The following is a 63515-nucleotide window of genomic DNA, read 5'->3' as shown; positions in this document are numbered from 1 at the left end:
TAGTCACTCCACGCCCAACGCCTAGGCGGCCGTCCAAACTGTTTTTTGGAACACTGGTTAAAGGTGAATAAGAAGTTAACAACTTTGGTTCACCATGGTTACCACCATATTCTAAGAATTCAAAAAACGAACCATCCATGCACGACTATTCTTCCACCACTAAATAATTCATCTCCTTGGCTAGTAGGAGCTAAAACCAGAAAATAAACTTTGGCTAAGCACCTCACCAAAACAAAAGGTCTTGGAGATACCAAGCCTCATTGCCCAACTAGGAGTAAATCATGCTAGTTGTACATACTAGTTGATATGTCACTACGTTTTGGCACTATCAGCTGGGGCCCGTAGGAACACCTAGGCACCATACCATGGGCTGGGTTCACAACCCACCATGCTGGTGCTTGTCAGAGGCAACGTTTCCAGCACAAAGGGCCCTTGGCCTGATCACCTCAGCCCATCTGATTGTACATTAGAAAGCTGACAGAACTGCAGAAGAACAACTTGCGTCCCACATTGAGAAGATGGGAAACCCCTTTCCCACGCTCGAGTATTAAAGCATCAGCACAACCACCTTTTGAAGGTAATAACTCCTTGATCTACTATTACTTGATTAATTTATTATTAGTATCTTACTCAGGCATCGGAGAGGCGTAAACCGTCCGGTATGGTTTACACCTCTAACGCCGTGTTCCTGGTACAGGAAGTAGGAGTTGGATCGGTACCTCGGGTGGTATAGCATTCTGTGTGAGGTACCCGGAGAAAGCCACCAGAAACATTGGCTCGCCAGATAGGGGTCCCGAATCATGATTGAGCCGAAAGAAACTGGAGGTGAGGGCATAAGTGTTGCCCGAGCATTAATATTCTCACCGGGTACTTCATTAGCGGGGACACCAAGTTTTGGAATAGAAACACATGGTTTGGGATCCTTGGACCCGCAGAATGCAAGCAACCCACCAGTCATCCCCGACCAATTGGCCCCGGTCTCAGAGTTGAAGTCCATGCGAGCAAAAATCGCAGCCTTCAGGGAACAAGCCAGGATCGATCGGGAACAACAAAGAATCGATAGGCAGACTAACCTCCTTTCACAACAGAGACTGCAAGAGCTGGAGGATGAAAACACTGCGCTCGCCTGGGCACTGGACCGAAGACACCAGCATAATGAGGCACTCACCCAGGCCCTAGCTAGAGCATCTCAGGTCACGGCAGAGTTAAGTGCTGCCCCAATCACGGGGGTAACCGGCGATGTACCAACTCCGTCAATGGGAAGTGGTCATCGGGTCGTTCAGATACTGATAGATCTGTACCCGGAAAGCCTGAGGCATATGCCACCACCGCCTTTTCCTCAGCCAACTCAAAATGAGCTACCGGTAACTGATCCAAACACGGCGTTGCTCTTACAGGTGAGCAACTCCTTGCATGCCCTTCAAGCAAGGGTAGAGGCAGCGGAGAATAGGGACACCTGGCGGCCCCTGACAACTTACGAAGACCGTCCGGGTCATTTCACCCAACAGGTTAGAGGTGCAATTCAGTCGAACATATCAAAGCCGCTAAAGATTGACTATACGGGAATTGGGGACCCGTATCAGCACCTATAGGCTTTCCGGTCACAGACGAGCTCCAAAGGATACATGGATGAGGTGTGTTGTAACATGTTCCAGGAGACATTATCAGGGGAAGCTTTGAGTTGGTTCTACGAACTGCCGACCGGTTCTGTAGGGAATTTCAAGGAACTCGCGGACAAATTCGTAGCTCGATTCATCCTACATACCGATGGGACACACACCCCGAAGGGACTGCTGAAGGTTCAACAGGGGGAAAATGAAACGTTGAAATCCTTCATCAACCGGTGGCAGGTGGCTACCTCTAAGTGCCGGGACCTCAACAAAGAACTGGCTGAACTAGCTTTCAAGAGGGGTTTAAGGCTCGGGGAGTTCCTCTACGGGATTAATCATCATCCCTCGACTAGCTACGACGAGCTGATGGCCACTGCCATCAGACACGCTCAGGGAGAATTCGAAACATACGGGGATAATGTCAGACCAGAGTGAAGAGTCTCCAACCCGACCCATGTGGTCAGGGATGAGCCACAAAAGTGGGAGTGGGTCCATGACCAGGGACGATCACTCCACAACTCGAGCAAGAGGAACAAGGAGTCCTCGTCCAAGTTTAGTGGTTACGTGACCACTCAGTCCCACTGGGAAGAAAGAGCACAGCGGGGTCCTCGAGCACCACCCCCACCCCGGTACGAAGTATTCACTCTCCTAAACTCTTCATACAAAACCATTTGGAACAAGAACAGAAATGAGATACCTGGACCACCACCTCGGAAGTTCCCGAAAAGCAAGCTTAGCAGGAGACCGGAAGGTTCTGTACATATCACAAAGATGCCGGGCACAATACCAACCTCTGCATGGCTCTAGAGAATACGATTGAGTCACTAATTTAGAAGGGTAAGCTTCAGCGGTACCTACCCGTTAAAGAGATAGGAGCTATCGACGTCTATGGCCGGATCCTCACGATCCACGATGGAGGACCGAAGGGTTTACCTCCCCGGACGAAGAAGCGAAATTCCAGTTTCGGCCACTCGGAAGTTTTCAATTTCCACAAGACCCCGCAGCAAGGAGGCGACGCTGGGTGGAAGTCTGTCACTTTCTTGCAGGAAGAAGAAGCTGACCTTAAGATGCCCCATGATGACCCCTTCCTGATCACTCTCTAGATGGACCACTACATAACATCTCGTGTGCTGGTAGACACCGAAGCCTCTGTTAGTGTATCATTTCGCGAAGCGTACAAAGCCCTGAACAGAGAATGAAACAAGCTATCACAGGATAATGAGCCCCTTTTCAGCTTTTCCAAAGATATTGTTCAGCCACTGGGATCAGATTACTTGTAGATCATGGTGGGAGAAAGTCCAAACTGCTCCACCATTAAAACAGAGTTCATAGTGGTTGACTGTGCTTCATCCTATAATGCTATCTTGGGCCTCCCGGCACTCTGGCGTTTAAGGACATTCATTGTTGGCCACATGCTCATGACGAAAGTACCAACCCCAGTTGGAATTACGACCATACGGGGTGATCAGGCTGCGACAAGGCAATGCTATTCTTTAACGGTATCTCGGGGTAAAGATAAGTCTGAAATGTTGCCTGTGGTCACTGACCTTCTCACAGGCAGGTACGAGGACCCCAGAGATGATCCAGACTCTGACGAAATATGGCCCGGTGCCTTGGAAGACATCGAGGAGGTTGTGTTATCTGAAGAGTTCCCGAACAGAATTGTCAAGATAGGTACCAAGTTAGCTCCGGCTATCAGGGAGAACCTAATCTCGTTCCTCCGTTCTAACGCATCCGCTTTTGCTTGGTCATACGAGGACATGCTCGACATACCAACTGACATAGCCATGCATAACCTTAGCATTGTTCCTTTCTCGGCACCAGTATGACAGAAGCGCCGAGCCTTCACACATGATAAGTACCGGGCTATCCAGGTTAAGGTGAAGAAGTTGATGGTCATCAATTTTGTCAGGGAAGTGACGTATCCCCGATGGTTAGCCAACGTGGTCATGGTACCAAAGAAAGTGCCGGGATCATGGCGTATGTGTGTAGACTATACAAATCTCAATCGGGCATGCCCTAAGGACAACTTCCCTCTCCTGCGAATTGACCAATTAATCGACTCCACCGCTGGGTACCGGTTACTCAGCTTTATGGATACATTCAGAGGGTACAATCAGATTTGGATGAACCACGCAGACGAGGAACACACCGCTTTCACCACAGACAAAGGTCTCTATTATTACCAGGTCATGCCTTTCGGACTGAAAAATGCAGGTGCTACTTATCAACGACTTGTCAACTCCATGTTTGCAGATGTCATCGGTACTATCATGGAAGTATACGTGGATGATATGCTGGTCAAAATCCTAACCGCCGAGGACCATGTAACTAACTTATCAATTGTCTTCACCATTATATTACGCAACGGTATGCGACTTAATCGACAGAAGTGCATTTTCGGGGTCGAAGTAGGGAAGTTCCTCAGATACATCATTAGCCACAGAGGAACAGAGGCAAACCCAGAGAAGGTGCAGTCTATATTAGACATGATGTTCCCCGCCTACAGGAACGAGGTCCAATCCCTTACGGGTAAGGTGGCCGCTCTGGCAAGATTCATTTCTAGACTCACGGACAAATGTACTCCTTTCTTCAAGTTACTGAAAACCAACACGTCGAGGTATTAGGTTGGACTACTGAGCACAAAAATGCTTTTCTCGGCCTCAAGGCATACTTGGCAGCGGTACCTCTGCTTTACAAACTTGTGACCGGAGAAATGCTTTACATATATCTCGCAGCATCTTCAACCGCCGTAAACTCTGCTCTGATCAGGCGAGATTCCGATTGCGAGTACCCGGTGTACTAGGCCGGAAAAGGTTATACTGGTGCAGAATCCTGGTACCCAGACATTGAGAAGGTAGCATTAGCCCTCCTGGTGTCGGCCTGGAAGCTCAAACACTACTTCCAGGCACACTTGATCACCGTTTTCACTAATCACCCATTGAGACATGTTTTGCAGAAACCAGAGACATCTGGAAGATTAATTAAATGGGGCATCGAATTGGGGGAGTTCGACATCAAGTACTAGTCCCGGACAGCTATTAAGGGTCAGGCAGCGGCAAATTTCATTTCTGAACTTATTCCCCCTCATGATCCACCCACGGGGACACCTGAACCACCAGCCCCGAACCCACAACCACCAAGCACTTGCGATTATATGTTGACCGCACATCTAACAAAAAGACAAGTAGCGCTGGTATTTTACTAATTAGCCCGGAGGATCAAGTCTACGAGTACGCCCTCAAGTTTACCTTCAAGGTATCCAACAATGCCGCAGAGTACGAGACACTTATAGCAGGTCTATAGATCGCCCGGGAACTAGGCTTCTAGCACCTTCATATCTTCAGCGATTCCCAGTTGGTTGTGAACCAAGTCAGTAGGAACTTCGAGGCAAAGGAGCCCCACATGTCCACTTACTAGGCCCTAGCCCAGGCACTGATTCAGAGATTTACCTCCTACATCATCACTCAAATACCCAGAGCAAAAAATGACAAAGCAGACGCCCTTGCTAAGATTGCGGCAACTTCTCCAAGCCCTGCTTACGGGGCTACCAAGGTCGAAATATTGGAAAAATCGAGCACTTCTAAAACAGTGTCAGAAATATTTACGGTGGACCATACTGCCTCCTGGATGGATCCAATCTTGAGGTACATGGTTGACGGTCTGGCCCCGGACGATAAGGTTGAGGCCAGGAGACTCCAATTAAGGTCAGCTTGTATACGATCATGAATGGAAAATTATACAGGAGAGGTCATTGCTTCCCCAACCTTAAGTGTGTGACACCAGAGGACGGCCACAAGATAATGAAGGACATACACGCCTGTGTATGCAGCAACCATGCAGGGGCCCGGTCTCTTGCACATAAGACCTTGAGGGCTGGATACTTCTGGCCAACCATGTTGACCCTAGCTCAAACAATATCAAGTTCTTGCCACAAGTGCCAAATGTATACGAACATTCCAAGGGCACTACCTATTGCTCTCTCCATACTCCTCGCACCCTGGCCTTTCTGCCAATGGGGCCTGGACCTGATCAGTAAGCTTCCCATAGCAGTAGGACAATTCAAGTAGGCCATTGTAGCCGTTGATTACCAAACGAAGTGGGTAGAAGCAGAACCCCTCGTCACTATCACCACGCAGAAAGTGAAAAACTTCCTATGGAAAAACATTTACTGCAGATTCGAGGTCCTGGACACCATAGTCACGGACAACGGTGCCCAATTTGACAACGATGAACTCAGGGCTTACACCGAAAACATGGGCACTAGAATCCTCTACGTATCCTCAGCTCACCCCCAGACCAACGGTCAAGTTGAAGCTGTCACAAGATAATAAAAAAGATACTCAAAAAGAAGCTCGACGAGGCCAAGGGTCTTTGGGCTTCTAAACTCCTGGAAGTATTGTAGGCTATCAGGACCACTGCGACAGAGGCTACTAGAGAGACCCCTTTCTGCATGGCTTTGGGTCAGAGGCGGTCCTTCCCATCGAAACACAAATCCTAAGTGCCAGGATCAAGTACTTCGACGCAGGTACCAACGCAGAGGACCTACAGCTTGATGCTGATTTGCTCGAGGAGCAGAGGGATGTAGCATACATGCATGATCTCGCAAACAAGAGGAGAATAGCTCGTTATTACGATGCCAAAGTACAGTCCCGGACACTTAGGTTAGGGGACTGGGTCATGAAGCAAGTTTACCCAGAACCCCGGGGACTGAATCCCTCATGGACGGGCCCTTATGAAATAGGCCCTGCGACCTTCTACATCCAGGACATGGACGGAGTCGTTTCCCGACATCCATGGAATACGCAGAGTCTCCGGTACTATTACAAGTAGCTCCCAGAGCATCTTACCCTAGCTTTTGATCATCCAGCTATGGCAAGCTACCTATCAGGTACTCATTTTGTATAAGCCACTAGTGCTGCTTTGAATGAAAAAATGGATTATTCAGACCATTACTTGCATTTTGGCCTAGTTACTGGACGTACCGGAAAACCAAGCTATATTGTTAGTTACTTTATTCTGGTAATGAGTAAGTTAAACATACATGCTGTAGCAAGGCATAAAATACAAGCAATTTTAATCCCTTTAAACATTTTCATTTAAAAAAAAAAAAAAAAAAACCCCGCACTTCGAGGCAAAGGAATTTAATAAGGGACCAACCCCAATACTGGCTCGAGGCCACTGTTCAAAAATGGGTGTAACAAAATTGAGGCCCCGGAAGACAAACTTCCTAATTATGAACATCGGGATGACCACCAGTTGCCCCTCCCTCGGGTCGAGCACTCTGGCTTCCTTGTTCTCTCTCCTTGGCCTCTTGTTCCTTCTTCCTTTTCTCCAGCAGTCCTCACCTGAATTTGGCTTCATCCAGGTACCTGACTGCCACCCATTCTTTGTACTTGGTGATCACGGCTTTGTCCTGAGCAGCAAATAACATATCGACAAACTCTTGGGAGCCCTTGAACCCGGCAACGGCCTCTTGCCTTTCAATGGGAAGGCGCTCCTCCAGATGCTCTGTTTTCGCCTTCCATGACTTGGCAGATTCTTCTACTTCTTTCAAGGAGTCCCGGGCACTTTCTATCTCAGTCTTTGCCCCAGCAAGCTCGCTTTCAAGATCCAAGATCCTTTTCTCCACCGCCTCCAGTTCGGTTACCTTAGGAGTTAAGGACTCTACCTTCTTCTTCAAGGAGTCTCGCTCCTTCTCCAGCGTAGCCTTCTCCCCATGAAGATACTTCACTTGCCCGGGGAGGCTGCTCACTTCCTTCTTCAGATGGGTATCCTCCTCACTAGCATCGATGGCATAGACGTTGTATATCGCCTGTATAGGGTAACAGTATCATTATTGATATCATTATTAAAAGACTATACATGTATAAAGCGTTGTACAACTACAAGCCACGTACCCGCATCATCGACTCCCTTACCAGCCTCCTATTCTCTTGGGGCGGGTTGTCCTTGGCCCGAATGTGGTCCAAGTCGATGTCCTTGAGGTCCCCAAGCATCGACCTCACAAATATTTCATCTGCCACACCATACTCGGAGAGCAACTGCTTGATCGGTTTCTTGGGAACAACCGGTAGCACCGAAGACAATAACCCCAAGGATTGGGTCGATCCCGGAAGGGTTTGATCACTTTTTTTGGACTTCTTCGAGTCCCCCTTCACATCCAGCCCAGTGTACGTCACCTCCACATTTCTCCCACTGCTGTGACAGTGACGGTGAACCCTTTTTCTCTTCTCCCCTGGCAGAAATACGCCTTCGCTACCAATGGACCCGCTGGAGAGAGAAGCCTGGGACCCGGTTCCTTTTCCCTTGGCCTTTCTAGGTCCACGATGGTAACCACAGGTTCCATCCAAGAAGGCTCCCGCTTCTCTATTTGGGCATTGGGGTCTGGTTCCCTATACCCTCATCCGGTATCTCCAGCAGGATATCCTCAATGGAGGTCCAGGTCTTCTTGCCCTCCAGGTCCACGTCAATCCGCAAGGCCTCAACTCCCTGGTTCATCAGCCTATCCATCAGCTTTAGGTCATCCATTTTATCTTCTTCCTTGCCTTTCCTTGGTTTCCTCTTCGGTACTTTGACTGCAAGAATAATGAAACTAGTCAATTAGACGAAAACTAGGTTATTATAGTACAAGTACTCTGGCGTCATTCCTCACCGGCTGCTCTTCCTAAACCCAACCTATCAAATATAGGGTACCAGATGCATCTGTAAGAGCTCATTCCTTCCATGTCACCCCACACGGTGTATACCCTTGCAATACGTTTCTTCTCCACCTTTGATAATGTGTACAACTGGTCACCGATGGCTTGGTAGGTTCCCGTAACCTGCCACTTTCTATTCTTTATCTGCCACCTACCCCCGGTAAGAAAAACCTTGTTTCTCCACTTTTTGCTCTGTGATGTTGGTAAGTCTGTAACCAAAGGCTCATAATCTCGTGCATTGAAGGTCACGGTGCCTCCGTACTTCTTTGAGTATGTCACTCGGTACACGGCTCGGAACTCGTTTATCGTTAGCCAACCTTGTTCGCACAAATCCCACATCGCCAGCATGCTAAGGATCTGTCACCATGCATTCGGGGTTAGTTGACCCGGCAATAAGTTGAGCATCCTTAGAAGGTATTGGACCGGCTTCGGTATCAGCAGGGATAACCCCTGGTGTAGTTGATTCTCGTATAGTGCTACCCACCCGCTGGGAGGGTTGCATGCCAGCTCACCGGGGCCCAGGGGCCTGAGCTCCACTTCGTCTACTATTCCCCACCTTAGTCTAATGGAGGTTATCTCCTTCATGGTCATGCTCCTTCCCGGCTCCTCACACGACGTTCCATCCACCAGCGTGTACCTACGTATGGGTACGCCCTCTGGAATCGCAAAAGTGACCTTTTCTCCGGGCCCGTATATGTTTCTCTCCCGGTAGTTTCCTCACTTCCCTTACTTCCCAGAGACAACGCCACCCCGGCTGACGATGAGATCTCCTCCTCCCGGTGCCCCGAGCAGGTACCGCTACTTGCCAAGTAGGCATCTATAACCTGTTCCGCCTGCCTCTCCGAGGCTTGATATGATGACTCCCATCCCCCAAGTGTCGCCCCCATTTCTGATTCCATCATATTAGCCTACGAGGACTCTACTCTCCAAGTCTACCTGGAATTAGAAAAATGGGAGAATCAGCCCAGAGTCCCAGGTCTATGCTCCGTGGTAGTGTGGATCACTCCCCACTACTATTAAACCCACAAACTCAAAAAACCCATACAATAATCTCTTGCCTAGAAATCCTAATCTCGCCTAGGGAGCAGACTTGGTGCCACAAACAAAAATACAAAATCAAACAAAAACAAAGCACACCAAAACTCAGAAAGAGGCAAACCAGAAACCAAGCAAAGAAAAACCCAGATTACCCACAAGCTAAGACAGATTCCTTACCTCTCACTACTGCAGTCGCTAGTCCTGTTTAGCCTTCCGCGAAATCAAGTCAGCTACTTGTCTCTCTTCTCCACAGTGGTATCAGAAACCAGCGCAAAATTTCGGCAGAGTTTTTCCACAGTATTCGTAGAATGAAAACGAGGAACAGAGGTTTTCCCTCTTAAATTCAACTCCTTTGCAATCACAACCTTTGATGACGAATCGTCCCTAGCCGTCGGATCACGCCACGTGTCCCACTAACTCCTTTTAACTCCTTGAGCACTCCAACCACCAGAACCTGAAGCAACAGACATTTATTAAACCCTCCAGATCATACATACAGGCCACGTGCCCAACATTCGCCAAGCCCTTACTCCAACCCCAACGGGTACTAGAGGCTCAAGCCCTCACCAACCCCAACAGGTACTAGAGGCTCACGCCCTCACCAACCCCAACGGGTACTAAAGGCTCAAGCCCTTACTCCAACCATAACGGGTACTAGAGGCTTCATCTAACCCTAATAGGTCACACCGGGTACCTGTAGATTAGCTACCTGTAGAGCAACCCACTCAAGACATCTCTTGCATGCGAACTTGGGGGACTCTCTATGGGCACATCAGTACCAAACTTTGTGCCTACATTTATCAAGTCCCCACTCAAGACATCTCTTGAACGGGAACTTGGGGGACTTGTACATACTAGTTGATATGCAACTACATTTTGGCACTATCAGCTGGGGCCCGTAGGAACACCTAGGCACCATACCATGGGCCGGGTTCACGACCCACCATGCTGGTGCTCGTCAGAGGCAACGTTTCCAGCACCAAGGCACCGGGCCTGATCACCTCAGACCATCTGATTGTACATCAGAAAGCTGACAGAACTGCAGAAGAACAACTTGCGTCCCACATCGAGAAGATGGGAAACCCCTTTCCCACGCTCGAGTATTAAAGCATCAGCACAACCACCTTTTAAGGGTAATAACTCCTTGATCTACTATTACTTGATTCATTTATATATTAGTATCTTACTCAGGCATCGGAGAGGCGTAAACCGTCCGGTACGGTTTACACCTCTGACGCCGTGTTCCTGGTATAGGAAGTAGGAGTTGGATCGGTACCCCGGGTGGTATAGCAATTTGTGTGAGGTACCCGGAGAAAGCCACTAGAAACACTAGTTATGCCAAACTCAGTCTTTCTTAACTACACATGGGCAAACATTTTGTCTACCTATCAATTCTTTTACCTTTGGACTCGGTAGTCTTGACAAACTCAGATGTGATTCAACGTCATTACAATAGAGCATGTTCAGGATAGGCTAGCAAGTATATGTTCTGATTTTAGTTGGAAAACCGTAATGAAATTAGTAGTTTAAGGGCACAAGTGATTTATGGTATAAAGGTCAGGGTGCTAAAATGAAATTTTGTAACGTCCCATATCTCAATTTACCCGTTTACTAGTCATTTGAACGGTAAACGACACCTACTTTCACTTTTTACTTTGTTTCGATACTTTTAGTGGCCCTAAAATTTGACTTCTTGTTCAGGTTAGAATTTGAGAAAATTTCCTTCATGAAAGTTGTAGAGGACATTAAACCGAGCGAGTGCATATGTGGTACGTAAAAATCAGAGTTCATATGCAAAAGTTATAAGCGAAAAACGGAAGTTACTGTTCTTGGTAGATTGGTATAAATTTGAAAAAGTTACTGTGGCCGGTAAGTTTTCATTTCTTCTTCTCTCTCCTTCCTCCTGCGTTTTCTCCCTCTCCTCGGCGCTCTCTGTAACTCCGGCCATCTCCCTCTTCCGGCCACCTGGGAACGAACAACTGGCACCGGTCGACTCCTCTACTCCTACCCTACCTCCCTACAGTGACAACTCACGGCGTCTTAGCCGGAAAACGACGCATCGAGCCTTGAAAGTTCACTGTAGCCGATCGGAACTTTCGTCGATTTTCGGTGATTCCAGCCGTCTCCAGCCACCAAACCAGCGTCGAAGGTTCAGTTTTTGCCAAGGATCATTTTGCCCCTAGCCTTGAGCCACGATTTGCAGTGTGGAGGTCGAATCGACGATTTCAAATCCTAGGGTTCTTGGGTTTTTTCTGGAAAAACTTCACCGGCCAATTTCGATCACTTACAAGTAAAATAGGAACTTGTTGTAGTTGTGAAAAATGCTTGGACTGTTGGGTAGATGGTGCTGCCAAAATTTGGTGGCCATCGGAGCTGGTGGCGGTGGCGGCGGCGCCGCCACTGTGGGCGGCTGCTGCAACGTGTAGGGCAGTGTTTTGATTCTAGTTTTTAGCCCATTAAATCTTATAAATGTTGTAGAGCTTTGTATGCGAAGCTTGGTGAATTTTGAAGGAGTTTGGAATTGTTTGTGATTTTCCGAAGTTCGTAGTTTTGTGATTGAATTGTGGGAAATCCGGCCGTCGGATTTCCCTCGTTTTCATTGTGGAATATGTAAATCGAGGAATTGGTGTTATGGGTGTGATTTGGGTTGAATTTGAGAAGTAATGGAGATAGGGATTTTCGGGTTTCGTTTAGGTTCGTAATTATTTATTCGAATTGTCATTTATGGAAGTGTACTTGTGTACAAGGCGATATATCGAGCTACCGCTTGACGAAAAAACTCGTTTGCGTGGTCGCCAACCAGTACTGTGAGTGGACGTTTGCTTTTGAATATTGATGCATGCATTTATTGCTCTAAAGTAATGCTTTATTTAATTATCATCTTTTATATTTTGAGCATATGATGATTTGCTATCGATAGTGATTTTGGTTTTCGGATTATAAAGTGATTTCGGATTTGATTGGGTTTTGAGATTTATGAAATATTATAAAATGATTTCGGGAATGAATTTTTTTCCGATTTTAAATGGAATTTTTGTCGAGGAAACGATTGATCTAATTATTCTTTTAGAGTGTGGGACACGCTGTTGATTTATGTGACTTTCTACGAGAATTTCCGGGTACGGTTGAGAATTGTGTCCGTGTTTTCTTTATTCGCGGGACTTATGGGGAACCCTTATAGATTTACTGGATTTGAAGGATTCTTACCCACTATACCTGGGTCGATATATTTTATTGCTAGCTAGCCTATTAGTACTCTTCCCTGCTTACTATGTGTTCGTGGGTGAGTAGAGCAGAGCATGGGATGCTCCAGAGTGTAGGACACTCCTCCCTTCTTTCGTATGGTGATACTTCTTCCCCATATCTTATCGTTGCTTGACTAGGAGGGCTAGTCCGATTTTCACTATAGCCAGCGGGGCTGGTCTTATCTTCTTGACACTACAAGAAAAAGTAAATCACACGACATGTAACAGATGACATACAACATTTTGGTGTCGTCTAAGTTAGTCAAACGACATATTAGTTATATCTATCGTCTGTTCTCAAACTCAGCCAACACATTATAATCAATTGAAATTTGGTGAAATTGACAACTTTAAGACAACAGTTACTGGGACATGTGTTGTCTGAGAAATCAGAAAAAACAAAAAAAAATTATTTTACATTTATTTTTGTAGCCAAAACACAAATCCCTATCTAGCTCAATTCCCTTCCGTCATATCAAAACCAAAGACTTCCCTCCCTTGATTGAAAAATTTGGGTCATTCTCCCTCCCTTTCTCTCTCACCATCTCACCAGCCTATCGAGAGTGAAATCGATACATTCTCGCTCTCACTCTCTCTCGCTCTTGCCTCACTCTCTCTCTGCCTCTCACTCTCACTCTCTCTCCACCGCCCCAGCTCGAAGTCGCTACCTGGTCCGGTGGTTTACTCTCTCCGCCGCCTCAGCTCGAAGTCACCGAAACTTAAGACCGCATCAACTCCGGTCGAGCTAGATAATTGATTAGTCTACAGGTACTATATCCCTCTTTAATAGGGCCTTTGTTTGATTAGGGTTTGGAAATTTTCAATTTGGGTTTGTTGGGTATGATTGGGTTTGGGTTTTATTCGAGTTTGAGATTTTGAGATGTTGATGTCATTGCTTGTTCTAGTTATAAAATATTGATTTGTTTAGCTTTTCTACAGAACGTGAAGTGGGTGGTGTTAGGGAGGTCCAGGGGTAAAGACTCCACTTCTTGTTTAGGTGAATTGTCTTTCTTCCTCTTCTCTGGTCTGTCTTCATCTTCTTCTTCTGATTTTGGTTTCGCACTTGGTTGAACTTTTACAGAGAAAATGGAACTGGGTCTTGCTTCACGTTCTTTTGATTCCTTTGACTTTAAATTTGGATTTGGTTTACAATAATCGGTCAGTAACTCAGACTTTCAAGAGATAAATTCTTGAAGTAGGTTCTTGAGCATTTTAGTTTGGTTGTTGTTAGTTCACAAATTCTTTTCTCCCTGGTAGTTAGTGTCATCTTTTATTCTGGAATCAGTTTTGTGGGCTTGAGGTACTAACTGAAATGTGTTGTTTATTTCCTTTTTCTTTATGTTTTGGTTATGCTGAAGGATCTTAGCTCATGTACTTTTCTTCCTGATTTTATTTCTCCTTTTGTTTTTCGATATCCACTGGATATTATGCTTTTTGTCCTATATTTACTGAACAATTGCACTGCCTTGTTGTATTACAAATCAATCGTTTGATATAAATCCTTTATCCAAGCCTCTAACTGTTTCTTCTAAGGTTTTGGTCACTAGATTTAAGCAATTCATGATATTCATGTAACGGAAGAGTATTTGAATACTGAAGGATAGCTAAATATATGAATTTAGCGGTAAATGTTTTAGGAATACTAAAAAGTTCGTCATTAGAAGTAAATTATGAAAGAAAAGTACCCAGTTTATCGAATGTGGTGTTTTCCCAAAGGACTTCCATTTCCTCATAATCTTTACTAATGCGTTCTACCTGGATATGATAAAATTCACATTCTAGGTGGTCCTTGGAGAGTTGGGACTTCGGACTTAATCACATCATTGTGCATTAACAACACAGAATAAAATTTACATGTACTCATTGCTTTAATATACTCATTGTTTTGTAAATTTCTTTTCAAAGATGGACCAAGCACTAATACAAAACACACAAAAATACTCATACATACTATTATATGCCTATATTTCTCTGTATCTGATGTCTGTGTGATTTTCTTCAGACTATTTCACTTCCATAGAATAGTTCCTCAGTTTTTTTATTTTATTTTAATTTTATTCTTATAAATATATCTAGATGAATATTATAAGACATGAATGTACTAATATCATAATGTCATATTAAAGAATACTAATTCTGGTTCTATGGAAATTTTGTTTGTTTCTCTTAGCTTGGCAAAGCTAAAGAATTTGGAGTTGTAAACATATTCTGATATACAGATTGATAAACAGCTAGAAGGTTCTGAAATGTACTTGTAGCTTATATCAAAATTATTCTGTTACAGACAGAAGTAGTGCAGATAAGAAGGTATTCACCATTTCTAGAAAGTGCATTACTAGATGGTAATGGTACCTTGGTAGCTGATGAGTGGCAGGCAGTTCCTGACATTTGGAGAACTTCAGCTGAGAAATATGGGGATCGTGTTGCATCAAATCCATGTTTTATCTATGCAGATAGCAAAATATAGTAATTCCTTCTAAAAAACAGGTTGTGAAATGAGAATGCAATTTTGATTTGGGTAATATTTTGTTCATTAATTATTCTGAATTCTTTCATATGAATTTCCTATTCTTGGTACAAAACAATGTCAATCCGCTTTTGAGCAGCATACAAAAGAATCTAAGTAAACATCTACATTTGTGTTCCAACATCTTGTCTGACATGGCTGTAGTTGTTAGTTAAGAATTAATCTTGTCGCATTTAAGTCATTCTAATGAATACACTGTATACACCTAGATATCTTTTACTTGAATGTAAAATTTGTGTTTTTCTTGGAACATATAGACCCCATGCTCAATTTGTGTGGTATGTATGAGGTTGTCAATCCACCCATCCATATGGCAAGCAATTTGTATAACTTTATAGAATAAACTTGGATCTATTGGGTCTGAACTTTTATATTCTGAGTATGTTGGGGGAGTACAATATTAAGCTGCTGGGTGCGTCAGTTGGCTATCATTTCAGTCTCTACATGGCATGCGAAAAACTATCAATTCCTGAATGAACTTAAAATTGTAAGGTCGAAAATTTATATGTTCAGTATGGACGTGACAATACTTAGCTGCTCGTGTTCTTCTTAATAGACAGTGTAAGTGACTTATTTTTTATGTTTTTCTCTGAAAACACTAAAGTAATTTCAATTTTGGTACACATGATTTTTATTTGAAATTAGTTTTTACAGTTATATATCATTAGTGAACGTAGTTCAGTCTCTAGAGTTCAAATCTCCATCCTCATTTTTTTTTTTTTTTGCTTTGGCTTAGGCATAATGGCCACTGGAGCAATCAATGTGGTACGAGGTTCAAGGTCATCAGTTGAAGAATTGATACAAATATACACTCTGAAAGGTTCAGTAATTGCTCTCCGTTTACTCAAATGTTGTTGTGCTAGACATCTCACCATCGTTTATAAATTAACATATAATCTCTAAGATGCTGTATGCTATTTAGTGCATTTCTGTAATTCATTCCAACTTGGTGCATAGCATGGTCTCTAAAGTGATATTCATTGTTCTTTGTTGATTTTTACAGCTGAAACTTATTATAGAATTATACTAGGCTGCTTGCAACCCATTCTTTTAGTCTGATACTTCTTTTAAGGCCAAAAGGCAAATAGAAAAAATTTATATGTTAGGAAAGGGTCCATTAAAAACACAAACTAGGAACATGAAATTATGATTACTAGGGACACCGATACAAGCGATACAAGCGAGAACATTGGTTCTAGTCGTCAGGAAATAAGAAGATAAAGAGAAAATATTGAGGGGTACCAAGGAGGCTGATGGATCTCTTATGAAGCATCAATCACTGCAACTATATTTGCTTGAGTACAGTATAAATACAAAGTATATGAGGAATTTCACAGAACTAGATAGTTATAGTTATATATATTTTAATTCGCAATCTTGAAATTATTACTGTTTGACAATAACTATTGATGTCGCTTTCTCATTCTATGAAGGTTGGAGGAGTTCCTTTTTTTTCTCCCTTCTCTTTCTTTCTCTCTATTCAACTTGAGGACAGATTTAGGATCATAATAGACCACTTAGACATACAAAGCCACATCTTGTGCTAGTATACGTAAAATGTACATGTAAAATCATCTTTCATTCTCTTTTCCCTTGATGATAGCACAGAATGATCTTGAGTTTAATTTCATTGCTGCTTCAATGATCTTGGAAATTCCTTATATTCATATAAGTAAAGCAGCTTCGTTTATTTAGAAGCTATCATTGTCAAGTTTTCCCAGTTCTTTTATTGTGATTCGATGTATCATGTGAATATATTTTTTCATATCAATTAACTATCATCTATGTAATTTATTCTAGCATGTGACCATTTTCTGGTAACTTTGATGATTTCAAATGGTTTATTTGAATCTTCTCCAGTCATGAATTGCACAGTTTGTGTTCTCTATGATGAAAAAGTTCTTTTGATGCAGCCTTACCAACCTGGTTATACTGCCCCATCACCTCCCCCTCAGTCTGACGACACTACTGTTGATATCAGGCAAATTCACAATTTACATAGGCCTTTTAACTTGGTTCACAATCCCACAATTTACATTATGGGATTTTTTTTCTTATGGTTTTTCAGAATTAAATTTTGGAAAGATGGCAGGATGTATATATATGATAGTGCTCTTTGTATTACAATCTTCAGGCCAATATGGTGTAGACATTGTCTGTTTTGACCTTTTATCTTTTGCTTCTTGAATTTGCTTCGCAGTGAGGCACAGACAGTTCTTTATTTTTACTTTAGTATATCGTAAAATCTCGATTATAAAACTGCTCCTTTTATGTTTTGCCAGTGTTCAATTCAGTGGAGACCTTGTTACTGCATCTCCAGACGTTTATCAAGCAAGTCTAGGGGCAGACTCAGAATTTCTAGTGTTAGCATCTGATGGTTTATGGGATTACATAAACAGGTAACGTGACACTCTTGATTGCTCAGTATAAATGTCAGCCAATTGTCATATTATCTCTTCAATCTATTCACAAGAAGACTAGTCACCTTAAATTTTTGTTGCTGTCAATTACAGTTCAGATGCAGTTTCTTTTGTAAGGAATCAGCTTCGACAACATGGAGATGTCCAGGTATATATGGCCTACACATTTGTATTTGGAAAAGTACATTGATCCCAGAACAGTGCTTAACTACAAATACTTTCTGTTTCTGATTTCAGCTAGCTTGTTATGCGCTTGCTGAAGCTGCTCTGGCAACAACTAATTGAATGGATTGTGTTTATTCTGACCATAGCGCTGGATTATGTCAGGAAAGTCCAAAATGCTTGAAATTTTGGTTGCTTGAAACTTTTATTTTTTTGATGACATGGTTGCTTGAAACTTTGGTTGCTATTGTTTTGCATGTATTTTGGTGAATGTCATATATCTAATTTTGGTTGCTGTTGGTTGCTTGGATTATGCTTATTGAAATTTTGGTTGTCAATTACTAAGTGGCATATATGTAATGCTCAAATTACAAATTTTTGTCAAGGTTGTCCAGAATACATAATGTACAATGACAACTATAGATTCTTTTCTGCAATTTTGTCCATTATTAAGTGCAAACCATTTTGTTTTAGTGGGAGAGAAGAGGAAGGCAGCATATCCCAGGAAGATATGGATGTGGGAGTGGGCAAAATTTATGGTCAAGACATATATGTAAGCATTGTGCTGGACATATATATATATATATATATATATATATGTATCAGTTGAGACTTAATTTGTTCTTTAGATTTGGTTGGACATGAGTTGGTGCTAATACTTTGAATTGATAATGTAAGATTTGTGAGAATGATGTATGAGAATGTAGCAAATGACATTGGAACTTCGAATTCCATATCTGCCTATTACCATATCAATTGTGCAGATTCAATTCCAACAACATTTATTGGATTAGTAACTGCTGTTGTAGTGCAAACTATCACACAACACAAAAGTTCAAAAAGGCATTACACATATTGTCTGAGGAAAATTCAGACAACACTTTTATCTAGCAACTTGTCATATTAAAGCTATTTGGACAACAAGAAGGAAAAATAAGTGTGGTATGAGATTCATTCAAGGCAACAAATGCATTAATGTCAATGTTATCTTAAATAATATTCAGACAACATTAACATCCTCAAAAATGTTACATAACGTTAAATTCAGACGATAAGAAAAAACAATGTGTGGTTTGAAATTTATCCAAGACAACACATGGATCCGAAATATTGTCATATGACTTGCATTTCAGACAACACTGAAATCCAGATAACTGTTATCTTAAATGAAATTTAGACAACATAAGGAAACTAGAAGTGTAGTCTTCGGTTCATGCAAGACAACACCATCTTCGAACAAGTTGATATTTGAACAGCACTTGACACAACATCAGGTAATCAAAAATGCTTGTTTGAGTTTTACTTCACACATCATATTTCTTACATTATTGTCGTTGGAGATTTTTAACAGACAACACAGCCTTGGAAAGATTGTTGTGCTTGATGAATTTCACTCAACACCCAACCAATAAGCTGTTGTCTGATTTCACACCCGACAACAGACTACCGCCATGAATCAAAATTTGGTAAATTTAGACAACATATATTTAGGTACACATGTTGTGTGAATGATCAGAGAGACAATTAAAAAAGAATGTTGTCTGATGGGGGAGATCAGACGTCATGCCAGTTTACAACATCTCCATTTTCATTCAGACAACAAGCTTTTGACTGTTGTCTGATTCACTTTGTGTAGTAGTGTGAGAAACGAGATTTCGATTTTACGATATATTTTTTGAATGTTGTGACTAGCAAGGCTAGTCGGTTTATCGTTTTGAAATTCTTGGATTTAAAGCTAAATGTGTTTTCTTATTGTTGCATGCATCAGATTTTTAAGAGAATAAATGTGGGAAAGTATGAAATCATTTTTCTTTTAAATTGTTTATTTTTGTCCACTCACGCTAACGTTTTTCGTCTACTTTCCGCTGGACCTTTCGGTTTCTAATACCCAGTTTACAAGCGTTATTAGTTGAGGTCGGGCGTACATGGTTCGAGGCATAGTTGACGAATCGCTTCCGCACTTCTTCGTTTGGCTCTGATCTATTGTGGGTTAATGTTTTGGGTAGTCCACGTTAGGGGTGACTCAGCCAATTCTTGGTAGAGTTATCTCTAAGGTGGACCCCGCAGGGCCACCTCGGATTTTAGGGTGAAATCCGAGGCAGGTCCTGTCAAATTTACCCTAAAAAAATAAGCGGAATGAAATTGGATCTACTCATGCATGCATCAAAACCACAAAACTGTCATTGAGGTATTAGAACCTTCCTTATTGTATTTTAAGTCCTTACTTTAACAAAAAATAAATAAATTATTGTAACAAGACCGACTAAGAGTATCTTTATTAGACTCTCTATTTTGGCTCCTTAGCTATTCTATAGAGCATGTTTAACTTTTTATAAATTTTAGCAGCTACATCAAACTCTTAAGTGATTTTCCATTTTAACTTTTAGCTATCTCACTTTAAATATAAAGAGCAAGGTGAGGCTCTCTATTATTTTTGTTAATTTAAAACATTCATTTCAAATCATTCTATATATTTTATTAATACATTTAAACTATTTTTTCTTTATGCAATAAATAATATAAATTCAGATCTACCTAATATACAAAGAACTGATGCAAATGTATTTCTAAATTGGCTAACTATAATAACTTTTTAACTACTTTGACTAAAATTTGGTTTTAAATGCTCTAAAGACATTTATTAAGATATTTCTGGTTGAATGAAAGTGAAAAACCAAACTAAAAAATAATAATATAATTTGACATTACATTAGTAAAAGCATTAAAATAAAACTAAAAGGAATGAAATTGGATATCTTCAAAACTTAAAAGACAGCATGCTACTTCTTAATATCGTGAAGGTTGATTGTTTGGCAATTTATAAATATAAAATCAATCTTATGTAATGACCTGCACGGGTGGGTGCTAGAGGCACTTCTTTGCTATCTTGAAATGTGCATACTCATATCGCAATAGCAAGACACGTTTTCGAGTGGAAGCCGAAAAACTAAACTTGGCAAGTACTAGAGTCACGAGCAGGCTACTTTGTGCACTACATCCCATATCACTCAAGTGAGGGAAGGTGAGGTGTTTTATATGTGTATACTCACATTCATATAGCAAGATGTATTTTAGGGTGGAAACCAGACAACAGAATTGTCATGGTGGGGCTCAAAACAGACATAATCTTGTTACATAGGGTGGGTGTTGGAAGCACTAGCAAGCTACCTTGTGCTCTATATTCCTACATCGCTCGGGGGAGAGAAGGTGATGTTCTTTGTATGTAGAGGCTCACATCCCAATGGGAAGACATGTTTTGGGGTGGAAGCCCAAGTACGAAATTGTGTGGGCATGGTCTAAGGGGGACAATATCATCTAAAATAAAGTGATACTTCTCCATTTTTGTATGAGCCAATCGACTCATCTGACCTTAGCTTTTTATGTTCCACTTATGTGATATTTCTAGTTCCACACATCTTGTAAATTCTTCGTTGAGCCCTCAGTCTCTTAAAAATTCTGTGATTTTTCATCATTGTTTGTATCTTTTTTGGTAAAACCTTCAGTTCCAATAGATTGAAGCCACTAGTGTATAAAAATTCACCTATTCACTTCAATTCTTATCTTCTTTTAAGCCTTAAACATTTCATATATATTTTTTTTTGACTGGTGAAACTTTCATTGAACCAAAATCAGAATAGTACATACACCAAATAAGCAAAATTAGGCCTACATTGGTACACAACTATTCCATAAGAATTAAGTGCTCCAGTTCTATTACAAATAATAAGTGTCTCGCCTTCAAAGGGAAAAATATAATTTGCTAGCCACCCATGGCGAGCACGGAATTGTAGTACTTGAACATCTAGTACTTCTAAGAAGACACATAGAAGCACCACTTGCCAGTATAGGCTAACCAACTTTCAAATTATCAAGCAGTTGTAACCTCCTTTCCCCTTAGGGTTGGAGTTATCAAACCTTTTAGGAAAAGAAAACAGGGGCAAGTCATCCTTCCCACACTAGCTTTCTTCTTAGAACCATTACGCTTTTTTTGGTCTTCACCGGATTTGAGCTTGAACCAGCAACAACATTCTTCTAAGGAGCCTTGTTTTTACTTCAAGTAAAGATCCTCTCTTAACCTCCTTATCTGCCTAACCTACCTAAGCTTTCAACAACAAAATGACACGTGTAGTCTTATATTGATTTCGTACTTTTTTTTTTATCCCTGCGGTTGAAATACTCTCTCTCTCTCTCTCTCTCTCTCTCTCACTCTCATTAGACAGAGCTTTTTCCATCTACTCCGATTCGCTCCGCTTCGCCCTCGATCCAAATAGCTTCGTGCCGCCGACAAGAATTCTGTGCCAAATGAAAAGCTCACTTCGGAGGCTTAGAGCAATGATCGAAGGTTTTTCGTCCTTCATCATAATCGATGCTCTTTTTCTTTCAATTTTTTGACAGATCTCTCTCCCTCTCTAATGGAACAAACTTTCTTATGCTTCAATTTCATCGTCCTCTGTTTTTCGAGAGAGGTAGGCTATGAATTTGCAACTCTTTCTGACTATTGAACAACAATTAGAAACATCAAATAAGAAGAACAAAGGAAAGTAATGGCAAGAGTGAGATAAAATCAGGGAGGCAACAATTGAAAATAAGCTCTGCTATGACCATGATTTTAGAGGAAGATGATGAAGGGTTGAAGAGGTCTGGGTTTGAAGAAGACCATGATTTTAGAGGCAGCTGATCAAGGGTTGAAAAAGTCTGGGTTTGGGTTTGAAGAAGATAAAGGAGCAGTACTTGGTCGTGAAATTAATGAGCAGGGATTGAAAAAAATAAAATAACAGTATAGTGGAGAAAAGTTGATATCATGAGCCGTTAGATACCTCCTATACACGTGTTACCCTGTTGTTGAAAGTTTAGGTAGGTTAAGCAGATAAGAAGGTTAGGAGAGGATCCAGCTCCTTTTTACTTCCCCTAGGGGGCTCCCTCTTCTTCTCAGCCTTCAACATAGGAATCATTAGAGTACAAAGGGCATGAGGCATCATTAGTTAAGTTTCTTCTTTTTCTTTGCTCATTGTTGTTTCGGGAAACAAATCCAAGAAAGAAAAATTTTTTGAATTTTGGAGAAGGTGCCATACGAAACTCCATTTTGAGATAATAACAGTATCTAACTGCAACACATACTAAGCAAATTCTTCAGAAGCACGGTCCTTGGAAGCCAGGCCCTATATGGAATATCGATACTACTTTATATTGTTTCAGTACAGAGTGTGTCCTGAGACGCATGATACATGACCGTTGCATCTCAACCAATGACCGGTAATTTTGTCATCTAGTGAGGCTGAACTTTGGGCTTTTGTTTCTCCAACTTTTGCCAAAGGGCCGGGTCCATTGTCTGGCCCACAATCTCAGAATAAGTGCTGACCACCAAAACAATCTCGAAATGGGAAGAGTTTTCAGCTGTCTCAAAATGAGACTACATCTTTTGCTAGTTGGAGATGGAATTTTTGGAAGCCAGTCTCAAAATGAGTTCTAGGACTAGGATCGATTGGAGTTGACCCTAGCCTCCATTAATTGGTTTAATTTCTAGTAGATGAATTTTGAAGTATGAAACAGTCCCGTGGCCTTTAATCTCATGATAAAACTTCATGTTAATTTTGATGATTTCACCCTAGTGAAGTAGGTCAAATGGTTACTTGTAAAAGTTCTTTTTGGAAGTTAAATAGAAGTGCAAACACATTATTTAGTGAGCTCGATTACAGTTCTGTAACTTTTGAAATCTAACCACAATATTTAGACTATAGAAATACTTGTGAGAAAAACCCTTCGTTATTTACATAGAGTACATAATATGCAAGAAATAATATGTTTGACCATTAAGGGAAGAAGAGAGTTGGAGAAATCAAGATAATTGACATCAAATACAGATTTTACATGACCTAATAAAAGAGGATCAAATTCAAAAGTACTTGTCAGTCCTTCCCTTGAAGCCAATCTGCCCAAAAGTAAGGGTGATGAAAAGCCCCAAGTGCCAGCAGATCAACCACAACCTGTTCAAAACAAAGAATGTAGATCCAAGTCATATTTATTCCCAGCAAAAATAAATACCGAATTCAATTTAAATTTTGGTTTGAAAAAAGAGTTCAAATAAATTAGAAACAACCAAACACACCCTATGCGTCATGTGAGGCAGGCTTTTTTATTCTTCTTTTTTCATGTTTAATTATTTTATTAGTTGTTTTATATTTATTGTTTTTAGCCTTTCCCAACATGAGAAGCTATTTAATAAAAACATACAGCAATGCCATTCGAGCAACATTGGTCCCATGGTCTAGTGGTCAGGACATTGGACTCTGAATCCAGTAACCCGAGTTCAAATCTCGGTGGGACCTTTATTTAATTTTTCCTCCTTTCATCCGTTACACATTTTTTTTTTTTTTTTTTTTTCCTTCAAAATGATCCGTTGCGTTTTTTTTTTTTTTTTTTTATAAATCAAATAAGCCACAAAAATTAAAAGAAAGTGCGTTAGTAGACTAGTGTTACTGACCAGAACTGGGAAGTGAGAGCTGGAGGTGTGGGGAAGTGAGCGAGCTCGGCTCCAATGCTCTCAAAGAAGAGCCCGGTCAAACTCTTGCCGTCGATCGCCGGAACGCTCGATGGCACCAACCATCCGATCAACCCGAACCCGATCACATTCAGATCCCTCCTCAGCCAATCACTCTGGAAGCTCATGCTATAATATTTATTCATGCATATGCATGGATTTAACCATCAGCTATATATAGTTACCCATAATTAAACATATAGCTCATTTTGTTTAAACAAAATAACTTACCAGGTGAACCTTCCTCCAGAAGCTTTTGCTTGCCTCAAAGGGCTCCTAACCATAACAGGCTTCACAAAGTCTGTAATTAATCAAAAGCGCGCGCATATTAGAGCTAGTATGGCACATTTTAGAGACAGCAGCGGAAGTTAAGAGGACGTTGATATAGTTAAGTACCTGAAGAGAGGCATGTCCTCTTGGACGAGAGCGAGCTTCCGAGGCCTATGACGGTCGTTGATGCGGTTGCGAAGCTTGTCGCCATCTCTGAACAGATTCTCTCTAACTCTGAGCTTCGGAGCGGTCGAGTCAGAAAGAAATGTAGGTGTTGGTGGTGGTTTGGAAACTTGAAAGGGGTAGGGTTTTGTCAGCTCTCTGAGATTGAGATTTTGTGGAAGATGGGTTGGATTTGCGTAATGGTATGGATGGGTTTTGCTTCAATGAGCTTCTGCCACCTGGGACTTCATGGATAAAGTGGGGACTCGTTCATCAAATACCACAAGGTGTTACATCATTAAATTTTTCAAGCTCAAGCATGTTGCAACTTGAATGTGATAATCCAAAATCCCTATATTAACGCATAGAAGATTAGATATATACAGAGGGATATTTATGATATTAAGGCAGGGAAAAAAAAAAATCCTTATGACAAAAGTCAGTTAAACAAGATTGTAACAAAAATAATAATAATAATCAGCTGAACAAGATTCTTTTTGCGAAATTAGCATAAATGGAGCGTCGAAGTCGAGATTCATCAAATATATGAAGGAGCTCTTTGTGAAAACTATAGTCGGGACCTATTTGTGTATAATCCTTTTTTTTTTTTGGGATAAAAGCTAAAGAAAAATTCAAAGAATAAATAATCCAAATTAACATCCACAAATAAATAAACTAAAAAAGAAAAAATGTAAGAGAAAACAAGGTTTCGAGAACAAACCTAATAACATGTTATACATATGTATGAGTAATGAAAAATCCTTAAAGTGATTATGCAATAGTGGCGGTTGATGACAACGTAGGGAAACGTCTGCGGGAGCCTTGAAAATAGTCATATTTTCTGTTTAACGTACAGCCTACCCATCCTGAAATTAGAACTGGGCATAATATATTGAAAATTCGGTATCACCCAACCAACACCGAAAAGAGCGGGTCGCTAACCACACCGAAAGCAAAATGGAGTCATTTTGCTACTTAACCAAACCGACCCACATCATTACGGTTCAAAATTGGGTCCGAGACTCCGAGTCATAAACCATTCGAATTAAAACCACCTGACCCGATTATTTCTTTAATTTTAATTTTATTTTTTAATATTTTTCTATTTTTGATTGGTTACACACCAAGCTTAAATGGTGTTGATTGCACCCAATCTGGAACCAATAACCCTAATCTCTAACTCAGCAGCACGACTTCATTTCTCTCAGTTTTCTCTTCTGAAAACTCTCACTTCTCTTTCGACCTTTCCCAGAACGTTGCCCAGAGCCCCAGACCAAATCCATTCTTCTCTCTCAAATCTCTGACCAAAATGTTACTCTAACTGAAACCATGACATCTTCATTCTTCTATTCTCGGACATGAGCCCGTGAGGGTAAGATTTCTCTTCTCTTCTTTTCTTGATCTCTCTCTGGTTTTAGAAAGTGTATAAAAGTCTTGCAATTAAAATTTTCTTCATTTTTTTTTTTCAACTTTTCTTCTTAAATTTTGGTTTGGGGCTTCTGAGTTATCATTTTCAAAATTGATTCTCTTATTTAAAATTTTAAATTAGGATTTTGATATCCAAAACTAGGGTTATGGGTTTGTAAATTGATTTAGGGCAATCTAATTTCATTCAATTAGGGATTTCAATTTGGGTCTTTCTGATTTCATTCACTTAGGGTTTCGAAATTAGGGTTTTTAATTTAGGGTTTTCTGATTTCATTCAATTAGACTAGGGTTCCGAAATTAGGGCTCTCTGATTTCATTCAATTAGATTAGGGTTTCAAAATTAGGGTTTTGAATTCAAATTGGGGCTTTCTGATTTGATTGAAATTAATTTAGGGTTTTGTATTTGCATACTATGGAATGGATATCCTTAACTTCGACTCTAACACGAACTTCTACACAAACTCCAATTGCAGATTCAAGCATTGGAAATCCCCCATACCGACTCCAACACTTACAGTTGATTTTGTGGTCCAGTACCACCAATTCAAGCACTTCCAAGAATTCTTGAAGAACCTGAAGGATCCACCAAGAACAAGAGGAAGAACACTTCACTAGTCTAGCAGCACTTCGATAAATTAAAGAATCCAGATGGGAGTATGATGAAACTAGCTTGTTTAATGAAAACCTACTCCAGTAACTCTAGAAGGTTTAGTACATCAGAAATGAGGACGCATTTGCTCTACCAATGTGGGCCGTGGCCGATTTATGTCCCGAATATGAAGCAGAAGTATTAGCTGAAAGTGGAGGTAATTTAATTGCTGCAGGTGCTAAAATGGTGGTTCGTGATGAACTACCATTTTCTTTTGTTGAGAATCCAGGGTTTATAGACTTCATTAAAGGTGACTCGGCAGTAATTTAGGCCATGTCTAGGAGAACCACAGCTAGAGATATTAATTTGGAAGCTTTATCAAGCTAAGAGGGAGAGGATTAGGGGGTGTTGATATCACTTATACCACATACCGCCAAGCATAAGCAACGACCTCATAGGTGGGTCCCGCGACATGGTTAGTTCCTCCTACGACATGCATTCGGTAGTCCGACACCCGAGCTACCTCACTATGGTGGAAGTCGGCCGGTACCACGTAGGGAGGCCACCCTCCCATGATCTCCAAGAGGCTTCAAGGGAAGCAAATATGTGTATTATGTCCCACCTCGGAAATGTAAACTAGATGGGGACTTCCTTACACATGAAGCTCTCGCCGCATGCTTCGCAAAGTTTCATTAAAGTTGTACTTACACCAATCATGTGCACGCATTACTTACTAACTATTGGCGCAATAACTCTTTATCATTATTTTCTTAATGACTGTGCAGCGTTATATAACAATTTACATTAATTAGTTATTACATAGACATGAGGACATCACTCGTTACCCAAAAAGCAAATCACTGCTTTATTTTAAGTGCATTCTTTAACCACTCCTCAAATCAATCACATGAGGAGCCCTAATTCTTTTTCATCTACAAAAAGTTACTTCTGCTTCAACAAAAGTCTACAAGGTCAGAGTTTAAAAAAAAAAAAAATACTGAGTAGGATATTTTTCTCCAAAAGAACTTAAGAAGAGTCAATTTTTTCTTGTTGACAATATCACAGTAATTTATTATTCGTTTTACCGGAAATCATTGAATTTATTACGAAGGATAAGATTATACATGATGAATTCTAAGTGGTAAATTAATTTTCCAAAACGCAAAGATTCGGGGTGACAAATGGGCTAACCCGGCCAGTCGGTCCATTCGTGCTTGAACAAGCCCGTTTAATTTTTTGTCCACAGTTATTTCCTAAACATATTTTGATTGTGGAATTGTCTAGAATTTTGAGAATTTAAATGATCTGATACATAAATAGTGTAATATATAATGACCACTTGTTGGATACTTATCTGCATTTAAAACTTGATAATTTAGCGGTAAATCATTTAAACGTAATCGAGCTATCGAAACACGTACGCACTGTTTAAATGTAACTCTCTTATTTAGAGCCGATAGGCAATTAAACACGTTACTTCTTTTAAAGAGCGCATAAGCGTTTACACAGTTAGTTCATTTGAGTCTTAAATGCGGTTATGTTTTCTCCCTTATAAATATATTATCACATGAAACTAAACTCCAACAAAGCGATCATTACCAGAAAACACATTCGTGAGTAATCACATAACATTGCAAAGGGAGTTATGGCCGGACCACGCAGGTGCCATCTTTTGGTGATTTTTCTCTTGCAGGTGACATTAAATGCTTTTGCAACCCCAACACTGGAGGGGCCAGCAAATGTTAAAGACTGTGAAAGACAGTTCACAGAAAAGTGCGGGATCGAAGTAGGAAACAGCATTTTCAATAATGGATTTTTGAGTGATGATTGTTGTCGAGATCTTGTAAAGTTGGGTAAACCATGCCACGATACCTTCCTCAACACGTCCCTTGCGGCACGTCATCCTAGTGCAAACAAAGCTCAAACTTTGGCAAAGGGCGAAAAAATTTGGACAGAGTGCGTTGCCATCGACAATTCAGACAAACACGAGACCAAGCCGGTAAAGGAATGCTTGGAAAAGTTCCCCCCTAAGTGCGGAGAGGAAATAGAGAAAAGCGTTTATCAAGGTACGGTTGTGACTGATGCTTGTTGTCGTGATCTTGTCTCATGGGGAAAATCATGCCACGATATCATCGCAGAGCGAAATCACGATGTACGTCATCCCAGTGTCAACAAGGCACAGGCTTTGGCAAGTAGCGAAAAAGTTTGGAATCTATGTGCCGCAATCTCACGTTCACCTGCTTCTTCTCCATCGAATTAGAAAAATTAAATCGGTTACTAGACATGATATGATATGAAATACGCGATATTTTTTTTTATTAGATCATAAATTTTATTCTTCATTTTAGAAAATGGCTCTACTGTTTGTGTTTAAATTATTACATTTTGCATTTCCACAATACATGCACATCGAAGAACACAATACACCTACAATTAAGCGCCCAATTTGCACATCGGTCTCGAATGCCTATTTTCTAGTAATGTTTCTTAAAAGGCCCGTAAGCTGTCCGACGGATGTTAGATTTGGAGATATTGTAATACAACATGTGTAAACTTCAGTGCTCAATTTTATTAGTCGGCGTGTACGTGAATAAGCGGCAAGTCTTATTCCTCAAAATGCTGTACAACTTTAAAGTTTATTGGTTGCATTAGCAAATGGAAGATGTTTGCTGACAATAACATCTAAAGCTTCACTTCTAAAATAAAATGATAATGATAATTGCTAAGATTAAAGTGAGTCAAAGAGAGTAAGAACTTGGGAAATATTGAGAGAATGAATTGTTTGATATATTATTACACCCATTCTGTGGTGTATATAAACATATTACAATTGTACTACAACGTACTATAACTACTGTACTACACAACATATACAAGGTAAGTAATTATAACAATATATTTGCTTGTAGTCTATTCCTAATAGAGGATGATGACTCACACTAACACTCCCCCTCAAGTTGGCGCATATACATCAACCATGTCCAACTTGCTTAGTGAGTCATAAAACTCCTTCCAGGAAACTCCTTTGGTAAGTACATCTGCAAGTTGCTCTTCAGTTGGAACAAAAGGAAAGCTAATAATTTTGGCATCTACCTTCTCTTTTATAAAGTGACGATCAACCTCCACATGCTTAGTACGATCATGCTGTACTGGATTCTGTGATATGTCAATAGCTGCCTTGTTGTCACAATACAATTGCATGGAACTTTTGAGTTTGAAACCTAGATCACGTAACAGATTTCTCAGCCACAACAATTCACACACTCCGTGAGCCATACCTCTATACTCGGCCTCTGCACTAGAACGTGCCACAACTTTCTGTTTCTTACTCTTCCATGTCACCAAATTACCTCCCACAAAGGTAAAGTAACCTGATGTCGACCTCCTGTCTGTGATATTTCCAGCCCAATCTGCATCTGTGAAGTCACAAACCTCAAGGATGTTGTTGTGTTTAGAAAACAGCACTCCTCTTCCTGGAGCTGATTTCAAGTACTTCAGAATTCGCATAACAGCATCCATGTGACTCTCACTCGGATTATGCAGGAATTGACTCACCACACTCACTGCATATGCAACGTCTGGTCTAGTATGAGCCAAATAAATCAAGCGCCCAACTAACCTCTGATAGCGAGCTCGATCAGTAGGTACCTGATCTGGATACTCAGCTAAACAATGGTTCTGCTCAATAGGAGTGTCAATAGGTCTGCAATCCAACAAACCTGTCTCTGTCAGCAAGTCAAGAACATACTTCCTCTGGCACAGATAGATTCCTTCTCTCCCCCTGGCTACCTCAATTCCTAAGAAGTACTTAAGTTCACCCAAGTCCTTCATCTCAAACTCAGACGCTAGCTGTCTCTGCAGTCTATCCATCTCATCAGTATCATTACCAGTGATTACCATATCATCCACATAGATAATTAGAGCTGTTACCTTCCCTTGTTGATGCTTGAGAAACAAGGTATGGTTAGAGTTGCTCTGCCTGTAACCAACCTTTCGCATGAACTGTGAAAGTCTTCCAAACCAAGCATAAGGTGATTGTTTGAGACCATACAGAGATTTTCTCAATTTGCATACAAACTCTCCAGGAGAAGCAACTACATACCCTGGTGGAAGGCTTATGTATACTTCCTTGGCTAACTCTCCATGAAGAATTGCATTCTTGACATCAAATTGTAGGAGTGGCCAGTTTAAACTAGCAGCGAACGAGAGGAAAACCCGAATAGTATTCATCTTGGCAACAGGAGCAAAAGTTTCATCATAGTCTATACCATACGTCTGAGTAAATCCCTTTGCTACAAGACGTGCTTTGTATCGATTCACTGATCCATCTGCATTATACTTCACGGTAAACACCAAACGACAACCTACAGCCTTCTTGCCTTGTGGTGGAGGCACGAGTTGCCAAGTGTTGTTCTTCTGCAATGCCTCCATCTCTTCATCCATAGCCTTCCTCCACTTTGGATCCCCCAATGCATCCTGCACTTTGTTAGGTACTGATACAGTAGATATTTGATTCACAAAAGATTCATATGACTTAGATAACCTCCTAGTAGACATATAGTTGGCTACTGGGTATTTTGATTTGGCAGTAAGAGTAGGTTCATATCTTTTGGGTGATTGACCTCGAGTGGTCCTATGTGGTAACACATATTGCTCAACATTAGACTCACTACTACTAGTATCAGTGGGTGGACATACCTCAAATGGGTGATCTTCAGCACCAGGAAGCTGTGGGTCAGGGGTAGAAGTGATGGCAGGAGGGGCAGGTGTTGTGTCTTCAACCTCATTCTGAGGGATGGAACTGGAAACTGGTGCTTCTGGTGCTTCTGCTGCTGGAGGCGGCGAGTTAATATTCTCAACCGGATCCGTCAAAATACTACCTCCTGGATGTGTGGCTTCTCCTTCTCCTTCTGATTCCTCCCCCTCTCCATGATATAGCTCTTCAAAATATGAATTCTCCCCCTGAAGAGCTGTAGCTGAAGATGAGAAATAACTCATGTCTTCAAAGAAAGTAACATCCATAGTGACATAATACTTTCTAGTTGGTGGATGATAACACTTGTACCCCTTCTGAGAACCTCCGTAGCCAACAAACACACACTTAAGGGCCCGGGCATCCAACTTAGACCTCTGATTTTTTGGTACATGGACAAAAGCAACACAACCAAAACACGAGCGGGAAGATTATGAAATGAGGGTAAGGAGACATGAGAGGAAAGAACCTCAAAAGGAATTCTGCCCTGAAGGACACTGGATGGAAGACGATTGACAAGATGAGAGGAAGCATGTATGGCATCGCCCCAAAGATACTTAGGCATATGAGCACTAAAAAGAAGAGCACGAGCCATATCAAGTAAATGACGGTTTTTCCTTTCAGACACTCCATTTTGTTCTGGTGTTTGTGGACACGTGGTTTGGTGAACAATCCCATGGGTTTTAAAAAACTCTTGAAACACATGGTTAACATACTCCCCCCCATTGTCAGAACGAAGGACTTTAAAGGTGCTATGATATTGTGTTTGAACAAGAGTACGAAATGTTTGAAAAGCAAGAAAGACTTCATCTTTGGTTTTGAGAAGAGCAACCCATGACAATCTCGTACAATCATCAATAAATAACACAAAGTATCTCATACCCGATACAGTGGGCTCTCTAGAAGGTCCCCAAACATCAGAATGAATCAACTCAAAAGGAGTAACACTTTTATTACAAATACTAGGAGAATAAGTAGCACGATGACTCTTGGCCAAAATACATGTTTCACAATGTAAAACAGACTCATCCACACCAATAAACAGAGTAGGCATGGTTTTTTTCATAAAACTAAAAGATGGATACCCTAAGCGGCGATGCCACAACCAAATTTCACTCAACTTATCAGAATTCGAAGTCAAAGCGACTCGGGACTGTGCTCCTGGTTTCTCTCCTACGTATGTCTGATCCAGATGGAACAACCTGCCCCTCAGATACCCCCGACCGACTATCTCCCTGGTGAGAAGATCCTGAAAAATCACATACATAGGATAGAAGGGTACAGAGCATTTAGACTCAGTGTTCAACTGTGGGACAGATATCAAGTGATGAGATAAGTCAGGCACATATAACACATTATGAAGTTCTAAAGTGGGAGTAAGACGCACTGACCCTAACCCTAACACAGGAAAAGCCTCACCATTAGCATTAGTGACATAGGATACTGGTAGGGAAGACAATTCAATAAAATACGATTTGTCATAAGTCATATGATCGGAAGCACCAGAATCAATAATCCAAGTATCAGAACCAACAAAGTGAGAAACCTTTAAAGCCATACCAATCTTACCACGACCAGCTATAGAGGCTGTAGGAGTAACTCCACCTGCTGTATAATGATCTTGTCCAGTCACGCCATAGAAATCTGGTTCTTGGACCAATTGAACAGCAGCTGCTTTCGCCTTAGGACGATAACCTTGCTTTTTAGGTTTGAGGTGCGGATTCAGCTTCCAGCAAGTCTCCCGAACATGCCCAAGGTCGGTGCAATAAGAACACTGAGGATGAGAACGATTGGTGAAGCCTGGTGGAAGTCCTTGCTGATGAACTGGTACTGATTTCTGCTGCTGAAGAAAAGGTGCTGGTGCTTGAATAGCTAGGCTAGATACTTCAACTTGCGCCTGTTTGAGACTTTCCTGCTGAGACTCATCCTTACGAATGTATGTGAAAGCTGTGGTCAAGCTAGGAGGATCTGGCATTCTAAGCAACTCTCCCTTGACACTGCTATGCTTCTCATCAAGCCCTCTCAGGAATACATGAACCCGTTCTAGCTCCTTCTCCTTCTAGTACCACACAAGATCTTCCTGATTCTTGATCTTGCAAGGACGCTTCTGATCAATTTCAGCCCATATATTCTTCAGCTTGGTGAAATACATAGCCACTGGTTGCCCATGCTGTTGCATACTGGCTGCTTTGCACATCAATTCATGAACCTGTATAAAATCGGACTCGTTGGTATACAAATCCCCCAACGTCTTCCATATTGTTTCAGCAGTCTCACATTCTTCCACCAACTGTAGCACATCTTCAGTCATGGCTTTGAATAAGAGAGCCATCACAGATCCATCATCATCCTCCCACTTAGCATAAGTGGCCGCATCTTCCTCACTAGGAGCTTTAATTGTCCCAGTCACGTGCCCCATCTTGTGTATGCCACGAAGATGGACAGACATAATCTTCTTCCATGTTCGAAAATTGGTGCCATTGAGTTTTGGACCTCCAAAAGAACCCCCGTTTGAATTTCGGACAGAAACCTCAATCTTTTGGACCTCATTGATCTTAGAACCCTGTCCTTCACTTTCATCACCACCCATTGCAACACAATAGTAGCAGTAATCACACAATCACAGAATATGCAGCGGAAAAGACAGAAGACTCAAAGAGAAAGGTTATAATAGAACGTGCAGATTTTTTATTATTTTATTTTATTTTATTTTTTATTTTATTTTATTATTATTATTATTATTATTATTTTTTTTTTTGGAGAACCTGTTGCACGGGTCGGGTTGAGGCACGAGTCGACAGCAACGTGGTACCGGGTCGGGTTGACTTGCCGGGGTGACGCCTTGGTTGCAGAAGAAGCCGCCGATCTGGTAATCACAGAACAACGCCGGTCGTAATCAAGAGAGGACGACGCTGGTCTGGATTGATGAAAGGAGCGGCGGTGATCTGGGGCTGAAGCCGACGTCGACTGGGCAAGAGAATGCCGACTGAATCGAGAGAAGCGACGACTGGGCAAGAGGAGCGACGACATCGACCGGGCAAGAGCAGCGACGGTGGTCTTAGGCTGAAGATGAGGCCGGTTGAACTCTGAACTGGAGGACGGCGATCTGTTAGATTGACACAAGGTCGGTCTCTAAAGAGACGAAGACCTGTCTTGATTAATAGTAGAAGACGGAAAAAAAATAAACCCAAACAAAGGGGTTTAGCTATGTATCAATTCCTTGGATCGAGGAAAAGAAAAGAAACTTAAGGAGACAAAGTCCTTTCGGATCTTTGCTCAGATACCAAGTCAAAGAGAGTAAGAACTTGGGAAATATTGAGAGAATGAATTGTTTGATATATTATTACACCCATTCTGTGGTACATATAAACATATTACAATTGTACTACAACGTACTACAACTACTGTACTACACAACATATACAAGGTAAGTAATTATAACAATATATTCCATTGTAGTCTATTCCTAATAGAGGATGATGACTCACACTAACAAGTGCATGCCGAAATTAAAGATTTTTTTAAATAAATTACGTACACTCTCGACAAATTGTTTTCCGAATTAACAAACACCATAAAGAATGCGTCAATCTGAAATATTTATAACTCTTCATACCACCTGCATAGTACTCAAATAATACCATGCAAGAAAACAAGACTTATTTCCAAATAATCACTAGCGGGACCCACTGGAACCACCACGACGTGACCGGTCGGCCCAGCCCCGGCGTGGACATATTCACAGAGGAGCATGCCTCTCCTACATCTGAATTGAATAGGACTCAACGTCCTCCAGCGCTTCTATAAAGCCAAAAATCTTCTACAACAGATAAGATCTCTGATCTAATTCTTCTCTCGACATTATCGACCATTACTGACTTAAGCGTCGAAGAGTTTTAGGCCGGCAAACCCGGTTTCTGTCTGACTTTTGTTGTGTTGGACCGATTGCGAGAAGAGAAGGAAAGGAGGCAAGACAGATTCGTGATTCCAGACCCCGACAGTAGTTTCACTCGTCGTAAGCCCCGGAAACAATAACCGTTCTAAATTTTTTATAGCAATCGCCAACGTCAAACATCGTGGCTGATGCAATTAAGACATTCGATAGAACGTTAAAGTTAAGTTACACATGTAACTCTTTATCATTAGTTATTACATAGACATGAGGAGATCACTCGTTACCCAAAAAGCAAATCACTGCTTTATTTTAAGTGCATTCTTTAACCACTCCTCAAATCAATCACATGAGGAGCCCTAATTCTTTTTCATCTACAAAAAGTTACTTCTGCTTCAACAAAAGTCTACAAGGTCAGAGTTTAAAAAAAAAAAAAATACTGAGTAGGATATTTTTCTCCAAAAGAACTTAAGAAGAGTCAATTTTTTCTTGTTGACAATATCACAGTAATTTATTATTCGTTTTACCGGAAATCATTGAATTTATTACGAAGGATAAGATTATACATGATGAATTCTAAGTGGTAAATTAATTTTCCAAAACGCAAAGATTCGGGGTGACAAATGGGCTAACCCGGCCAGTCGGTCCATTCGTGCTTGAACAAGCCCGTTTAATTTTTTGTCCACAGTTATTTCCTAAACATATTTTGATTGTGGAATTGTCTAGAATTTTGAGAATTTAAATGATCTGATACATAAATAGTGTAATATATAATGACCACTTGTTGGATACTTATCTGCATTTAAAACTTGATAATTTAGCGGTAAATCATTTAAACGTAATCGAGCTATCGAAACACGTACGCACTGTTTAAATGTAACTCTCTTATTTAGAGCCGATAGGCAATTAAACACGTTACTTCTTTTAAAGAGCGCATAAGCGTTTACACAGTTAGTTCATTTGAGTCTTAAATGCGGTTATGTTTTCTCCCTTATAAATATATTATCACATGAAACTAAACTCCAACAAAGCGATCATTACCAGAAAACACATTCGTGAGTAATCACATAACATTGCAAAGGGAGTTATGGCCGGACCACGCAGGTGCCATCTTTTGGTGATTTTTCTCTTGCAGGTGACATTAAATGCTTTTGCAACCCCAACACTGGAGGGGCCAGCAAATGTTAAAGACTGTGAAAGACAGTTCACAGAAAAGTGCGGGATCGAAGTAGGAAACAGCATTTTCAATAATGGATTTTTGAGTGATGATTGTTGTCGAGATCTTGTAAAGTTGGGTAAACCATGCCACGATACCTTCCTCAACACGTCCCTTGCGGCACGTCATCCTAGTGCAAACAAAGCTCAAACTTTGGCAAAGGGCGAAAAAATTTGGACAGAGTGCGTTGCCATCGACAATTCAGACAAACACGAGACCAAGCCGGTAAAGGAATGCTTGGAAAAGTTCCCCCTAAGTGCGGAGAGGAAATAGAGAAAAGCGTTTATCAAGGTACGGTTGTGACTGATGCTTGTTGTCGTGATCTTGTCTCATGGGGAAAATCATGCCACGATATCATCGCAGAGCGAAATCACGATGTACGTCATCCCAGTGTCAACAAGGCACAGGCTTTGGCAAGTAGCGAAAAAGTTTGGAATCTATGTGCCGCAATCTCACGTTCACCTGCTTCTTCTCCATCGAATTAGAAAAATTAAATCGGTTACCAGACATGATATGATATGAAATACGCGATATTTTTTTTATTAGATCATAAATTTTATTCTTCATTTTAGAAAATGGCTCTACTGTTTGTGTTTAAATTATTACATTTTGCATTTCCACAATACATGCACATCGAAGAACACAATACACCTACAATTAAGCGCCCAATTTGCACATCGGTCTCGAATGCCTATTTTCTAGTAATGTTTCTTAAAAGGCCCGTAAGCTGTCCGACGGATGTTAGATTTGGAGATATTGTAATACAACATGTGTAAACTTCAGTGCTCAATTTTATTAGTCGGCGTGTACGTGAATAAGCGGCAAGTCTTATTCCTCAAAATGCTGTACAACTTTAAAGTTTATTGGTTGCATTAGCAAATGGAAGATGTTTGCTGACAATAACATCTAAAGCTTCACTTCTAAAATAAAATGATAATGATAATTGCTAAGATTAAAGTGAGTGCATGCCGAAATTAAAGATTTTTTTTAATAAATTACGAACACTCTCGACAAATTGTTTTCCGAATTAACAAACACCATAAAGAATGCGTCAATCTGAAATATTTATAACTCTTCATACCACCTGCATAGTACTCAAATAATACCATGCAAGAAAACAAGACTTATTTCCAAATAATCACTAGCGGGACCCACTGGAACCACCACGACGTGACCGGTCAAGCTGGCCCAGCCCCGGCGTGGACATATTCACAGAGGAGCATGCCTCTCCTACATCTGAATTGAATAGGACTCAACGTCCTCCAGCGCTTATATAAAGCCAAAAATCTTCTACAACAGATAAGATCTCTGATCTAATTCTTCTCTCGACATTATCGACCATTACTGACTTAAGCGTCGAAGTGTTTTAGGCCGGCAAACCCGGTTTCTGTCTGACTTTTGTTGTGTTGGACCGATTGCGAGAAGAGAAGGAAAGGAGGCAAGACAGATTCGTGATTCCAGACCCCGACAGTAGTTTCACTCGTCGTAAGCCCCGAAAACAATAACCGTTCTAAATTTTTTATAGCAATCGCCAACGTCAAACATCGTGGCTGATGCAATTAAGACATTCGATGGAACGTTAAAGTTAAGTTACACATGTAACTCTCGCCGCAAGCTTTGCAAAGTTTCATTAAAGTCGTACTTACGCCAATCACGTGCACGCATTACTCACTAACTATTGGCGCAATAACTCTTTATCATTATTTTCTCAATGACTGTGCGGCGTTATATAACATTTTACATTAATTAGTTATTACATAGACATGAGGAGATCACTCGTTACCCAAAAAGCAAATCACTGCTTTATTTTAAGTGCATTCTTTAACCACTCCTCAAATCAATCACATGAGGAGCCCTAATTCTTTTTCATCTACAAAAAGTTAACAAGGTCAGAGTTTAAAAAAAAAAAATACTGAGTAGGATATTTTTCTCCAAAAGAACTTAAGAAGAGTCAATTTTTTCTTGTTGACAATATCACAGTAATTTATTATTCGTTTTACCGGAAATCATTGAATTTATTAAGAAGGATAAGATTATACATGATGAATTTAGAAGTGGTAAATTAATTTTCCAAAACGCAAAGATTCGGGGTGACAAATGGGCTAACCCGGCCAGTCGGTCCATTCGTGCTTGAACAAGCCCGTTTAATTTTTTGTCCACAGTTATTTCCTAAACATATTTTGATTGTGGAATTGTCTAGAATTTTGAGAATTTAAATGATCTGATACATAAATAGTGTAATATATAATGACCACTTGTTGGATACTTATCTGCATTTAAAACTTGATAATTTAGCGGTAAATCATTTAAACGTAATCGAGCTATCGAAACACGTACGCACTGTTTAAATGTAACTCTCTTATTTAGAGCCGATAGGCAATTAAACACGTTACTTCTTTTAAAGAGCGCATAAGCGTTTACACAGTTAGTTCATTTGAGTCTTAAATGCGGTTATGTTTTCTCCCTTATAAATATATTATCACATGAAACTAAACTCCAACAAAGCGATCATTACCAGAAAACACATTCGTGAGTAATCACATAACATTGCAAAGGGAGTTATGGCCGGACCACGCAGGTGCCATCTTTTGGTGATTTTTCTCTTGCAGGTGACATTAAATGCTTTTGCAACCCCAACACTGGAGGGGCCAGCAAATGTTAAAGACTGTGAAAGACAGTTCACAGAAAAGTGCGGGATCGAAGTAGGAAACAGCATTTTCAATAATGGATTTTTGAGTGATGATTGTTGTCGAGATCTTGTAAAGTTGGGTAAACCATGCCACGATACCTTCCTCAACACGTCCCTTGCGGCACGTCATCCTAGTGCAAACAAAGCTCAAACTTTGGCAAAGGGCGAAAAAATTTGGACAGAGTGCGTTGCCATCGACAATTCAGACAAACACGAGACCAAGCCGGTAAAGGAATGCTTGGAAAAGTCCCCCCTAAGTGCGGAGAGGAAATAGAGAAAAGCGTTTATCAAGGTACGGTTGTGACTGATGCTTGTTGTCGTGATCTTGTCTCATGGGGAAAATCATGCCACGATATCATCGCAGAGCGAAATCACGATGTACGTCATCCCAGTGTCAACAAGGCACAGGCTTTGGCAAGTAGCGAAAAAGTTTGGAATCTATGTGCCGCAATCTCACGTTCACCTGCTTCTTCTCCATCGAATTAGAAAAATTAAATCGGTTACCAGACATGATATGATATGAAATACGCGATATTTTTTTTATTAGATCATAAATTTTATTCTTCATTTTAGAAAATGGCTCTACTGTTTGTGTTTAAATTATTCCATTTTGCATTTCCACAATACATGCACATCGAAGAACACAATACACCTACAATTAAGCGCCCAATTTGCACATCGGTCTCGAATGCCTATTTTCTAGTAATGTTTCTTAAAAGGCCCGTAAGCTGTCCGACGGATGTTCGATTTGGAGATATTGTAATACAACATGTGTAAACTTCAGTGCTCAATTTTATTAGTCGGCGTGTACGTGAATAAGCGGCAAGTCTTATTCCTCAAAATGCTGTACAACTTTAAAGTTTATTGGTTGCATTAGCAAATGGAAGATGTTTGCTGACAATAACATCTAAAGCTTCACTTCTAAAATAAAATGATAATGATAATTGCTAAGATTAAAGTGAGTGCATGCCGAAATTAAAGATTTTTTTTAATAAATTACGTACACTCTCGACAAATTGTTTTCCGAATTAACAAACACCATAAAGAATGCGTCAATCTGAAATATTTATAACTCTTCATACCACCTGCATAGTACTCAAATAATACCATGCAAGAAAACAAGACTTATTTCCAAATAATCACTAGCGGGACCCACTGGAACCACCACGACGTGACCGGTCAAGCTGGCCCAGCCCCGGCGTGGACATATTCACAGAGGAGCATGCCTCTCCTACATCTGAATTGAATAGGACTCAACGTCCTCCAGCGCTTATATAAAGCCAAAAATCTTCTACAACAGATAAGATCTCTGATCTAATTCTTCTCTCGACATTATCGACCATTACTGACTTAAGCGTCGAAGTGTTTTAGGCCGGCAAACCCGGTTTCTGTCTGACTTTTGTTGTGTTGGACCGATTGCGAGAAGAGAAGGAAAGGAGGCAAGACAGATTCGTGATTCCAGACCCCGACAGTAGTTTCACTCGTCGTAAGCCCCGGAAACAATAACCGTTCTAAATTTTTTATAGCAATCGCCAACGTCAAACATCGTGGCTGATGCAATTAAGACATTCGATGGAACGTTAAAGTTAAGTTACACATGTAACTCTCGCCGCATGCTTTGCAAAGTTTCATTAAAGTCGTACTTACGCCAATCACGTGCACGCATTACTCACTAACTATTGGCGCAATAACTCTTTATCATTATTTTCTCAATGACTGTGCGGCGTTATATAACATTTTACATTAATTAGTTATTACATAGACATGAGGAGATCACTCGTTACCCAAAAAGCAAATCACTGCTTTATTTTAAGTGCATTCTTTAACCACTCCTCAAATCAATCACATGAGGAGCCCTAATTCTTTTTCATCTACAAAAAGTTAACAAGGTCAGAGTTTAAAAAAAAAAATACTGAGTAGGATATTTTTCTCCAAAAGAACTTAAGAAGAGTCAATTTTTTCTTGTTGACAATATCACAGTAATTTATTATTCGTTTTACCGGAAATCATTGAATTTATTAAGAAGGATAAGATTATACATGATGAATTTAGAAGTGGTAAATTAATTTTCCAAAACGCAAAGATTCGGGGTGACAAATGGGCTAACCCGGCCAGTCGGTCCATTCGTGCTTGAACAAGCCCGTTTAATTTTTTGTCCACAGTTATTTCCTAAACATATTTTGATTGTGGAATTGTCTAGAATTTTGAGAATTTAAATGATCTGATACATAAATAGTGTAATATATAATGACCACTTGTTGGATACTTATCTGCATTTAAAACTTGATAATTTAGCGGTAAATCATTTAAACGTAATCGAGCTATCGAAACACGTACGCACTGTTTAAATGTAACTCTCTTATTTAGAGCCGATAGGCAATTAAACACGTTACTTCTTTTAAAGAGCGCATAAGCGTTTACACAGTTAGTTCATTTGAGTCTTAAATGCGGTTATGTTTTCTCCCTTATAAATATATTATCACATGAAACTAAACTCCAACAAAGCGATCATTACCAGAAAACACATTCGTGAGTAATCACATAACATTGCAAAGGGAGTTATGGCCGGACCACGCAGGTGCCATCTTTTGGTGATTTTTCTCTTGCAGGTGACATTAAATGCTTTTGCAACCCCAACACTGGAGGGGCCAGCAAATGTTAAAGACTGTGAAAGACAGTTCACAGAAAAGTGCGGGATCGAAGTAGGAAACAGCATTTTCAATAATGGATTTTTGAGTGATGATTGTTGTCGAGATCTTGTAAAGTTGGGTAAACCATGCCACGATACCTTCCTCAACACGTCCCTTGCGGCACGTCATCCTAGTGCAAACAAAGCTCAAACTTTGGCAAAGGGCGAAAAAATTTGGACAGAGTGCGTTGCCATCGACAATTCAGACAAACACGAGACCAAGCCGGTAAAGGAATGCTTGGAAAAGTTCCCCCCTAAGTGCGGAGAGGAAATAGAGAAAAGCGTTTATCAAGGTACGGTTGTGACTGATGCTTGTTGTCGTGATCTTGTCTCATGGGGAAAATCATGCCACGATATCATCGCAGAGCGAAATCACGATGTACGTCATCCCAGTGTCAACAAGGCACAGGCTTTGGCAAGTAGCGAAAAAGTTTGGAATCTATGTGCCGCAATCTCACGTTCACCTGCTTCTTCTCCATCGAATTAGAAAAATTAAATCGGTTACCAGACATGATATGATATGAAATACGCGATATTTTTTTTATTAGATCATAAATTTTATTCTTCATTTTAGAAAATGGCTCTACTGTTTGTGTTTAAATTATTACATTTTGCATTTCCACAATACATGCACATCGAAGAACACAATACACCTACAATTAAGCGCCCAATTTGCACATCGGTCTCGAATGCCTATTTTCTAGTAATGTTTCTTAAAAGGCCCGTAAGCTGTCCGACGGATGTTAGATTTGGAGATATTGTAATACAACATGTGTAAACTTCAGTGCTCAATTTTATTAGTCGGCGTGTACGTGAATAAGCGGCAAGTCTTATTCCTCAAAATGCTGTACAACTTTAAAGTTTATTGGTTGCATTAGCAAATGGAAGATGTTTGCTGACAATAACATCTAAAGCTTCACTTCTAAAATAAAATGATAATGATAATTGCTAAGATTAAAGTGAGTGCATGCCGAAATTAAAGATTTTTTTTAATAAATTACGAACACTCTCGACAAATTGTTTTCCGAATTAACAAACACCATAAAGAATGCGTCAATCTGAAATATTTATAACTCTTCATACCACCTGCATAGTACTCAAATAATACCATGCAAGAAAACAAGACTTATTTCCAAATAATCACTAGCGGGACCCACTGGAACCACCACGACGTGACCGGTCAAGCTGGCCCAGCCCCGGCGTGGACATATTCACAGAGGAGCATGCCTCTCCTACATCTGAATTGAATAGGACTCAACGTCCTCCAGCGCTTATATAAAGCCAAAAATCTTCTACAACAGATAAGATCTCTGATCTAATTCTTCTCTCGACATTATCGACCATTACTGACTTAAGCGTCGAAGTGTTTTAGGCCGGCAAACCCGGTTTCTGTCTGACTTTTGTTGTGTTGGACCGATTGCGAGAAGAGAAGGAAAGGAGGCAAGACAGATTCGTGATTCCAGACCCCGACAGTAGTTTCACTCGTCGTAAGCCCCGGAAACAATAACCGTTCTAAATTTTTTATAGCAATCGCCAACGTCAAACATCGTGGCTGATGCAATTAAGACATTCGATGGAACGTTAAAGTTAAGTTACACATGTAACTCTCGCCGCATGCTTTGCAAAGTTTCTGTACATACATGTACATTTGCAAACATAATTAGCTATAATGGGCCACGCTCATTGTACCGCCGAAGGTACTAATTCCAACTAAAGGAATGACACGCAGACACACCGCTAGGCAGGCTACAGCCTCAGCGTCGGACCATCTCCAGATCACCGTTGACGCGCCGCCACGCGCCACGCCAAGATGGCATCAGAGGCTTCTGAAACTGGGAACTGAAGCATATCAGTCCCACATCGAAAACAAAGAGAAGATCAACCTCTTCCTCACCTATAAAAGGTTCTCTCCTCTCTCCTCATTGATTACGCATTCAATACTCATCTACTGTTACTTTGTCAATACAAGTACATTGACTAACTTAGGCATCGGAGAGCAGAAGACCGCCCGGCGCGGTCTCTCTCTGACGTCCGTTGTATTTCACTTGACAGATAACGGGAGCTTCGAGAACAACACGAGTACCGATCCGCCCATCGGATCAACGTTAGCTAGGGTCCAGCTACCGCTGGACTTTCAGATATCGACATTGGCGCCGTCTGTGGGAATCCTTGAACAGAAGGTCATCCCGCTACAATCACCATGACTAACGATAGCGGGGGAAACGCTGAGGAGCAGGCAGAACAGCCCGCCATCCCCCAACCCTCCGACCCTGCGATCGGCGTTAACCGCACACTATTCACAACCCCGGCCAACCCCGGCGGTGAGGCAAATCCAGGCAGCAGTCGCCCATCTGGCCAAGATCTCGTCACCATGTACGAGCTAGCACTGGCGGATCTTCACAAGGCAAACAGAGAACGTGAGGAGGAGCGCAGGGAAAAGGGTGAAGCCCAAAGGCAGGTGGCTACACTAATGACACGTTTTGAGGAACTAAAGAAGACGCTGGCGGCCACCGACCGCCCGGCACAGAGCGAGCAGTCACGTAGCACCAGGCGTAGTCGACCCAGCACCGGAACATTGGTACCAGGACCGGTCGTACAGATGCAGGTATCGCTGAACCCACCTGAGTTGTTGGGAATGGGACCACCGCCCATACCTCAGCTAATGTTAGAGCAGGAGGCAGAATCACTCCCGCACACCAACCGCTCAGAAACCAGGGCGAGGACAGAGGGTAATCCGCCTGTGCCGAGGTGCAGGCCAGCCCAGCGGATCATTAAGACCGATTCCGCAGACGAGGCGACCGCCCAGCTATTGGAAAGGATGCACCAACTGGAGCAGAGATTGATTCGGGTGGAGTCGGGCGTCCCAGCGCCAACTCGGAATCCGCTCTTCACTTCCAGACCCGGGCCCTTTTCCGCTGCAATTCTGCAGGCTGTCAGACCAGCATATGCAGAAACCCCAAAGATGTCGCACTACGGCGGAATGTCCGATCCCTTCGTCCACATGGACACCTTCAAGAAGGTCACCAACAACAAGGGTTTCGACGACGCCACCTTATGCCATTTGTTCAGCGAAACACTAGATGGCGAGGCAATGAACTGGTTCTTTGAATGTCCACCAGGTTCTGTCGGCTCATTCCATGCACTATCACACGCTTTCCTCTCTCGTTTCATCTTATTGTCTGCCGGGCATCACAACACAAGTCAGCTATTCAGCGTTAAGCAGGGGGAGGACGAATCACTGAAGGCCTTCGTCACAAGGTGGCGGGCGGCAGCGTCTCAGTGCCGTGACCTGGACAAAACTATGGCATCAGCGGCCTTCAGGAAGGGACTTCTCAAGGGACTGTTCCTCTATCACCTCAATTACAGTCATCCCAATGCGACGTATGACCACGGCATGAGTGAGGCGGTCATTCACGCCCAGGCGGAATTCATCACATATGGAGAAACCTCACCACCACCAGCAACGCCAACAAAGTCAACACAACCGTCCTCCAGTCACCAGGAAACCGATAACAAAACCCCCCCAGCACCACCAACTGACAAGAAAAGGGAGTGGCAGCAGGGCCACCACCAGAACAAGCGGCAGAAGGACCAGCCTTACAACAGGGGAAACCGCCCAACCCATGGAGATAACCGCAACAAGCAGGCGGAGTCCTCGCAGCGGTATGCAGTTTTCACGGTCTTAACGGCCTCATATGAAGATATCTATAATCAGTGCAAGGATCAGATTCCACCGCCACCCCCTCCAAAGTACCCAAAAACGGGTAAACCCAGGAACACCAGCAAGTGGTGCAAATACCACGAGGACAGTGGCCACAATACCAATAGCTGCAATGCTCTCAAAACAGCCGTTGAGACCTTGTACCGTGACGGCAAGATGGAACAGTTCAGGGTGCGCCAACCACCACCAGTAATTGCCAACGTCGAGACCTTGGGCCGCATCAACACCATCGATGGCAGTGCTCTAATCACCAACATGTCCCACAGGGCAAGAAAGCGCTATGCACGCGCTAATCATCCGAAGGAAGTCTGCAACATCCACTACGAAAGATCCGCCAAACTCCCAAGATCAGGTTGGGAACCTATTACCTTCTCAGAGGAGGAGGAACGCGGAGTGCATTTACCCCACGATGACCCATTCTTGGTCGATGCCATTCTTGGCAAATTCTCAGTGGGGAGAATCTTAGTGGATAGTGGATCCGCTGTCAACGTTATCTTCAGCGGTTGCTACGACCATCTCAAACGAAACAAAAAAGTACTCCAGGATCACGAGCCACTACTCAGCTTTTCCGGTGACGTCACACAACCGCTAGGGTCGGATTATATGTGCTTGGTTATTGGCACTAGTCCGTGCATGGCGGAGGTGCATACGGAGTTCATTATCGTCGACTGTATCAGTTCATACAACGCCATCATTGGTCGACCAGCGCTTAACAAGCTCAAGTGCATCATTGCCGGGTACATGCTTCTCATGAAGTTCCCCACACCCAAAGGCACGGGCTGTGTGAGGGGAAGCCAGCAGCTGGCACGAGAATGTTATTCAACGACTATAACGCGGTCAACGCGCCGCCATGAAATTCTGACAGTGGGTAACGAGGCACCGTCACCAAACATCTTTGAGGATCCTAGGGATGAGGAGGAGAAATATGTAAGGAAGGAGTCGGTCAACCCGGGCACGTCGTTAAAGGTTGTCTGCATCTCAGACGAACACCCTGAGCGGACAGTCCGCATAGGCGCCCAACTAGATGCAGAGGTGGAGGCAGAACTCACTCAATTCCTGCGTGACAACGCCGCCGTCTTTGCATGGTCCTACGCGGACATGCCAGGTATCTCCCCTGAAATTATCACTCATAAGCTGACCATCAAACCCTCCTTTTACCCTATCAAGCAGAAGCGGAGGGCCTTTGATGAGGAAAAATACCGGGCAATTGGAGAGGAGGTCGCCAAACTACGGGACATTGGGTTCATCAGCCAAGTCATCTATCCCCAGTGGATCTCAAATTTGGTAATGGTAAAAAAGCCCAGCGGCAAGTGGCGGATGTGCGTCGACTTCAAAAATCTCAACCATGCCCAAAGGATAGTTTCCCGCTACCTCGTATCGATCAGTTAGTCGATTCAACTGCCGGACACGAGCTCCTCAGCATGATGGACGCTTTCTCCGGATACAATCAGATCAAGATGCACCCCAGCGACCAGGAATGTACCACCTTCACCACCGATAAAGGCCTCTATTGCTACAATGTCATGCCTTTCGGTCTAAAGAACGCCGGTGCAACTTACCAGCGGTTGATGAACGCCATGTTCGCTGAGCATCTGGGCAAAATCATCGAGGTCTACGTGGACGACATGCTAGTTAAGAGCATAAAGGCCAGTGGGCATGTGGCAAACCTCAGGATCATGGTAACCATCCTCCTGGCCTATGATATGCGCCTCAACCCAGAAAAATGTTTCTTTGCAGTCACCGCTAGCAAATTTCTCGGTTACATCGTCAGCGAGCGAGGTATCGAGGCTAACCCGGATAAGGTACAGGCCATCCTTAACCTGGCGAACCCCGAGTATAAGGTGGACGTCCAGTGCCTCCAGGGCAAGTTAACCGCCCTTTCTCGATTCATCTCTCTACTCACTGATAGGTGTGCCCCATTCTTCAAACTACTCAAAACAACTCATAAGAAGGTCATTGACTGGAACCCAGAGTGTCAGGCGGCGTTCCAGGGCCTAAAGGAATACCTGGCGGCAGTCCCTCTCCTTTCTGTCCCTGTGCAAGGAGAAACACTGTTCATCTATCTAGCGGTCTCGGCAACGGCGATAAGTTGCGCCATTGTCCGGCGGGAAGGCCAGGATGAGCTCCCAGTATTCTACACCGATAGAGGCATGAACGGAGCAGAAACAAGATATTCACCGTTGGAGCAACTGGCCCTCGCACTTATCGTTGCCGCCAGACGCCTCCGGCAGTACTTCCAGGCTCACACCATCCATGTGTTAACCGATCAACCGCTGAGGCAAGTGATGCAGAACCCTGAACACTCGGGGCGCCTCAGTAAGTGGGCCATTGAGCTCAGCGAATTCGACATAGAGTACAAGCCAAGAACCGCCATGAAGGGCCAGGCAGTGGCGGACTTCATCGCTGAACTTACTGAGCGTCAGCCGGAACCCGGTACTCAAACAGAGCCCGGAACAGAAATAGTAAACGGTGAGGAGGCAACTCCCCTACGGTCAAATTGGAACCTGCACGTGGACGGCTCCGCTTGCGCCAAGGCCAGCGGCGCCGGAGTCATCTTAACAGGACCCGGGGGACTGAACGCGGAGTACGCGTTGAAATTCAACTTCAAAGCTTCAAACAATATGGCGGAATATGAGGCACTTGTCGCCGGTCTACTCCTCGCCATTGACTCAGGAGCTGACAGCGTCAACATATTTAGCGACTCGCAACTAGTCGTTAACCAAGTCAACGACAGCTTCCAGGCTAAGGACCAGCAGTTAGCGGCATATTTGGGGTACGTCAAAACGTTGCTAAAAAAGTTCAAATTTCACACCATCACACAAATCCCCAGGGAAAAGAACGCTAAGGCTGATTCACTGGCGAGACTGGCAACCGCCCAACCACATCAGAGTCCAGCGGACACAAGGGTGGAGTACCTAGACAAGCCAAGTATCACAAAGACCCTGGCGGAGATTTGCAACATTCAGGTCAATCCCAGCTGGATGGACGAGATCATTGCATATAAGCGCAGCGGCACATTGCCTGAAGACAAAGTCCACGCAAGACAGCTCAAGCGCAGGGCAACCCGCTACAACATCCAGGATGGCAAGCTTTACCGCCAGGGATTCACCCATCCCAACCTCCGCTGTCTAACCCCAGAAGAGGGAAAGGTCGTCCTAGCAGAAATCCATGGCGGGGAATGCGGAAACCACTCGGGCGCCAGATCCTTGGCCAACCGCACAATGCGACAAGGTTACTTCTGGCCCACGCTTGGTGATGACGCCCGGCGGATTTCGAGGTCTTGCCACAAATGCCAACAGTTTGCAGATCTCCCACACGCACCGGCAGAACCACTCTCAGTCATCATCGGCCCATGGATTCATTCCACGTGGGGCCTTGATTTGATGGGAAAGTTCCAAACCGCTAAGGGCCAGTTCAAGTACATCATTGTCGCCATCGACTACAACAGTAAGTGGGTAGAAGCGGAGCCGCTGACGGCAATAACTACCGCAAAGGTAATTCGCTTCCTTTGGAAGAATATCTACTGCCGCTATGGCGTCCCACATACAATCATTACAGACAACGGCACACAGTTCAACAATAAGGAACTCATCTCATTTGCCGCCAACCTGGGCACCAAGTTAAGTTTTGCATCTGTCGCCCATCCCCAAACCAACGGCCAGGTCGAAGCAGCAAACAAGATAATCAAGAAGCTGCTAAAAAAGAAGCTCGACGACGCCAAGGGTTTGTGGGCGGAAAAACTTCCAGAGGTCCTATGGGCCATCCGGACAACTCCAACTACCGCCACCGGCGAAACTCCTTTTTGTATGATGTTCGGCACAGAAGCTGTCCTTCCTATTGAGGTAACTCAGCCCACCGCTAGGGTCAACGGCTACTGCCCAGAGACCAACAGCAACGGCGTCAACTTGGACAGGGACCTCCTAGAGGAAAAAAGACACAAGGCCCATTTACACAATTTACAAAACAAACAACGGGTATCGCGTTTCTACAAAGCCAGGGTCAAGGCCCGGAACCTCCAATTGGGGGACTCGGTCATGAAGGAAGTCATCCCGCCACCAACAAAACTCCGCCCAACATGGGAAGGCCCGTACAAAATTGTGGAAGTCGTTAGCCCAGGCACCTTCTACTTAATGGACAAAGACGGCGTCACATCGACCCACCCTTGGAATACTGAACACCTTCGGTATTACTACAAATAGTCAAACCGCTACCCAAGAGCATCTTGACTTAGCTAAATTTTTGTTCAAATATTTAGCTAAGGGAAGCTACCCAACGGGTACTACCCTACTTTTGTACACTGATCCGTCAGCTATCAATGAAACGAGGAATTATTCAAACCATTGTTACCAAGTCTAGCACTGAGGGCAACTGGCAACGCCAGCAATCGTCGGCGGACTTCGTCCGCTACGTGGTGCACTTGGACCAATCTTAATTCCTTTAATGTTTCATTGATCGACAGAAGAAATATATATAACTCAAAACACTAGCACTTGCAAACACATCATGGCAAACCAATTCAGAAATTTATTACACTTTCAATATTCTTTACAAGCTGTCGTGACTCAGCGGCCACAAAAAAAACAAAAAAAAAAAAAACTAGGAAAGTCTCCAGCGGCCTCGGCCGGCTTCAGGGGTTGCCTTCGACATTTTCTGCTTCAGCGGGCGGCGGCACGATCGATCGACTCGCTTGGTCGGACCCTCGCGCCGTCGGACTAGGGGTCTCCATGGTACCATCCGCCCGGGTGTGTGCCTCCAGGAATCCAGCACGTGACACCTCCGACGGGGTGGGGTGGGGAGTCTGCTGGGACCCTTCCGCCGGATGAGCGCCACTTTCTCCACTGCCCGAGCAGGCACCTCCGGCTGGGGCAGGCACGTCTGTCTCCGGCGGGATACTCTCAGCCGGCGGCGCGTCAGGCTGTGATGCTTTGGCGAAGTCAATGGCGCCCTTCCGCTTCAGCATGTCTATATTTGCTCGGGCCCCAGCCTTCGCCGACTCGGTCATTGCCTTCTTAAACTCCGCCGACTGCTTGAACGCCTCAACGGCGGCGGCCGCAGCGGTACTCCCTTCAGCCCTCAGCTGGGTAACCTCACCCCCAGCCGCTTCACTTCAGCCATTCTGTCGGCGGACTCCCGCTGCACAATAATGAGTTTTTTATCCTTGGCGGCTATCCGCTTCTGCAGCAGGACGATGTCTTGCTCCAACTTGGAGACATATTCATTCCTCTCCAAGTCCCGCTCAATGGCTACGTTGAGCTTACCGCGGACGTCGGCATAATCACATTCCGCCTTGGCAAACCCCCGCTCCGCCTCCGCCAGCTTCTCCTTCGCCTCCGCCAACTCCCTCTGGAGACCTTGGATTTCATCCCTGAGCTCCCCCTCAATCAGGGGCCGCTTCGACGCCGCCACGAACATGTCGTGCAGTCCCGCCGATATTTGACCAAATGCCGAGCTGAAGGGTGATTGGTCAATTGCCGTGGGGCGCGAGATACCTGCTAGGCCGCCGAACCCTAGCCGTTCGCATAGATGGAAGAGGAACTCCCGCTCACCATCTGTCATGAACGCAGCATACTCGGCAAACGAGTCCAGATCACTAACGGCGGGCGCCTCTCCCTCCACCGCAACAGTTTTCGAAGGAGCTTGGCGAGCCTTCTTCTGTCGGCGGGCCCCGATTACCTCAACCTCCTCTTCCTCTTCCTCGTCAGGAGAATCAACCTGCCGGCGTTTTCTCTCCAGCGTCCTTTGGTTCCCGGCAACGGTCCTCGTCACCCTCACTGGCGGCTCCGCCGGCTGCACCACTTTCCCCTTTTGAGGGCCACGCCTCTGAGCAGGCATCCGCTCCTTCTGTTGCCCTGCCGCAACGCTTCCCCTCTCCCCGCCAGCCGCTTGGGTCCCCGTCTGCACTACCGGCAGACCATCCTCACCAAGATGGGAGTGATGCGGCATAGGCAGCACCACAGGAACCTCGGACTGACTCAGTGCCAGTGTCTCGGGGTTCACCAGCGTCTGCTGAGCCGCCAGCCCCTCGGCGTACATGGCCTCCAGAAAGTCGTCTATCTCCGCGCGGTCCATGGCCTTTTCGAAAGCGTCGCGACTTGATTTATTACCCGGCGGAGTTTCTAAAAAAAAAAAACAAAGCAAAAGAAAAAAAATTTTAGTCAGTCCAGTTCACACTTACAAAAAAAGGGAGAAAACGGTCTGGCGGAGATTTCTCACCAATGGAACGCGTTAGCCGTTGGTCGACCAGCAACTCCCAACCGGTCAGAAGTCGGAAATCTAGCAAGTTGCGGTTCCGCCAGCAACCTCTGATCCTCGCTACGCGGCACTCTTCTTCGCGCGTTAGCGTGTACCGCAGTCCCGCTGCACAAAAATGGTAATCGTTAGTGATAATACAAGTGCAAATACGTAAACCCGCCAACTACGTTCAGCGGAAACCGGTTACCAACCTCGAATGGGTTGGAACTCCGACTTAATCCTAAATGTCGGCCCTTCCTCGTTCGATCTGGCGTGATACTCCCAACCCTCTGTGGTGACGCAGAAGGTCCCCCACCAGTAGGACATTGAGTCCCTTAGATTCTCGATCAGCTTGGGCGCTCCCTGCCGGCGGCTCAAGTTCACTTGCCCTTTGCAACCTCGGCGCTTCACGTACACCAGCTCGTAGAAGTGAAGCACTTCCGCCACAGTAGGCCCGTCGCACCCGGACAACCGCCAAAGTGAGTTCATGGCCAACATCAACCGCCACATGTTGGGGCAAATCTGACCAAACGCAAGGCCAAATTCGCACACCAGGATTTGGAGATTTGGCACCAGCGGGAATGTCACTCCTTGGCGGAATATCGCCTCATGAACAGCAGCAAGTCCCGCCGGGAGAATCGAGGCCTTCTCATCCGCTGTCGGCGGGCGCAGCTTTACGGAGCCCGGCAACCGAAACGTCTGCTTCATTCGGTTAACGGCGGCGGCGTCCATCCGCCCTCCTGCCTCGTCGACGGCGGTGCCATCCGAGAGGAACCACGCCGACTCAGCATTCTGCCCCGCTACTTCTCCTTCTCCAGCGGAGCCGCTAGCAGCACTGTTGCTTGCCAAACGCTCATCACGCCTAGCTTTGGCAGCAGCGGCCTCACCCGCCATTGAGCTCTCTGGACGCGAACCACGACCCATAGCTACTTCCCAGGGGATGGTCTGGAGTGGCTCAACTTCCAACGGTTCTGGCAGTGAGGTTCCTGCATGGGCAGACGGACGCAACGAATCAATAAAAATCCTATCCGCCGCGCTGAACGACACGTCAGACCCGGAATCCTCACTGCTCGAAATCTCTATGACTTTAGCCATCCCAAACCCTAAAACCCACATCAGTTAGCACAAACACAGATCTAGCCTATTCTCACATCAGTTATAGCCAAGGACATCAAGAACAAAACCCAGAAAATGCCAAAATACGAACAAACGCACTCAACCCAGATTCGGCCATCTAAATCCCTAAGCACCAACGCTTTGCCAACCACAATTCAACCCCCCCCCCCCCCCCCCCCAAAAAAAATCTCATTTTACACCTCAGAACACACCCAACAAAACCGGCAATCATCCCAGAAAGACAAAAACAAGACCCAAAAAATAGCAAACCCACTTAAACAAAAATAAAAGAGGAGGAATCCAGGTACCAACCTCGGTGATGAAGTCTACGACACGGTGGTGCACGGTAATCTTAGGGGGCTGCGATCGTCGTCTCTCCGGGAACGGTATCCCCAAGCTTCGGCAAACTCTTTCTTCGGTCTCGGACAAACGGAGCTTGAAGACGATGACTAGGTTTTCAAATTTTCAGAGTGATGAAATCTCTCAAGGTTCCCCCCCTTTTATGTCAACATCAACGCGTCCTAAGCCGTCCGCTCCATAACGACATCACATACCAGCCGTACACGTGTCGTAACCCTCTACTCACTCTCCGGAGTACCCGAGGCGTCACCTCGGTTACGAAACCCACATTTACTATCATTAAATGCAAGAAGACGGACAGGCTTAGGAGACAAGCCTACGCACGCTAACCCTCTATGGGTTCGACGCGTGTTAACCACCACGGGGACGACTTCACAATACCGCCCGAAGTCTCCGCTGAGCGAAACCCCGCCAGCGGAATTTCTCACTGGTTACCTTCGAAGTGATGAAGTCTCCGCTGAGCGAAACCCCGCCAGCGGAACTTCTCACTGGTCATCTTCCGAGTGATGAGGTATCCGCTGAGCGAAACCCCGCCAGCGGAACTTCTCACTGGTTATCTGCCAAGACACGAAGTCTCCGCTGAGCGAAACCCCGCCAGCGGAACTTCTCGCTATACCGTCCTGCAAGCTGGGTATCTTCCGCTGTACACCTCTGGCGGAACCCACTTTCATCTTGCAAACTGCATGCTTTGTTTAGACGCAGTATCGTTCAAACAAAATACCGCCAGGCACGTTAGCCGGACACTGCTTCCAGCTACATTTAGCGGGGGGACATCCGCCAAAACGCGTATCCCGAGGCTACACCTCTCTGACAACTACCGCCACGCGGCGTTACCGTCAGACCGTCCCTACGGGACACGGGGACTAGTCAACAGTCTACGACGGCCCTGATCAGGCACGTTGACCCCCGTCATCTGGGTACTAAACATTGGGCTCGCAACCCAACACCCTCTGCTCCGTGCAGCTCCCCCTCAACAAACAACTTGCCGACCATCCGGAGGTCTATCTTCGCCGGGGAGTGGGGGACTACCTGGGGGGCCCAGCAGGGGCCCACCCGAAAGGGTATAAATCGTTTACTCAGTAAAACCAACGGTTGACAACGCACTGACGCTAATTATGCTCTTGCAAGTCTAGCGGAAGAAAACGCTTCAAACCGCCGAACAACTCCCCAACCAAGATTGCCCTCCTTGACTGGGGACTTGGGGGACTTGTACATACATGTACATTTGCAAACATAATTAGCTATAATGGGCCACGCTCATTGTACCGCCGAAGGTACTAATTCCAACTAAAGGAATGACACGCAGACACACCGCCAGGCAGGCTACAGCCTCAGCGTCGGACCATCTCCAGATCACCGTTGACGCGCCGCCACGCGCCACGCCAAGATGGCATCAGAGGCTTCTGAAACTGGGAACTGAAGCATATCAGTCCCACATCGAAAACAAAGAGAAGATCAACCTCTTCCTCACCTATAAAAGGTTCTCTCCTCTCTCCTCATTGATTACGCATTCAATACTCATCTACTGTTACTTTGTCAATACAAGTACATTGACTAACTTAGGCATCAGAGAGCAGAAGACCGCCCGACGCGGTCTCTCTCTGACGTCCGTTGTATTTCACTTGACAGATAACGGGAGCTTCGAGAACAACGCGAGTACCGATCCGCCCATCGGATCAACGTTAGCTAGGGTCCAGCTACCGCTGGACTTTCAGATATCAACAGTTTCATTAAAGTCGTACTTACGCCAATCACGTGCACGCATTACTCACTAACTATTGGCGCAATAACTCTTTATCATTATTTTCTCAATGACTGTGCGGCGTTATATAATATTTTACATTAATTAGTTATTACATAGACATGAGGAGATCACTCGTTACCCAAAAAGCAAATCACTGCTTTATTTTAAGTGCATTCTTTAACCACTCCTCAAATCAATCACATGAGGAGCCCTAATTCTTTTTCATCTACAAAAAGTTACTTCTGCTTCAACAAAAGTCTACAAGGTCAGAGTTTTAAAAAAAAAAATACTGAGTAGGATATTTTTCTCCAAAAGAACTTAAGAAGAGTCAATTTTTTCTTGTTGACAATATCACAGTAATTTATTATTCGTTTTACCGGAAATCATTGAATTTATTAAGAAGGATAAGATTATACATGATGAATTTAGAAGTGGTAAATTAATTATCCAAAACGCAAAGATTCGGGGTGACAAATGGGCTAACCCGGCCAGTCGGTCCATTCGTGCTTGAACAAGCCCGTTTAATTTTTTGTCCACAGTTATTTCCTAAACATATTTTGATTGTGGAATTGTCTAGAATTTTGAGAATTTAAATGATCTGATACATAAATAGTGTAATATATAATGACCACTTGTTGGATACTTATCTGCATTTAAAACTTGATAATTTAGCGGTAAATCATTTAAACGTAATCGAGCTATCGAAACACGTACGCACTGTTTAAATGTAACTCTCTTATTTAGAGCCGATAGGCAATTAAACACGTTACTTCTTTTAAAGAGCGCATAAGCGTTTACACAGTTAGTTCATTTGAGTCTTAAATGCGGTTATGTTTTCTCCCTTATAAATATATTATCACATGAAACTAAACTCCAACAAAGCGATCATTACCAGAAAACACATTCGTGAGTAATCACATAACATTGCAAAGGGAGTTATGGCCGGACCACGCAGGTGCCATCTTTTGGTGATTTTTCTCTTGCAGGTGACATTAAATGCTTTTGCAACCCCAACACTGGAGGGGCCAGCAAATGTTAAAGACTGTGAAAGACAGTTCACAGAAAAGTGCGGGATCGAAGTAGGAAACAGCATTTTCAATAATGGATTTTTGAGTGATGATTGTTGTCGAGATCTTGTAAAGTTGGGTAAACCATGCCACGATACCTTCCTCAACACGTCCCTTGCGGCACGTCATCCTAGTGCAAACAAAGCTCAAACTTTGGCAAAGGGCGAAAAAATTTGGACAGAGTGCGTTGCCATCGACAATTCAGACAAACACGAGACCAAGCCGGTAAAGGAATGCTTGGAAAAGTTCCCCCCTAAGTGCGGAGAGGAAATAGAGAAAAGCGTTTATCAAGGTACGGTTGTGACTGATGCTTGTTGTCGTGATCTTGTCTCATGGGGAAAATCATGCCACGATATCATCGCAGAGCGAAATCACGATGTACGTCATCCCAGTGTCAACAAGGCACAGGCTTTGGCAAGTAGCGAAAAAGTTTGGAATCTATGTGCCGCAATCTCACGTTCACCTGCTTCTTCTCCATCGAATTAGAAAAATTAAATCGGTTACCAGACATGATATGATATGAAATACGCGATATTTTTTTTATTAGATCATAAATTTTATTCTTCATTTTAGAAAATGGCTCTACTGTTTGTGTTTAAATTATTACATTTTGCATTTCCACAATACATGCACATCGAAGAACACAATACACCTACAATTAAGCGCCCAATTTGCACATCGGTCTCGAATGCCTATTTTCTAGTAATGTTTCTTAAAAGGCCCGTAAGCTGTCCGACGGATGTTAGATTTGGAGATATTGTAATACAACATGCTCGATCGCCGTCTTCGCGCCTCCCTCTTCAAAATTTGCCATATGTTCCTCCATTTTGTTTGGGTTGTTCTATGTTTTCTGAATTAGGTTTTGGGTGTCTTCTGTTTTGCGGTTTAGATCTATAGGGAAGAAAATCAGATTTGTTGTTTGGTGGTTTGTTGCTGGTTTTAAGGTTAATTGTATCTGGGATTTTTGTGTTGGAGTGAGCTAAGAAAAGGGCAACTCTTCTGCTTGATTTGTTTCGATTTGCTTCCTTCAATATTTTGGAGCTTCCTCCTCCTCCTCCACATCCTCTTGCTTTGGAGGACGACTCTGAAGCTGAAAAAACACCGGTGTCTTCTTTGGAGGTGAGGGGTATAACAGGTATTTTGGACCTGTTGTGTGAGAGTTAGAGAGAATAAGGGCTATCCAGTTTAATTTAAAGTTTGAGGAGTAACAAGTATTTAATCCTTTAGTTTATAACCATCAACTGGAGATGGTTGTATGATTTAAGTGCGGAGGTGTCCATCCTCTACTGCATCCAATAAGGTCATCATATTGAACCTCTATTTTTGGGTCACATGCCAATGGTGTGGCATCAGTAAATGATCATTTAAACTTAAGTGCATTCAAGACGGTAATTATGATCCCACAATGACTATTTTTCGTCATGTGCAGAACCATATCAAACTCATGATGAATATTGTGATTTTGAAACCCATACTTGATTGTAGGCCTGGGCACGGTCCCAGCCCGACACCTAATTTGCAAGGCCCGGGACCGAGCCTGAATTTTTCAGGTTGGGCTCAAATTTCGTTTTTAAGTTTCAGGGACCGAAAAGGCCCGAACCGAAAAAAATCGGGCCTGTCCTCTGGTTTTTTCAGGCCCAAAAGACTAAAACAAAAACAAACAGATCTGTTCTCAGATCTTGCTCCAAACCCATTCCTCCGCCCTCCAAACTTCCAAAGTCACCTAACCACCACCATTGAGAGAGAGAGAGAGAGAGAGAGAGAGAGAGAGAGATAGATATGTTTTGGGGTTGAGTAACAGAGAAAAACTAGACAGAGAGAGATTTTGGGGTTGAGTAATGACAGAAGAAGAATTAGGAATTTCTCGACAATTGATCTAATGGGGAAGGACCGAAGGAGAGCTATGGAGAGAAGGGAAAACATAAGAAAAAAGACAATGGAGGCGTTTGGGGAAAAGAAGAAGAAGATAAGAAGAGAGAAGGAAAAAAACAAAAAAGAAAGGGGGGGAGAGGGACGGGAAAACTGAAAAGAAAGAAGAAAGAAGAAAGAGAAGAAGAGAGAGTCCATAAAGATGAGGGGTGGGACCCAAGGAGAATTAGAGAAGAATCTCGAGGAGAAGAACATGGAGAGAGAAGGAGGAAAAGAAAAAGGGGTAAGAAGACTAATAAAACATATAAAAAATATTTATTAATTAATAGTCGGTCCCAATGGGCTTTATTATATTTCAAAACCTCAGACCGGGACCAGACTGGGTTTGAGCCTGTTTGGACCGGACAGGAGATTATTACCAAATTTTTTTTGCAAACCCGGACCAAACCGGGCGTTCCGGGCCTGTTTTTCGGGCTTACGGGCTTTTTCACCCACCCCTACTTGATTGTATTTGACTAATAACGTCAATTTTCTTTCATTCATTCAATCACCACTAACACAGTTAATGGATTGTGTAACTAAATATATTCCTTAATGAATTCCATGATTAGCACATAAGCCATCATATTTATATATTCTTGAAAGATTTTCTAGAATCCGAATGATTCGTGCAATAACAAAAAAGACAATTCTTGAAAAATATATTACAATGTAATAAATTCATAAAGGCCAGTCATTGAGAATTCATCATTTTTTTTAAAAAAAAACCTCATTTTCCATTCAACCTTAATGTGACATATATGAAAGAAAATTTGCAGTTACAAATTATCATCCAATTATGATTATCTTGAACAAGTGACACCGCCATATACATGCGCATGTTTAGGTTCGAATATATAAGAGAAACTATGAATTTTGTTTGTGAGTTGTGTACAAATGCTACAAATAAGAGATGAATAATAAGATATATAGACACATGAGACTTTAATTACATATAATAGAGAATATAAGATTCAATCCCTACCACAAAATCTCTCCAAGTGTTGTCAACTCATTTGATAGTTACTTTCCTGTAAGTACATTTATGTGTGATAAAGGATAAAGAGGTTGTCCTTGCCTTGCATAATATGAACTTGTTTTTCTTGTCAAGTGTATGTGGCAGGGATTCTGATGACCTTTTGGTGGTTTACAGGGGTTGAGCCCAAGAAACCCAATAACCTACCAGGTATATAAACGGAGGGGGGGACGATAAATGTCCTCCAATACCACAAAATTAGTCATTGAGCCATAAATTGATTACACTACACCTTCACCATTGTCCAAACTAGTGATAACATCTTCTAGTGACATCCAAAATAATGATCTAGTTGTTGACTCCCGTCCTGAGTGTATTTATTGCAATAGAAAAATACACATATGTGTTAACCGTAGTTTTTCTGTTATGTGTTTGCTGGCAGCCAAGATGGTTTCCTTCTGTTCATATATTTTTGCCTCGTTATATAGATGATGAAAACCTGGTAGGTTCTTAAGAAGAGGGCAGTCGGCATACTGGAGTAACCAATCTCGATTGGTCTTTTCAAAAGCAACCTTAATCATCCCCACATAGGCGTTGAGAACATGAGAACCACACCCACCGAAATAGAGAAAGACCTGGTCGTGGTGCTTGTCGTAGGTGAGTTGAATGTAAAGCGTGAACGAACAGCCAGAAACAGCATAATCAAGCTTGTTGTTGAAGAATTACAGATTGTTTGTTGGAGGAGACCTATACATAACTAATTAGCAAGCTAAGGTCTCGTTTGTTAATGAAATTAATCAGACAAATCCATCCACCAACTAAGAACGACTATGCACCACTACCTATTGAATCAAGAAAGAGCTCTTATACACTATGCCAAAAAGGCCTTCAGACCACAGAACTGTTCTGTCGTCTGAACGAACAAAAATATGTCGTCTAGTACGGTGTCGTCTCTTGGGGGCATCAGACGACAGAAGTGTTCTGTCATCTGATTTTTCAGACGACATAAAAAAATAAAAGTCTTGTGTTGTCTGATGAGTTTTGCATTTTGGGAACATTGTGATCTGTATCTTTAAAAACATTCAAACAACAGTTTTGTATTGTCTGATTAACAGAACAACCACAATATTTTTTAAATACTATTGTGTGAAGCATATTTGCAAGACTTATTTGTGTGGTCTGAATGCCCTTAAATAAGAAATATGAAGACTCGTATGTAGTGTCTTCTCTCATACGACAATACTTAAAGATTGTGCTAATTTACTTTAAACGACAATTATATGTGGTCGTAAAAAGCATCAGAGAACAATTATGTGCCATTCTAGGGTACGTTCAGATGACAATTAAGTGTTGTTTGAAAGGTTTTGAAACTGTACTTATGTGATGTTGATAAATGGTTAAGACAATAGATATCATATTCTTTCTGTTATGTTAGTTTCATTACAACAACAATTTACTGTCGTTTGAGATTGTTAACACGACAAATATTTGTGAAATAATGACATAAACAATAAGTAATTCACTTTATTGAATAAGGACACAGTTACATAGTTGCTATCTCCAAAATACAGTACAAAATCTAGATTTTCTAGGTTGATGTGCTCATATATAGTATAGAATTGCCTCTAAGCATTGTGTCGAGTCTGGAGGAAAAGCTAATGCAAATTCTAAGACAAGTATATACTGCAATTTATGCTTGGGTTGTCATTCAATTCCAAGTTTGCAGGATCATGAGTTTTATCTCCTCCATGGAATCCACGGATTGGGGATTGTTGCACTAACTGATAGACCATCAAGTTATCAAAGCCATGCTTTTCATAGCTCATGAATGCACCCAATGCTCCAAGAAACCCTTCATACCTTGAAAACATTTCTTTGGCTTCACCTTTAGACATGTAAAGAAGGACCAGAGGAACGAGATTGTAATAATAAATCATGAGAAATGATGGATGAGTAAAAACCAAACTTCATCATGTTCGCGGTTCAGCCCAGAAAGGAATCATTTGTGACATTAGCAAGGGAATTGATCTATATAAGGAATAGAAGATACTTACGTGAAGGTTAAGATCGTACCTTAGACGGGAGGTAAAAAGAAGATATTTGAGGTGCATCTCCTAATGTCAGAGATATATACAGGAACATTACCAGATAGGTTACCTGATATGATATAGGACAAGAAGAATTAAAATGCCTATTTCAGTATAAGGTCAAGTATAGTAAAGTTTGCAGTATGGTCAAGATATCATGAAGTCATTTATCTCTTGCATATTGCTTGAGTAATGTAAAAACATCGAAGTCTGGGACTTACTATTATGGTTGTAACATCAGCAGTACTTTCTCTTTTTAACTCTTCCTCAATTGAGCTTTCGGCTGAAAATGAGAGACTCAGTTCCAAGACAGCACCAGTAGTTTTTCCTATAAACATATTTGCTCCAGATCTCAATATCAAGTATCATTAGCATAAAAGTTTACGAAAATCAATATATTTGCTCCATATTTGCATAAAATCTGAAATGCCCACAGGAAACAGCAACAATGCAATGCAGGATGTGCATTGCACAGTGTTTGAACCTTTACTAACTGAATAAAAGCCTTTTCCCAAGCCAGTGCATTCCCATTCTCATTTCCTACATTATCAACTGCATTATTAATTGAGTAGGTGACTATGAATGCAGAAGCCTGGAATTTGAAGATCATCATAGAATTAGCATACAGATAGATATCATAGAATTACCTCATAGTAGTAGTTTTTGGAGAATCCTCCCAAGGCAATGCTTGGATCAAGTGGAGCTTGAAAGGCACTTAAACATGTATCTGCAGAAGAATAATGTTACAGGTGAAAACAAGGCGAGGTAACTAAATATACAATAATCAAATAAAATGTCAAAAACCACAAGACAATATGAGCAGGAAAAAGGAATACATTTTCCAACAGTAACAAAAATGAAAGGAAAAAAAAAACAGTACTAGAAATGAACAACAACAGCAATGGTGTCCATGGTATAAGCATGACTCCGAAGATGAGCATATTTCCACATTACTGTTCTACTGACTAATAGACCATAACCAAACAACCGACAAGGAACAATTCAATTCAAATCAGAACAAAACAACAATAGAAGCATAAACCTTTACCTTTTTTGTGTTGCAGAAAATAACAGCTTGTGTAATTGTAAGAGTACCATAAAGATCACATAAAAGTATCAAGTAAACCTACATAATCATAACTGATTTCAGACCAGCAATCTAATTTTGACAAGACTATGCAATATTAGATCTTACTGTGATCAGAAACAATATGTACAGAGGGATATAAAATGCAGAAATAAACCTAGAGCTAAGGTAAGATATCTGGGAGAGAAAAGTACATGATCTATTTAGTTTTACTCTGGGAGAGAAGAGTAATGATTGTTACCTACCCACATGTTTGTTATTTTTTATATAACATCATCAAAATGAGGCAAGAAAGCAGCCTGGAGTCTTTCCTGATCTCATTTCCTCAAGAAATAAACAACAGAGAACACTTAAGCTTCTATGACCAAGTTATGAATGAGCAAGTTTAGAGAAAGCGCATATGTAGTTTTACCTAATATCCTAAGATTTGAATATCTGAAATTGGAAGCTGAAATGAATTTTTTTCAAGAAGGAAAGGCATGGCTTCTATGAAACCATGATGGAGAGAATCGAGAGATATCCAATCTAAACCATATTGCAAAAGAAAACTCTAGATTAATCAATATCCCATCAAATTGCAAAGCATTCTTATCTAACAGACACAAATTTAACCAATTAGATGTTATGAGCTAATTTATCAACACCAAAATGCAACCAAGATAATCATTTAGCTCCAAGATCCAATAAAATCCAAAGCTAAAAGAGGAAAAAAAAAACTCACAAACTTCAAGATCGCTGCTACAGAACTCATTTTTGCAGCCAAGACAGGCAAGAAGGAACCAGCCCATGAAAGAAGGGAGAACACAGACTTCATCTGATAAAAGTTTTGCTCTTTGATCTCTCTCCTTTCAGGTGTTTTCCTGAACATAGTTCATCCAAACCAGTTTAGAACAAATGTAGTAGATCAATATATTTCCCCCATTTAAGTCACAATTCCAAGTAAGAAAATGGTTTTGGACTTTGCTTCAACTAAAGAAAAGCAATTACTGCCACTTGAAATCTTATTAAATTTGGTACCCACCTGTCCATAGTATTTAAATGCTAAGATTTATACAGGATTTATGATCCACTGAACTAAAACCGCATATGTTTTAGATGCATCAATGGTTTAAGCAAAACTGCAAATAGACATAATGCCCCCAGAAAAAAGGTTAATAGAAGACAAACCAATGTAATATAAATTTAACAAAGATACGAACAAAAAATTAATTAATTTCTCTGATGAGCCGACAGCTTCTAGGAAGCAAGAATCATACAGAGAACTCAAAAGATATTTATGAAGAATACCC

The 63515-nt window shown here is 42.4% G+C and overlaps 4 protein-coding genes and 1 non-coding gene across 5 annotated transcripts; 4 read left to right on the top strand and 1 right to left on the bottom strand.

Moving 5' to 3' along the window:
• The first annotated feature begins 16792 nt into the window (after nt 1-16792).
• LOC112167977 (protein phosphatase 2C 57-like) lies at nt 16793-18140 on the top strand. The gene is made up of 4 exons (XM_040505570.1): nt 16793-17102; nt 17404-17520; nt 17635-17689; nt 17779-18140. Exons 1-4 carry the CDS (start codon nt 16948-16950, stop codon nt 17824-17826), a joined length of 375 nt encoding a protein of 124 aa, XP_040361504.1. The 5' UTR covers nt 16793-16947; the 3' UTR covers nt 17827-18140.
• A 5289-nt stretch (nt 18141-23429) lies between these two features.
• On the bottom strand, nt 23430-24831 carry LOC112166100 (photosystem I subunit O). Its single transcript, XM_024302866.2, has 4 exons — nt 24638-24831; nt 24473-24542; nt 24185-24370; nt 23430-23687 (listed from the first exon to the last, which is right to left on the bottom strand). Exons 1-4 carry the CDS (start codon nt 24720-24722, stop codon nt 23597-23599), a joined length of 432 nt encoding a protein of 143 aa, XP_024158634.1. The 5' UTR covers nt 24723-24831; the 3' UTR covers nt 23430-23596.
• Nucleotides 23958-24029, top strand: TRNAQ-CUG. The gene has a single exon. It is a non-coding gene; the product is annotated as a tRNA-Gln (tRNA).
• An 11591-nt stretch (nt 24832-36422) lies between the features above and the next one.
• Nucleotides 36423-36824, top strand: LOC112203887 (protein DOWN-REGULATED IN DIF1 11-like). The gene has a single exon (XM_024344791.1). It carries the CDS (start codon nt 36423-36425, stop codon nt 36822-36824), a length of 402 nt encoding a protein of 133 aa, XP_024200559.1.
• Nucleotides 36825-39112: 2288 nt separating this feature from the next.
• Nucleotides 39113-39514, top strand: LOC112203886 (protein DOWN-REGULATED IN DIF1 11-like). The gene has a single exon (XM_024344790.1). The coding sequence runs from the start codon at nt 39113-39115 to the stop codon at nt 39512-39514; it is 402 nt and encodes a 133-aa protein (XP_024200558.1).
• The last annotated feature ends 24001 nt before the right edge of the window (nt 39515-63515 follow it).

This window comes from Rosa chinensis, chromosome 5 (genome assembly GCF_002994745.2).
Source record: "Rosa chinensis cultivar Old Blush chromosome 5, RchiOBHm-V2, whole genome shotgun sequence".
Taxonomy (NCBI): Eukaryota; Viridiplantae; Streptophyta; class Magnoliopsida; order Rosales; family Rosaceae; genus Rosa; species Rosa chinensis.
Note: the sequence above shows the minus strand (reverse complement) of the source record. Positions and strands in the feature narration are given on the sequence as shown.

Coding starts and splice junctions, on each gene's coding strand:
- LOC112167977 (XM_040505570.1), top strand. CDS start 16,948: ATGATTTCAAATGGTTTATTTGAATCTTCTCCAGTCATGAATTGCACA. Junction 17,103..17,403: donor GACACTACTGTTGATATCAG/GCAAATTCACAA, acceptor ATGTTTTGCCAG/TGTTCAATTCAGTGGAGACC. Junction 17,521..17,634: donor TTATGGGATTACATAAACAG/GTAACGTGACAC, acceptor TGTCAATTACAG/TTCAGATGCAGTTTCTTTTG.
- LOC112203886 (XM_024344790.1), top strand. CDS start 39,113: ATGGCCGGACCACGCAGGTGCCATCTTTTGGTGATTTTTCTCTTGCAG.
- LOC112203887 (XM_024344791.1), top strand. CDS start 36,423: ATGGCCGGACCACGCAGGTGCCATCTTTTGGTGATTTTTCTCTTGCAG.
- LOC112166100 (XM_024302866.2), bottom strand. CDS start 24,722: ATGGCGACAAGCTTCGCAACCGCATCAACGACCGTCATAGGCCTCGGA. Junction 24,371..24,472: donor TCTGGAGGAAGGTTCACCTG/GTAAGTTATTTT, acceptor TAAATATTATAG/CATGAGCTTCCAGAGTGATT. Junction 23,688..24,184: donor GCTCTCACTTCCCAGTTCTG/GTCAGTAACACT, acceptor TGTTTTGAACAG/GTTGTGGTTGATCTGCTGGC.